The 72,089-nt window shown below is 41.3% G+C and overlaps 4 protein-coding genes across 5 annotated transcripts; all 4 read right to left on the minus strand.

The window, feature by feature from the left end:
* Positions 1-14,572: 14,572 nt before the first annotated feature.
* inhbb (inhibin subunit beta B) lies at positions 14,573-23,917 on the minus strand. Its single transcript, XM_056388580.1, has 2 exons — positions 22,436-23,917; positions 14,573-17,092 (listed from the first exon to the last, which is right to left on the minus strand). The coding sequence occupies exons 1-2, from the start codon at positions 22,827-22,829 to the stop codon at positions 16,266-16,268; spliced, it is 1,221 nt and encodes a 406-aa protein (XP_056244555.1). The 5' UTR covers positions 22,830-23,917; the 3' UTR covers positions 14,573-16,265.
* A 2,725-nt stretch (positions 23,918-26,642) lies between these two features.
* si:dkey-3d4.3 (ras guanine nucleotide exchange factor F) lies at positions 26,643-38,103 on the minus strand. 2 transcript variants are annotated; one of them, XM_056388453.1, is made up of 8 exons: positions 38,024-38,103; positions 34,009-34,201; positions 33,737-33,819; positions 33,521-33,599; positions 32,720-32,766; positions 31,378-31,498; positions 30,523-30,712; positions 26,643-27,560 (listed from the first exon to the last, which is right to left on the minus strand). In XM_056388453.1, the coding sequence occupies exons 2-8, from the start codon at positions 34,175-34,177 to the stop codon at positions 26,939-26,941; spliced, it is 1,311 nt and encodes a 436-aa protein (XP_056244428.1). In that variant the 5' UTR covers positions 34,178-34,201; positions 38,024-38,103; the 3' UTR covers positions 26,643-26,938. The 2 variants fall into 2 exon arrangements, with proteins under 2 accessions (XP_056244428.1, XP_056244430.1); XM_056388455.1 differs by lacking the exon at positions 38,024-38,103 and having other exon boundaries at positions 34,020-34,083.
* A 2,729-nt stretch (positions 38,104-40,832) lies between these two features.
* Positions 40,833-46,321, minus strand: slc10a2 (solute carrier family 10 member 2). The gene is made up of 6 exons (XM_056389805.1): positions 45,608-46,321; positions 44,751-44,869; positions 44,427-44,515; positions 44,132-44,307; positions 43,865-44,022; positions 40,833-42,056 (listed from the first exon to the last, which is right to left on the minus strand). The coding sequence occupies exons 1-6, from the start codon at positions 46,003-46,005 to the stop codon at positions 41,866-41,868; spliced, it is 1,131 nt and encodes a 376-aa protein (XP_056245780.1). The 5' UTR covers positions 46,006-46,321; the 3' UTR covers positions 40,833-41,865.
* An 8,384-nt stretch (positions 46,322-54,705) lies between these two features.
* On the minus strand, positions 54,706-64,817 carry gtpbp8 (GTP binding protein 8 (putative)). The gene is made up of 8 exons (XM_056390279.1): positions 64,659-64,817; positions 63,985-64,179; positions 63,718-63,871; positions 60,726-60,824; positions 59,734-59,864; positions 58,327-58,426; positions 55,525-55,643; positions 54,706-54,976 (listed from the first exon to the last, which is right to left on the minus strand). The coding sequence occupies exons 2-8, from the start codon at positions 64,152-64,154 to the stop codon at positions 54,886-54,888; spliced, it is 864 nt and encodes a 287-aa protein (XP_056246254.1). The 5' UTR covers positions 64,155-64,179; positions 64,659-64,817; the 3' UTR covers positions 54,706-54,885.
* Positions 64,818-72,089: the final 7,272 nt, after the last annotated feature.

Below are 72,089 nucleotides of genomic sequence, written 5' to 3' on the forward strand. Positions count from 1 at the left end.
CAGAATTCACAGGGATGGGTTGAATTTGCGTTAATTATTAAGATCGCAACATCGCGATTTTGTGGAGGGATTGATTATCTCTAAAACCAGCAAACATTGTGTTACCTTTGTTTTTTTTGAGAAGGAGACACACAGACTTACATACAACAGGTTTCATGGAACCAGACATTATCAAAATCTACAGGAATAAAAATCATTCAGTTTATGTAAAATTAAAAAAAATTAAACTTTTTCACAGTTGAATGTGTTTCTTTACTTATTTTATTCATTTTTTGCTCTCATACCATAGCATTATATATATCACATCCAGTGTGACAGGCCAGTGTGAAAGGATAATAGGATCAGGTCTCAGACATCATGTTTGGCAATCTTAAGCCCAGAAACTATGAGAAAGCTTCTGGCCTCTGGAAACTTAAAGCACACTCTCTTTAAGGATGCAACGCAAACTTGGCATTCACCGCATTCTCCACCAGCTCCTTTTAAGCCACGGGTGTCAGGACATGTTAGTCTGTCTGCTAACTTTTTACAAGATGTGGCAGCATGCTTTTCCGAGGAGCGGACCTTAACAGCCTTATCTAAAAAGGTTTCTTAAGTGGCCGGCTTTAGAGAGTGACTTACAGGAAGTTTTCAAAACATACATTAAAACAAACTGGAGGGGGATCAGAGAACGGAGGCCGGTCATTGTAACCGTTACGACGGCATTCCCGTTCCCACCACCACGGGTTTGCATAAGCCCCTTAATGATAATGCGCCGTACAGTCTGGCTCCCATGCTTGCCTCCTTGACTGACAAAGTCACTCATAGCAGTGGATTAGCAGGCTGCGCAGGGGCCCTCCTCCTCTAAATGGTTAACGGTAATGTGCCCGTGATGGACGTGCTGCAGCATGCAGTGGCTAACTCCAGCTCTCAGCTGCCCTCCGCCACATGTCCCCTACCATCCTTTCCTCCATCCATTCTCCACTTCCTCCCCTACCTTGCTGCTACATCTGCACTGACTAGTATGAATCAGGCACCCCCCCCCCCCCAAATGTCAAGATAATCTTCAGGTTGCTGGTACACACACCAACTCATTCTCAGGGCTGGTTGCTGACCTCTCTGGCTAATACATGCAAGGTTAAGAAAACACAGCTCCCGAGGAAACATAATGCAACCTTAGAAAAACTCTCAGGCTTTTTAGTGGACCCCACTGTGAAGGCACAAACAAGCCCTGCTGCTTACACGCATTCCAACTGCATATAAACACAGAACTTAGGCTTTGCCCAGTTAACTCTTCTCCTTGTTTTGGAGGCAGTCTGCACTTTTATCCTTGCTGAAATGATTTTTCATTTGAGTTTGAATATTAGACTTACATTTGAAACATGAGTCCAAGTGAATGCTGCCTGGCTGGATTGAAAATATTTTCTGGGTGTAACATGTCAGTCAAAGTACCAAAGCCACAGCCATAGTTAAAGGAGCGTTCGTGAGCTAACTTTCTGATTAATAATGTAAGAGTTACTTAATCCAAGGTGAACATATTTTCACCATTTTCTCACAGGTCCAAGCAATCAGTGAACTACCCAGCAGTCCCCCAGGAGATAACGGCCATTGCTGCCTTGGTCAAGGTCACTCGTGGCTTCAATCCTGGTCTTTAATGAAGGATTAGTCCCTCTAACCTTATGACCCTCCCTGCTTATCCATTCTTTATCATCTGTAAGGTAAGGATATACTGTAATGTACGGAAAATTACATCAGACAATATACAGTCGCTGCAATGGTAAATCCATTGATGAAGCTGTATCCTACAGCTGTGATTAAGCCTGGTGTCTGGGTTAAACAGCCTGCTAATGCCAAACAGGGCACACCTGTGCCTTGTGTCAGGCGTGTGTCAGTCCTGTGTGTGTTTCACAGTACAACCTTATAAGGACTGCTTCCCTTGTGGCCTTGCCGGTATGAGACAGGTCCAATCGACCTCCCGCATGTATGAGTTATGAAATGACTGTCTGTGAGTTGTCAGCGTGGTTTTAATTGTTTCAAACCCCTCCTTTTCCCCTCTGGTGACTTTTTGCTAAAGTTGTAGTTTCCACATTACAGCCTCATCTGCTATGTGTGCCTCGGTGTGTGTGTGTGTGTGTGTGTGTGTGTGCAGCCAGACAAATGTCTGAGGACTTGCCTCAGCCAGCTGATGAGGTGGAGCACCTGTACACTGACTCACTCATTCAAACACACAAAGACTTACACATATATACACATACTAGATTGTCTGGGTTTGGGATTACAACTGGCTGTCTTTGTCAGATCATAAGAAGCATCAGAGTCACACCGTGGGTGTTGAGCATTCATCAAAATAAATAAATCACTGTTCTTTTGTTAATTCAAATCGCCTGATTGATTGCTGCATTACTTAATTCAACTCGGTAAAATACAGGAATATTCTGGGTTCAAACCTTCTCTCTGTGCCCTGCTTGGGTCACGTCCAGGTGCTCCAGTTTCCTCCCACAGCCCAAAGGCATGAAGGGTAGGTTAACTGGCCAAATTGCCTGTAGGTATGGATGTGAGTGTGAATGGGGGTCTCTCTCTCTGTGTCAGCCCTGTGATTGACTGACCACCTCGCCTCTCACCAAATGTCAGCTGATGTCGGCTCCAGCCCTCCCACGATCTGCCAGGATAAGCAGGTACAGCTAATCCAGGAAATATTAAGACAGTGACGGACAGGCCTTGGAGATATAAATATCAGGCCTATTCATTGAAAGCGCTCAGCTTAACCTGTGTAAAAATTACTATAAACACTGCTTTGACCAGACAATCTTCAAATGTCAAGTCATTTTCATGGTCAGCATTCAGACACCCGAGTGAGATCTGTGAAAAATGACCCTTTAGGAGACATGGTATATGGAACAGAAAAAGTCCTTGTTAGGAGGAGGTGGAGGCAGATCACTCTAAAAAGCGGCTGTGTTAAAAGTTTTGTTTTGATAATCCAGTGTTGGGACAAAAAGGGACCGACCCAGCCATGGATTGTTTTAAACCCTGCATGGCTGGGTTATTGGTTTGACCCAGCTTGACGTTCTCTACCCAAAAATGGGTAAAAATGACTATGTTGTTGAATTAAAGCTACAAAAAAGTGGGTTGAAAAAACAACCCAAATCCTGCGTTATCACCATCGCTGGGATATAAATGACTTATTTTATGTCAGTCAAATTCTGCTGTTACTGTTAAAAATGAAATTTGAATTGTAGTAAAATGATGAAAGTGTTATGAAAATAACTTTTTTTTTAGTGTGATGGATCAGCCGACAAAACCCAGGATTTCCTCATGGACGATCGCTGTTCATTTCCCGTGAAACTTATTGTTGTCGTTGCTTTTTTCATTGCATTGTCTTTTACCTATGATCATTTCACAACCTTAACCACATATTTGTATCTATTACTGTAACCATGATGATGATGGTCCTCTAATCTTTATGAAGTACTTATTTATTATTATAACAATGTTTCCCTAAACCTAACCTAGTAGCGTTTGTGCCTTTTTTAAATCTCACCAACCCATGAGTGTCGCTCAAACGTAACCACATGTTTATTATTGTTACCATGATGATGGAAGTCCAGTACACCTGCCTCTGGGACTCTCCTACCCAAGGGTACAAACAACCTATATGGTTATTTATATTGGAGGATAATGGGTATCTTAACTTGCTCTGAAGAGTTGACATGAAAAACTTGAAAATCAGCTTTGGTCGCTTGCAAGTCAAATGACTGCAGATTAATTTGGATGACCTAAAACTTAAATGACTTGAAGCTTGACCTGTGACTCAGAAGACCTGACACTTCTCTAGGCCTGGGAAACTTGAAACTTTAATTATGGGTAATTGCCTTAGACTTGCCCTCAAAGACTTCATTGCTGACTTGAAACTTCTGACAGCTTTAGGACTTGACTTGGACTTGTCTTGAATGCCAGATTCGACTTGGAGGACTTTTAATTTCAGTCACTGGACTTGAGATGATTTGGACTTGTTCCAATTACTTAAGAGTTCACATGACCTGAACTTGTTTTGAATGACTTCAGACATAACTTGGATGACTTGTGACTTACATGCTTTGAGACTTGTATCTCAAGTAACTCAAAACTTGACTTGGATTGACCTGGTTCAGGACGTGACTTTGAAGTACCTTTTAATGACTTCAGATTCTAGTTGAGACCTGATCTGACACACTTTAAACTTGTAGTTAATTAGTCTCAAAGCACTGGATGACTTACCACTCACATGACTTGGATGACATGTGACTTGATTTGTTGTGACATGAAGCTCAAATGACTTGACACTCAACCACGATGATTTGAGATTCAAATTGGTTGACACATGACTGAATTTGGACGATTGAAACTCTAAACACTCGGGACTTGATTTTACTTCTTCCCTCACTGACTTCAGATTTGATTTGATGACTTGGGACTTGACTTGTCCTGAGGGATGTTAGATTTGACCTGAGGCTTGAGACATGACTTGGCGATGCCTTAAAAGACTTTAAAACAGCTCCTCATTATGCTGCAAGCTTGTTTGAAAATGGTATCAGTCCATTTGTGATTAGCTGGACATGTTCTCGGTGGTGAAAGGAAAACCATCAGTACCAAACAGGTCCACTTTGTGATCTGGAAAGGAGAGGGTGTTCACTTACTGCTGCTGCTTAATATGTTGATGATACCCCTTGTGTGGATTTTCTGTTAAATCCCTGCGGCTTTACTACCGCTTGGTTAGACTTAAACACAACCCTTCCCTGTTATTGTAAGGGATTCTCAATGAAGCCAACCCAGCTTGAGCTACAGTTACCACTGATCCCGCTGGTGTTGGGAAAGCATGCAAAGCATCTGGGTCTGTCCCAGCGGGAGCCCTATTACTCATGGTCAATAATCCTGCTGGTCCTATAAGAAACATTCGGACGAAACACACCCAGAAAACAGAAGAGGGGAAACGTGTGGAAAAGAGCAGATGGGACAGGGAAGGACACGAAAGGAAACGAGGAAGGAGTGAGAAAGGGAAGGCCGGAGAGGGCAAAAGGTGATGGAGATCACAGTCCAGAGAAGTCAGGAGTAATGAGAAAGTAAAAAGGAATAGAGGTGAGTTCTGGGAGTTTTAATAATGCGATTTCTGAGTCAACACTCAAGAGAAAAGTGTTTAAACTTGGTCATGAACCAATTGAGAAAAGATGTAGAGTGGAGATGTGTGTTGTTAAACTGAATGATGAGAGACAGGCCCTGCAGCATAAGCAAAAGGAAGACTAGAGAACTCACAAATGACATGGCATCACTGCACTGTCCTAACCTTTCCCATCTTATATAAGGTCTTCACGATAAGGACCAAATGAGCATATTACTATTAAAATAGAATGTCGACTCTGCGCGTGTGATCCACTTTAGCCTCTGCGCCACCTGACTCTAGAGCCCCAATCTAATCAGGTCACTACAGCCAGCCCGCCACGCCAGGACCCAGGCCACGCCATCCTTACCTCAGCTGATATGCATGTGGTCAAGAGAAGGAAGTGGCTGAGATAACTGAGGCGTTTTCAGTCAGACAGGCATGAGGTAAGGCATCAGGAATCTCTTCCAGGGCATTACCTCAGTCTGCCGGCCTACAAATGGCTGTTGTGGTGGCCGTGTAGAAAAACAAAACCACACACACACACGCACACACACTCTGGAGGTGGTACCTATTTTAGGCACCGGGTCCTGGTTCATCGTTATTATGAATGTCTGCTCTTGTAGAAGAAAATAACTTGAGTCATAATTTCACATTATGAGTTTGGCTAGGTTTGTGTGTAATTAAAGGCCATGTCTGCTCTTGTTCAAGCACATAGGGTGTCGGTTTGTTAAATGATTTCATACATAGTTTTCTTAGAAGCCGAGATAGGTCACAGATTTGTTTTGGGACGTGTGTTGCAGTTCTGAGGTAAATGTGATGTAGGCAGGGTTAGTTTCTTTTTGAGGCCTTGTCTCATCTTGTTATATCTTCAAGTGCAGTGATCTTGTTGTTCTTCAACAGTAACCTGTAACCTGTGCAGCTTCCTGGCACGGCCACAAGGAATGTTCAGAATGTACCTGGAAAAAGTCAACAATAAAAGTATTTAGGGAGACATTAAATTGCACACAATGACTGCCGAGTACAACAGATGCCTTTGTTGTGTGTACTACACGGACAGGGATCTTATTCCACCGTTGTAATCTGAGATTAAAAAAACAGAATCGTAGGGGGGGAAAAAAGACTTTACAGGGTGGGTAACTTCAGATGGTATCTCCCCCTTCTGCATAACCGAGCCATCAGAGACAATCAAAGACTGTGTGTGGCACACTCACTCACCCTGATCCTGAGCCAAGGCGCCGCAAAATTAATTCTGATCTAAGAGATATGCTCAAGCAAAGCCATGTGTCCACGCCCAGGGAGGACCCCACACCCCACACCATCTATATCCATTTACCTCTCATGCTTCGACTCTGTGCCCTCTGCAGTGCCTCACTCACAAGGCAGAAAAATCAACAACAATATCTCAAGCTGTCCCTCTCATGTGCTGTGAAGCTATGTGAACTTGTCCGATCTGATAACGAGCGAAAAGTAAACGTTCCTCTGTCACTGTTCATCACTCAGAGATACCACGATTTGCTGTTTTCATCTTTGTTGCCTCTGCTCGCCATGTGTTTGGAGGAGTGGAGCATTGTTTTCCTTCACACTGTCAGGGAGGCTGTTTACACCTGAAGTCTGTCAGATTTACATATACATACTCTCACACATGCACACATGCAAACACATTTGTTTTGCATACTTTTAAGAACTTTTGAAAACTCAGTTTCATTCCCGTCAGAGTCATGTTGTTCCCAATTAGTGCTATTAATCTTAACCCCAATAAAGAATAAACATTTCTGTGCTGAATGCTTCAAAATAAAGGTCATAATATTTGAATAAAAAACATTGTGTTCTTGAGATGTACCATCATATTTACTTATACTTTTATCCTACTTTTTCATAGTATCATGACTTCATTTTTTATAACATTTTTTCGTGAACAATTCCAACTTTCTTCTCAAAACTTTATCATTTAATGCTCAATTCTTTCCAACTTTTCTTTGTTTGTTTTTTCCCTCAAAATATGACTTAATTCTCTATAATAATATAATTTACAATATTAATAATTTTTTTTCAACTTTTTTCATAAAATACAACTTTTCCTTCAAAATAGTACAACTTATATAGTGAGACAACTTTTTATGTCAAAATGTCACACCTTTTTTTCTCAAAATTAATTTATACAATGGAACTTTTTTTTCTCAAAGCATTATTTTTCTCTTAGAATTGGGACGACTTTTTTTCTCCAAATATCAAAACTGTTGGAAACATTGAGGTAACATTATTCTCATACAAAAGAAACTTTCTCTCAAAATAATAATAGATTTTAATTTTTTTTTTTTTTTTTTTCAGTTTTGATGAAAACAGACTGGAGACTCTGATTTAGTCCCAAATTAGACAAAAATATCTATAATCCACTGGTGCATATTCCCATGTGTGCCACACACACTGTGTGTATATATCTTTTAAGATGTTGGTGAGACACAACTAAGACTCACCAACACTCACACACTGAATTGGCAGATTAAAACACAAGAGCATCAGTTGTTTTTCTATTATCGAAACATCTGTCAACAGCTCCTTTGTTGTATTTATGCCAGACCAAAAGGACTTTCCCATGAGGTCATACAAAGACACACACAGTCTCTCACACACAGCAGGGGTTGTGAGTGCCTTGACAACATTGTCATTTCTTCAACCGCAACCCACTGACAACACAGGATAAAATTCATCAGTAATTACCCAGAGAGACAACAAAAACAGTCAAGTTGAGGGCAACTGGGGCACATGAACTACAGTAGTTTGTCCCAACATGTTTTTACTCACAGCAACTCTTCTTCACATCACTGTCTCTGATTTGCTGTCCTTTGTAGTGGCCACTATCACCACATCCCACTGCTCTAACCCCCAAACATCTAAACCTATTCTTATTCAGCTGTTTCTCTCTCAACAAAGGTTCCTCTCTTCTTTTGATGCCACTGAGTCTTCTTCACTTTGACTCAGGCCACCACCACCACTGCCCCCCCCTCCTCCCTCCCCCTCCTCCCTCCTCCCTCCTCCTCCCTGCATATTTTGGTGTTGTGTTTTTGGTATGCTCATGAAAAGGCCCGCAAAGACGGTACAATAGGGCACCTGCCAGAATAATGAGCCCTCAGAGAGAAATGCAGCTGGGGCTGAGAGTCATACAGGAACGCTGATGATGGCCCCGCTTTAAAGTGGTCAGAGATGATCCTCAGCCACACCTTATATTCCAACCCCCCCCCTGGCTGGAATTTCCCCTCTGACACACACACACAAACTCACAAGGTGACAACAATACCAGCCCTGCTGTCGTGGCTGGTAATAAAACCAACTGCTGTTTGCACAAATGAACTTCAGAGAACATTTCAAGAAAATGCCTCCAACATGGTTTAGTGTGAAGAAACCATGTGGCTCTATAATCAGCACCCCCTCCCCTGCTATGCAGCCTCCATCTCCCCACGTCCTCCTCCCCTTCTCCACTCTACTCATGCCTTCGGACATTTTGCCATTGTTTGCCCCCCCTGGACGAGCTAAATTTAGCTCCCTGATGGTATTTTGGACTGATAGAGGAATTTTTTTACAAGCTTTAAAAGGGAAAGGAATCCTGGTGACTAATGTCCCGTGTGCTCTTGGGTAGAACCAGTATGTAAACAGTCTGGCTTTTGTCTCTGAGGAGCATAGTTTCTGCTCACATTCAAGTGACATAGTGTATTTGATAGTCAGCCCACTGATAAGCTGGGCCAGTGGTGTGTGAATGAACCTGGTCACACACTCGGACGGAAAGACAAACACTAATGCTCATTTGTAACAAACATGACACAAGGGGAAAATAATCCCTCTGCATTTTTATCCCCACCATTTTCTCCTTGTGCAGGGAGTGTGTGTACCTTGTGTGTGTGTATGTTCTATGTGTATGTGTGTGTGTATGAGATCATGCCAAGATGTGGTGCTGGAGACACGTACTGTAGCAGGTGTTTATGTGTCCGTGACAGTGACAGCGATAGCGTCACAAACGTGCAAGATACAGTCATGAAACTGTACAGGTGTAGCTGAGGTCACAATGAGGAAGGGTGTGGTCCGACCCGTGAGTACTGAGTAATAATTCAGTGATAACTAAAGAGTACTCATGGGCATAACGTCAACATGTTGACAGGTGTTGGTGTGATCCCATTACCCTCTAGCTTTAGTTATTATTTATACAGTTAGATGATGTTAGTACATCAATTGCTCTACAGTGATTGAACAGAAATTTTGATATTTTTGATAACTGACTGTTTAACCCCTCACCCTAATTTACACAAGCAAGAGTATTTGCTGCTTTTCTGTTTATATCCTTTAAAGCTCATCACCAGACAACTCTGAAAAATCCTCTGCTATGATGAAGATTTTGTTGAACATGGTTTTCACACATAAAAGGTGAGAAAAAAAGGAAAACTGCATCTGAAACTCATCTCCTTATACTTCCTGTTTGAGAAATCATCAGGCCTTGTGCCCCGCCCACCACCTGCTCCCTCCAGGTGGACAGGTGACTGGGTAACTGCCAGTGGCTGACACTGTCTTAGTGGATGTGCTAACGCTAACTCTGGCTCTCTGTACCGACAAGTTTTCTTTGTATCGTCCTGTTGGTTGGATGAAACAAGCAACCGAAGACATCAGCTGGGCTCGATCACAGCTCCGAACGTCTCTGATTGTGTCAGCAGTTCAAACTTGTCCGGTGTTGTGCTCTTGGCTGGAAAAACAACTGCGCCAGTCAAAAGTGTATTTTGTAGGTACGGAATGAATGAATGAATGAATGAATGAATGAATGAATGAATGAACGAAACTATTTCTAACACTCTAGAAAATTTGGACACATTCAGACTGTCCTTAGATTCCTCTCTGATCTGGCAAATTCATTTATGGATGACACAATCGTACATTTAACCTTCCTCTATAACTTTTGTTTAGTCATTGATTCCATCTGAGACACGGGCAGAGTTACAGAACTATTTCTCAGAGCCAGAGCTGATGTCTTCAGTTGCTTGTTTTGTCCAACCAACAGGGCTATACAAAGATATTCAATCTTAAAGGTCATAATCAGAGAAAAGCAGCAAATTCTCCTCTATAACTTTTGTTAAATTATAGAGGAAGGAACTTTTTTTTGACAACCTTTTGGGACTTTGTGTAGAATGCTAAAGAGCAACCTTTACATTATAGTTCAGAGCAAAGAAAACAAACTGTAGATGAGATGAATCTGCACCATTACTCACTTACTTCCTCCATCCATTCCCGGTGTCTGGCTCTCACACAGCCGGGACCCTGTTGCTTTACCTCAGTGCTAAAGCTGAGTGGAGGCGATTCTTAGACTAGCACTAGCCACCAGAGACAACACAAAATGAGGGCTTTGTGGCCCCTGAGTGTGCCTTCTGTACTCTGGGAGTCGGGGGGTCAGGATGGTGGAAGGTGGAGGTGAGGAGGTGAGAAGGTTTACAGGCTGACGGGGAGATATAGGTTTTGGGGGGGGGGGGGGGGGGGGGGGGGGTTGGGGTTGAGGGGCAGGGGGGAGGCTGATTTTGGTGACAAGGCTTCAGTTGTTTTTCTAAACTGGGGAGGAACAACCCTGACACTATGACATTGTGGACTCACAAAAACACACGCGTATAACACACGCGCTGTGCCGCTTTGACCCTGTCACCTCCCTCGCCGAGGCATTCAGGGGAGAGAAAATATAATTACTGATCTGGTAACGAGCCTCAGCGGCAGCGTTAATGCTGTTAGCAGAACCAAAAGTCAGTGTCATTCAACTTGAATCTATCATCTCTGCCAGCTCCCAGCACACTGCCTCCCAGTTCCTTTGACTCCATCTGAATGAAGGATTATTCCCATGTGGAGAAGTCAATAACAAAGCCACTGGTTCACTGTGATGTTGGTAAACTGATTAGAGAAGCTGCAGAGTGAAATCCAGCTCTCTCTCTCTCACTTGTCTTTATTTATAGCCTGACAGAGTGAGGGAAAAGGAGAAAACATTAAGGCAGCGATACAGAGTGTAGCTATAAAGAATGTTTGGATTAATGAAGTTTTCTGCTCATTAGTGTTCAAAAATATGCTTTCAAGTTGTAAAGCCCTTTTTTTCTCCTCCAGTAATCCGCCTGAGAGAGAGGGCTTGCAGGGACCGCAGTCCATGTTGCTCCAAAGGTCAAAATGTCACTTTGGCTTGTAGGAAGGAGTAAACAGGGGTGGAATAAGCCTCCTGTCTTAGGGGGCCCACATCATAAATCCTCAGAATAAAGAGTGCCTTTACGTGATCTCTAGAAGCTAAAACAAAGGGTCAGGCTTTAATCGCCGGTAATAGAAATCATGTTGTGTTAGCTCAGTGAACAGCTGTCAGTATTGTGTACAGGGCAAGTATTAAAAACAACTTTAAAGGTCTCATGTTGTATAAAGTGAGATTTCCATGTCTTTTTGGATTTAAAGCACCTCTAAGTTCTATATCACAGCTCCATCTTTTCCTCGTCTCCTGTGTTTTATTTGAAGTGTTGATCCATAAGAAGAAATACTCATCTCAGTGTAGTTTTACATCTCTCTCAGGCTTCTCTCTGGAGCTCTAGTAACAAGGAGGAGGAGGATAAAAATATAACAGATTTCAGGTAAACACTAGAGAAACCAAATCCTGCAACGTTGGATGGTGGGTCCAGGTGGGCGGGGCTTGGGACATGGATGAGGGCTTTGTTGTGACGTCACAAAGATCAAGAAGTCCTGATGGCTCAGTCTCTGAATACAGACTGTGTGCATTTGCCTCTGTAACTTTCTGATGTCACAACAGTCACCACCCTCAGCCACGCCACAAGGCCTGCCCATCTGGACCCACCATCCAACCTTGCAGGATTTGGTTTCTTTGCATGAAATCTGCCACATCTTTATTTGATAACTCAGAAAACAGTCAGCCAATCAGGAGAGGCTCAGAGCCACCTCTCTTCTGATTGGCTCACCAACCTGTTGTTACTTGAGTCTGAGAAATGTAAAACTACACTGAGGTGGTTTCTGGCTCTATATCTTCTTATGGATCAACACTTCAAATGAAACACTGGAAATGTGGAAAATATGGAGCTTTAAATGAGACAGATACTACTGAGAAATTGAAAATATCTGTAGAACACTAGTGGTGGAGTGATCAGAACATCCATTATCGATACCTCCAGGCCACAGAGCCCAAACACAAGCTGCGTGCAGCAGCGGAATGCCTGGCCCCGGGCGATGAATAGTCATAAATTAATTACAGAGTGCTGTCCAGGCTGATTTGGAAGAATGAACGCTATTGCGGCGATAAACCAGTTGACCCCGTCAACTTGGCAGCTGCCATGACCTCAACCTGTGGCGGTATTAGATGTGGAAGGGCAGAGGGACAATATTTGTTTAAGCTGATAACGAGGGGTTGCAGAGGTTGCGTGTGTGTGTGTGCGTGTGTGTGTGTGTGTGTGCATGCATATTTGTGTTTAGTGTCTTGTTTATAGTGCATGTGTGCGAGCGTGACTTTCTGGGGAGAGAGCACATGTGTGGTTATGTATACAAGTCAGCACGAGAGCGCGCTAAGCAACAGATTTGTACCTACGCCTGAGTGATTATTGACACAAAGAGTGCGGATGCACGAGCAAACACACACACACACACACACACCTATGATGTGATTCTGTATGAGTGAGTGAGTGTGTGGCCCTGGCTAGCAGCAAGCTTAATGGCCTACAGCTCTCGCTCTGCGCCATTAACATTCCAGCTGTGGAGATTCTGGCATGCATTGGGAAGCATGACAAGACAGCTACACATCTCTCTCCCTGCTGTCAGCACAGACCGTGGTTTGTCTGCAGAGGTTCAGGCTCCACTGAGAGGGGATTAAAAACAGCCTCAGATCATTTGTGACAGATCATTTCTCTTCCCGTTCGCCTGCTTGTCTGTCACACGCACCGTAATATTGATTTGTCTTCACCCTTTTTCTTCCTCCTGCTGCTGCTGACTCATCCATCCAGCAACAGGTAAAGGAGTTATTTATACTGAGCCCTCCCTAACATGCTATTTGCCCTGCAGGCAAACAAATCTCATTGCGCTCCTTGGCAGATCCTATTAGATACATTTAAAGCAATTATCTAGCCAATATTTTACAGGGAGGCGTCATGTGTTTTGATGGAGAAACACTACATGAGATGTAGCTGTTGGTAGGTGTTGGCACAGGCAGACAGTCAGTCGGTCTGGCGAGCCTTGTGCAGTTTCACAGTGTTGACATGCTGGCATTATGGCAACTGAGGTGTTGCAGGGGGGGAAAAACCGCTGTGATGTAACAGATAAAACGCCTCAGGAACACTATTAGCTTCCTTGAAAGATACAAACTAATACACAATTTTCTGCGTGCACATGCAAACATACATCAGCAGCTCTAAAAAGGAATCAGGCAGGTATGTGAAGCTCTGTGTGCTGGCAGACTGTCGATGCCAGTGAAGCTGTTAATCATAGTTGTAATTACTGCTCTACAGCTCCAGCTTATGAGATACACTCGGTCCTGGCAGACAACAGGAGGGAGGAGGTGTATGTTTCAACCAGTATAGACGGAGACTCGAGTGTATGTGTGTTTTTTCTTTATGTCAGCCCCACTTTTTTTTCCTTTTAGGGACACGTCAGGTCAAAACAGCTTCTCATCAGAAGGAAAAGGCTGAAATGAGAATCACAAGTTTGTCTCCCCGTGCTGCAGAGGAGCTGGAGCTTTGAGCAGGAAAACTGTGTCTCCCTTAAGTATGAATCCTGTTGCTAATTGCTAATCTCCCCAATTTCTCCTGGTGAATTTTTAGGAGAAACATATGAGAAACATTTCAGACAAAATAGAAACTAAAATGAAGCTGAAATGAGACTCACAATTTTGTCTCCTGAGCTGCAGAAGAGCTTTGAGTGGTAAAAACTTTCCTCTGGGAACACACAAAAGCTGTGTCCCACCTCAGGAGCCGGGTTCTTCGGAAAAGCTGCATTGGAAGACTGATTGCGTCACAGTGAAGCAACTACACTGTCCCATTTCGAAGGCTCCTTCTTTTCCTGGGCTTGTGGCCCAAACTATCCCAAGATGCATTGCGCGTTGGTAATGAAAAATAATATGGCAGCGAACAACACTGACAGAGAGCCCGGGGATTACACTGTCAAATGTAAGCATTGGGTTTCAGCTCAGGTCAACAGCTAACCATACAACTGATAAAAAAAAAAAAGTGACATATTGTCACGGTTGCTAGGTGACAGGAGCCGTGCGACACAACTGTGGGGGCGGGCACAGCTGGTGGCGCAAAGCACAAATACTCTGTCTCATACCGGTCGGGCCCTCGCGGCCTGTGACGGCCACAAAGGGCCACGCCTTCTTCTTAGACCCACGTCCTCTGGAAGGAAACAGCTCCCGCGAAAGTCTCAACAACATGACGCTTGGAAAAGAATTTAAAGTTGCAAAAATATTTAAGAAAACATTTTATTTCACATAAACTGTACAGATGAAATTTATTTGACTAAATGATTCTTATACAGGAACTAAAAATAACTTTCTTATTAAATAGAAAACTGAAACAAAAATAGAATTAAAGATGAAAAATGAAAAGTGTTGCTTATTGTACAAAACAGAGAATGAAAATAGAGCTAAGAAAATGAAAATCATATATCGTACCCTGATACAGTGGTAGGCCTTTCGCAAATCATCAGAAAAAAGACAGTATTGTACACAGTAACTCGACAGCCTTTGCCATCTTAGTACAACAGCTCAAATCTTGGCCTCTTTGGTTCCATTAATTAAAATACATTTGAAACAAAATTCAATTTACTTCTATAAAAATAACATTTCAATGGCAGTTTTTGTTTCACTAATCCTGCAACTTTTCAGTGCAAACGTCACAATAATCATTCGCTTTGGAAAGGAAGCGAAAGATCACATTTCAAGTATTGATAAAGAGTTGAGGACTGAAGAGAGAGAGGAGGAGAGAGAGAAAGAGAAAGAATTCAGTCTAATAGACAATGTTGAGTATGGGTATAGATTACTATACATTGCATAGCTCATGTGGCACTTATTTAGCGATAGGACAGGACACTCAGTACCCCTTAGAAGGCATTTCTTTATACAAGTGCTATTCAGGGTGTGCATTTCAGTTTCTGCAAGTGCTGCACTGCACTGTGGCGACGCACTGGGCCGGGACTAAAGAGTCTCCGTGTCCGTGGGCCCCCCCCCCCACTTCCACTGAGCCCCGGGGGACGAAGCAGTTCTCTCTCTCTCTGACGCTCCCAGCGCACAAGTGAAGTGCACTTATGAGATCTATCTTCACCTGGTTGTCATGGTAGCAGGGCCTGCAGCACTCTCGACAGGCAGGAAGTCGTGGGTTGAGGGCCGTAGTCAACAGCAAGGATGACGATGATGACAACAGTGGCGGCGGCGGCGGCCTCTGTTGAGGACTTTTCTTTTGCAATTGTGCTGCTGCCGAGTGTTTAATCCTGCAAGGCATTAAGCGCTGCTGGTCTAATTCCACCAGAGAGGACGGTCAGACTGAGTCTGTCGGCATAGTAGCGAAGTGCTGGTGTTCTGAATTGTATAAGCTGATGAATTGTCAGTGCTTTATAAAAACAAAAGTCTGTCATGTGCTTAAAGTACTTAACAGGGTTGGAGGAGCAGGGTGGGGAGTGTGTGTGTGTGTGTGTGTGTGTGTGTGGGGGGGGGGGGGGTGAAGCCAATCATGTCGCTGGCTGATCCTGTCACTTAAGCGCTTTTTTTATCTTCATTCAAGAGGAGATGATAGGCCATTATTTTTTGACTAGAAATGGCAAAACTAGAGCAAAGTATCATTTGGTGATAATCATTCCCTTCTCATCCCACTGCTGACCGGACACCACTCCAGCAGCGAGCGCGTCACTCAGTCTGATAAATACACACACTCGCACAAGCACGTGCAAACACAGCATGCACACATGGACACGACACGACACTGACACTTGCGTTTGCTAGATTGCACCAGTGTGTGTGTGTGTGTGTGTATGTGTGTGGGTGTGTGTGTTTGTTGCTTGCACATACAGTAGGTATAGATATATTGTATATGTGTTCCGTACAATTACGTCCTGTTTGTACAAAAGGCCTTTCTGACTGTTCTGAGTTCAGATAATGAAGCGAGTCAGCGTGGACTCAAGCACAGCCGCACTCCTCCACGATCATGTTGGGCACATCCCTCTTGACGATGTTGTACTCATCGTCAAAGTAGAGCATGGACATAGTACTGAGCTTGGTGGGGATGCAGCAGGAGTTGACTGAGCCCGGGCTCATCCCTCTCATGCGGTACTGGTTTACTACTGCGGTGTGGAAGGACGACGCCGACCCCGGCACTCCTGCCATGTAGGCGGGGCAGCTGCCCTCGCAGTAGTTACCGTAATAACCGGCTGGTGCGATGATCCAGTCGTTCCAGCCAATAAGACGGAAGTCTATGTAAAACTGCTGCCGACAACACAAGCCCCCGCTGGTGCCGTCACACTCCAGCCCCCGCTTGCGAATGCGGTGCTTCCCGTCCACCTGCCGCGCACGCACCACCAGGAAGGGCCGGTGGGACGGATCGCCCGGGTCAACCAGCACCGGAACAACGCCGGACGCCTCACAGCCCTCACAGTGGACCTCTAGGTCCTGCCTCCGGCTGCCTTTCCCAAACACGGCCCGCACCGCCTCCGAGAGGGGGAAGGTGTGCCAGCCGCTGCGTTTCAGATCCACCCGCTTCTCCACCAACGCCCAGCGGCCCGTTCCCCCTCCGCCGCCGCCGCCTCCCGGGCCTCCCTCTGCGCTGCTCGAAGTCCCGGCCTCCTGGTAGTGGATCTTCACCGTCACCTTCCTCCGGAGGCCCTTCTCGGGACCGGCCGGCAGCACGCGGAAGTAGAGCCACAGGTTGGCCTGGGACACGTACAGGTTCTGGTTGCCCTCGTTGGAGATGAGGAAGTACAGACCAGACTTGGGGGACATGTGTCCATCTGTTGGAGACAATGAAAATGAAATCTCAGTATCGTGATATCACATCAGATGCGATGAGACATACGAGTTTATCATGGGTCATGTGACAATTTTAACTACATCCACCACATCAGCTGCTGGAGACCATGAAATACGACTCAAAGCACGGAAAAATGTCCAGTAAGTGGACCTTGAGTTGAGTTTAATATCAAACACATTTCTGTTATTTTAAGAGAAGGGGTGTGCCTTTTTCGCACACAAACACATGCACACGCACACACACAGCATATGCTCAAATAGAAAGCAGAAATCCCCCCCCCACCACCACCACCACCCACCCGCCCACCCCCCTCCAAGAAGGGCACAGCTTTGTCTTTAAAGATCTGTTTTCCCCCTTGTTTTCTCTGTTCTCCCTCAATCAATGTGTCAGGTGACCTCTGTGGGAGCTCCTGATAGGCCAGCTGTGACAGGCCAGTTCTGGGATCAGGCCCAGTTGGCCTAAGATCCAGCTTTGTAAGTGACAGGGCCAAAAAGGGGGAGAGAGAGAGCGAGAGAGGGAGGAGAACAGAGAGGAGGAAGACTAAGAAGCAAAGGAGGAAGGATGCAAGTGGAAAAGGTGGGGAGGGTGGCGGACACGGCCAAGGCTCCCAGGGGGTTCACCGAGTTCGCTGCTAGTGCCCAACCTGAACCCCACCCCCACCCTATCCCACCCCTCCTCCTTCCAGTGTAAGCACCCTGAGAGTGACAGCACAAAGCCCCCTGTGAGGCACTGGGAGACAGCCGCGCTGCAGCCCGGCATTGAAACACGTGGCTTTGTAGCAAAAAGCATGATGAGGCAAAAATAAAAGCCATTTACATGACACTGGCCACTTTCCACAGCGCCACAATGAAGAGATCCCGGGTGTCTAAAGGTGGCAATGGGCTCTCCCTAGCACTATTTTTTTCCCCCCTAAGCTTAATGATGTCTTCCAAATTACCCTGAGGTAACTTGAAAGGTTTCTATTTCTGGAGATTTGGTACAATGTGCTCAAGCAGAGCCTTTGAAAGCAGCCAAATTACTTTGTTTGCCGACTGATTAGTGTGTGTCAGTGTCAACAGGTGGCCACCAAAGACGCCCCCCCCCCCCACCACCACCACCACCACCTCTTTAAGGCACCTCACGCCTCTTCCTCCTGTAAACCACGGCTTTACATTCACACCGGGACCTGTTCAGACCAGCTCTCCACTCTGTAGCATGTCAAACACACACACACACACACACACACTCACACACGCATTCATCTATGCATCGATGCACAGACACACACACACACCCAAGCCCACGGTGAGAAATACATCAAATATCAGCCTTCGCGTGCACTGAAGCCTGTGGGTGAAGCATCGAGCGCACAGTGTGTACTCACTGAAATCCACCTGAAGTGAATGACATAAAAAAAAAAACAGCAGCTCTTACCTGCGACTGTTGTAAAGGCCCCTCAGGGCTACAAGTAACTAACCTCACCTTCATTCAGCGCTGTGTGTTCCTACTTGCCTCAACAGCTCCGAGCTTAGAAAAAGAGGCACAGCACCGAGCTGACGGTGACAGCGTGATAAACAGACGGGGGGAAGTCAGGGAATAAAACTGACCACGAATCTAAGAGCTCAGCTGTTTGTTTGTGAGGTTGTTTCTCAGTGTTCCCCCTCCAGGACACACTAACCATGTGCAGTTAAAACCTTTAGTGTGTGTGTGTGTGTGTGTGTGTGTGTGTGTGTGTGTGTGGGCGGGGGTAGCTGCTGCAGGGGGGGGGACGGTTTTGCTGTTTTGACACACTGGAGTAGCTGCACCTCATTTTAAAAGCAGTCAATTTCAGTATTGATTAATCTGCCTTTTAATTAGTCTTTTAAAATCTCTGAAAGGAGTGAAGAAAAGCTCAGGATGATTCGATCAAACAGCTGGTTTTGTCCGATCGGCATTTCAAAACCGAAAGATTTTCAACTCACGTAAGAGAGAAAACACGAGAAATCCTCACAACTGAGAAGCTGAGGCTGAGAGATGTCTGGCACATATCCTCAAAAAATTGTAATCAATTACCTGCTTGATTGAATTAATTGAATGATTCATTGACTAATCGTTTCAGCTCTGATTCACAGCCACACTTGACAGACTTTTACGAACCAGAGATCAGAACAGATTGTGAAAGAATTGCAGCTAGGAGACAATCATTTTGAAACTTAAAAATAATATACATGTATATTTCAACTACATAAACTGTGCAATCTGCAGCTGAAACTCATCTTACCTCAAGGCCACTTTAGTAGCTGCTCCAGAGCTTTCAGTCATATCATATGATCCTCATCAGGAGAGTTTGCCAGTTGTCACAGAATTGCAGTCTTCAGCTTTCTTCCTTTCTTCTTCTTTTCTAACATCTGCAATTCAATGACAACTCCATCTGCTGATGAAGATCATGGCGTATGATTGAGAGCAAAGGCGGACCTTTATCAGCTGCTGTTTACAAAGTCAAAATGAACTCCCAACCTGCAGCTACAGCTCTTAAGAAGAGTGTTGTGAGCGGGGAAATAAATATAAAACTACATCATATCCAGGCGCTACTTGGGAGATATGAGGCGTATGGATGAATGCAGGTTTGATCATACAGCGTCCTCAGTACTGAGACCGTAAATCAACTACTTATTTCAAATTCCTTCTAAAGAAGGAATTGTTGTCTCCATCCAGTGTTAGCTGGCCCCGACACGCCTCGGCTGACCCCGCAGTGGAAAGGTTGCTGGTGAGTATCGGCGGGCGGGACACCTGGGTGGGCTCGGGAGGATAAAGAGCTGCTTCAGCGTGTCTCCACCTGCGCCACCAAGTCAGGGAAGAGGCCGTGGAAGCAGGCAGGCAGGCAGCTCCTCCTCAGAGCTCATTACTCAAAGCCGCTGTCGACAAAGACCACACGGCGTGGAAGGACAAGGGCTCGGCGCGGAGCATTTGTGGCTCTGACATGAGCGCGGGCGTGTGCACATGTAACAGCCGACCCCTCGGCCCCCGAGTCTCAGCTCTTCAAGAATTCCACAAAGGGTGAGGAGGTGGAGAGGACGGAGGGGTGGAGCTGAGATGCTGGAGTTTTTTGGGGAAGAGGTTAAAGCCACTGTTGTTGTGAGGGTTTGCCTTGGGGACACTTTTAATGATGCTGCGTAAATCACTTATGGCGTCCTAAGCTTCACAGAGGCAGCCGGGCTTAAACACACACTTCTGAGTGAATGTGGAATATGTCTGGAGCAGGTCCAGCAGCACCATGACTGACAGCTCCTCATGAAACAGTGGTGTCCTGAGGTAAACCTGCCAACTGATCCTCTGGAGGAACCGGGCCGGAGTTAATGACCTCCCATAATGAAGTCTTAATTCCGTGTCTTGGACCACTCGCCACGGGTTCACCGGGTCCACGCGGCCACGGCGAGCAATCAAGAAGCACCGATCTAAACTTCTCCACCGACCCCTCACTCTCTCTCTTTCTCCCACCCTCCTTCCCTGCCTTGTGTTCCCCGCTCCGCTCCCGTGGATACGGGACACCAAATCCCTCAGCGAGTACCCATGGGACCATGTCAGGGGAGAAGGGAGATTGGCATCGTCTCCCTCACCTGCCTGGGGCCGCTTGGCAGACCTCGTACCTCTGCGCTACCGCAACCGGAGATAAGAAGCCGCGGTTAACCCCGTGCTGAGGGGAGGCAGGGGGACATACGCTGACCTCCCCGGTTCACATGCACACAAAAACACCTATCCACATCCATTCGTTGGCCCGCTGTTGGCTAAACATATGCCAACCTCACCCCCAACCCAGCCTTGTCCTAAACTGACAACAACAATTCAGGCTCCCCCATGGTTGGGGGACAAGCTCCCCTGGCTTCAGAGCTTTCTGGAGACCTTGCCTCTGAGCCATGCCCCGGCTGGCAGCATCTGATCTGGGGGGCGTGAGCCAGCTGGCCAGGAGGCAGACGGGGTCTAGGGAGCAGGGACCCGAGCCAGCTCCATGGTACAATGCCACACAAATGCTCAAAGGTGTGAGGAAGAATGGAAGTAGAAAAAAACAAAAAAAAAAACACAGAAGTAGAAGAAGAAGAAGAAGAAGCAAAGGAGCCCAGCGAACCTTTAGAGCGACAAAAGCATTCTTTATAACACTGCAATATGGGCACACACACACACAATATCACCCCCCCCTCCCCTCTGCCATCGCCAATGCCATACCCCCCTCCACCCACACTCCCCCGATCCAACCCTGCACAGACTCAAATGTCTCATGCATTATTCTGAGCAATATCTTTTGTTTTCTCTGCGTTTCTTTTTTTTTCTTCTGAACGTTGACATGTTGTGTTCAGCAGGAACACATAGTGCTCTTATAATAATTGCCTGGCTTTTGTTCCCTTTTCATGAGGGTGCTCAGATCATTCCCATTGGAAGGCAGGACCCAGCAGTCCATTCAGGCTAATTGTACCGGCAGGGCCAATGGGAAAAGACAGGATGGTGTGCGTGTGTGTGTGTGTGTGTGGGTGCGTGTGTGTGTGTGTGTGTGTGCATGCGTGTACGTGTGTGTGTGTTTGTTTAAGACTATTTTGGTGTCTTTAATTGTATGTTTTCTTTTTGTTAAACTAACAGTTTGTGTCAGAGACGTTGTTCTCACAGTTCTAACTGACAATTATTGGATTCTGTCAAGCACAGATGATTTTAGCTGTGAGTGCGAGTGTGTGTGTGTGTGTGTGTGTGCACGTGTGTGTGTGTGTTTGTGTGTGAGTGTGTGTGTGTGTGTGTAAGTCTGAGTGTATGTAGGGAGGGTGTGTGTGAGTGTGTGTGTGTGTGAGGGAAAGAGAGAGGAAAGGGTGTTCTCTTTGGACTTCTGAGAATTAGTTAGATACACATTCTTAGAGGAAGGGATAAATGGCCAATTGAGGGACTTTGTCCGTATTTAAAAGAGGTGCTTTATACATTGGAGTATTGAGTGTGAGCACAGCTTTAGTGATGAAATTGGATTCAGAGGTTCTTTTTATCTCCTAGACAACACATGGGGGTAATTTAAGGACTCTTTCTTTAGTTTCATTTCTTTTTGATTTTCAGGAGGTTTTAACACTGGCGACCAGTGGCTGCAGGCAGGAGGGAGCTGTGATGCAATAAGAGGATGAAAATGATGACTATGGATTTAATAAGTTTATGGCTTTTTTTTTTAAATTTAAAAAAATGTTATTATCTATTATTCACAGGATAAGCCTAAAAATAAAAAAGAGAGAATCCTGTGAATGAATGAGATTGATGCTGGGTCCCTGCTCTGCCAGTCAAAGGGTGAATGGGTTCACGCAGGGGTCGGTTTAGATGTGTGCATTGCATTATTGATCAATACCTGATTCGGCGAAGCTGATAATCTCCGAGTTCTCCGCCTGAACCTCGTTGTTGAAGGCGGCCTGTCCGTCAAAGCTGGGGATCTCCACCCGGCCGTCCTCTCGCACTTTGCCGGCGTGCAGCCTCCTCAGCGCCGTCACCATCGCCGCCTTCGGGATGGGATGGGTGATGTTGGGTCTGTCTCTCATCTGCAGCCTGTTCAGTATGTGCCTCTTCACCGCCTCCAGAAAGTCTATGTTCAACCGCTCCGTCTGATCCGGCGCCCTGAGGCCGCAGGACGCGCACGACTCCTGCGGCGAGCTCTGAGTCTCCGTCCCGGTTACCGAGCTGCAGCGCACGGAAGAGGAGAGGAGGCACGCAACTAAACAGGACAATGCCAGACTGTACAAGCTCATTTTGGTACAGTTAACGTTACAGCCCAGATGCTATTCAAGACAGGGATGAAAAGACTAAAAACACACTCTGAGGTTAAAGCTACTTTTAATTTAAAACATGTGAAAAGTTCCGGCAGGACATCCACTTGTGCTCCAGAAGTCAGACGCCTCCAGATATCCACAGGGGCCAATGAAAGCTTTGTATTCCCAGTTATACACGAGTGGAACTGCGAGGCTAATTATCTCTTGTCATTATGCGTTCAGTTATCCAGCGATGCGTCTTTTCTCTGCGCAAAACAAAAGTTCTTGTCTCTGATTGTGAGGCGCACTCAGGAGTTTGGATCGTTGACGCGCGTCTGTCACACCACGTTTAGCTCAGACGTGTAATCGACCAAAACAAACGAGGACGTGGAGGCGACACGGTCTCACCGATGAGTCGAAATAAAACCTGTCGGTGTCCAGAGGCGTCCAGTCCCCATTCAAACACCACGCAGAGAGTCCACCTCTACAGCTGCGGTCCCAGGGAGAGGAAGTCCCGTGGATTTATTTAGTGTGTTCAGCCCGGTTACCGTGTCCTGTCCCCCCAGTGCGCGCCGTTGTGGATGGCCAGGTCCGTGCGTCCTTGCAAGATGCTGCTCGCTGACTGAGACCCTCTTCTCCCTGTGCAATCACGACAACAGGGGCTCCGCTCACCCAAAGTTTTTATACAGGAGTCGAAACCACGTGGGGATTTCCACCAACTGGACGCATCGGATTATTAGACTACTACGTCTCCAGAGCCACGACTCCACTGATGGAACAAGGTTTTATTATGGTAACGCGCCTGCCCCGGAGACGTTGCATAATTTCTTCTTTTTTTTCGTTTTTTTTTACTTAAAGGCCACAGTGTGAAACAACATTTGATCATCTCACTTTATCATCATGAGGGTGGAAAGCGCAGGTTTAGTCTGGATCCCGGGTTCAGTCCGGACTCTGAGGAGAGACTCAGGTCACAGTTTAAAGATCACACTTATATTAGCATGTAAAACATGATAAATATAGAAAACATACAGGACCCTCTCAGTCACCTTCAACAAGCCACTTAATTATCAGTTAATTATCAGTTAATAATCAATTGTCATTATGTAATTATTTAAAATGAAACATGACTAGAACTTTTTTTTTTTTTTTTTTTTGTAAAAAAAAGGATCTGCATGAAGTAATGAATAAAAAACTGGAACTTCAGTCAAGTGAATCCATGGCGGGTTATCAACCAGATTAGCAGAGTAACAGCGCCATCTACCGACTGAAACCTGCCATTACACACTAACCATAACATACATAGATAGATAGACACTTGGCACTAGGAGCAAAACACACGCTTATTGTTCTTGTTCTTTTTACTTATTTATTTATTATTTGTTTATTTTACTTGGTAGATTATAGAAGTGTATAAATGTGTATATATAAATATTTTTTTGATGTCATTATTATATTGGTTGTAACACTTTGGCAATATTGTCCACCTGAAATTTAGGCCAAGAAAGCAGCCTGAATTAAATTGAATTGAACTAGATAGATAGATAGATAGATAGATAGATAGATAGATAGATAGATAGATAGATAGATAGATAGATAGATTAATTATTAATTTTACTGTGTCACAGCAGACAGGAAATGGTTCCTTACAACAAACAGAACAAAACAAAAACCAGGAGAACAACCTTTACTTCTAATATGTTTTTCATAGACACAATGATTATGTTCAGTAATCATAAAAAAATCATAGGCAAGTCAAGTCAGTCGAGCTCCACTGTTCAGAAAGGTGTAAGATTGTTCTTGGATATTGGAGTGAACTACGTGTAGACAGGTGTAGAGCTATGTTACGTCATTTTGAAGCGTTTATAGGATATTAAAAACGAAGGACATTGTAATAACTAACATTTTTTGCATCTTTATGCACAATGCTTAATGGAGCTAATGCTAAACTAGCATCAGCTCATCCTCTGGACAGAGGAAAAATATGTCACACAGTTATGTCATTTCTTTCAGATATTTCTCCACTTTTTTTTCATGTGAAATCCTTAAAAGTTTTACCTCTTAAAAACCCTTCAGATCAACCAGTACAAGAAGAGACTATTAATAATGATTTGGTTAAACTTCTCATAACTCGTGTCAGCACCAGCGCCATTACCTCGTGGTCGATTTCAAGCCGTGTGTTTCATGTGTGGGAGCAGTAATGTAGGTCAATGGGCCAAATGAAATGAGGCGCGGCAGCAGTGATGGATTAGAGCAGCAGGACTGCTGATAGCTGATTAATTTACTTTTCTGCAGGTACACACACACACACACACACACACACACACACACACATGCGCTCTTAGAACAGGTTTACATTATTTGATGTCAACACAGAGAAAATAAAAGTGAAATAAAAAATAAAAGTGTACCAGAAGTTATTAGGAAGGTATTTAGAAATTACACATTAACTCAGTTAATTATAATTAATTATTATTTTATCCAGAGATACCAAATATGTTCTGTTTAACTTTGGGGAAATGTGTATAAAACAATGCACAAGATGTCCAGAGTAGCTTCATCTGATCAAACGCTGCACCCATGAAAAAAGTGGCAAGAGTAGATGATGAATAAGATGAATTCAGCAACCTTAGAGAACACACATTGGGTTATCTTATATGTTTTCTTTTTGTTAACAAATTCCATGTAACGTTTACAATGTGCTGCTCCATCATTCAATCCTCTCTGAGTTCTGTTCTCTGTCTGTAACACTCAGCCCCAGCCCACTAATTCCTACTAAAGATGTAAATCTTAAAAATATATACTTTAATTAAAAAAAGGCTCAGTAATTTTCCTAAAACAGGGGTATTGTCACTTTTAGCAAACTGTACTCATACAGGAGGTAATGATGCACTTTTAGTGCTCTAAGTCAGTGGTTCCCAAACTTTTCCAACTCCTGGCCCACTTGATAATCTCAACAGAGGCCGAACAAAATATTCTCCGACCACTTTTTATTGACATGGTAATGACTGAACAGGACGGGACTGAAGTGAAAGCAACATCTATCTATCTGATCTTTTAATGTGCAATCAGACTTGAGATAGAAACAAGTATATAATGTGTTTCAGCTGGTGACAACATAAAAGTTCCTATCGTGTGTGTGTTTGTGTGTGTGTGTGTGTGTGTGTGTGTGTGTATAAATAAATATATATATAGTCAGGAACCACTCCTCTAGTGAATACTGTATATCTGGCAGTGGGACATGTATGTGACTGAATCCAAGAAAGAAAACAAAACCACTACATTGGTCAGCAGACTTGTCCATCACATAACAGGAAATAAAAGGTGCATTAAGGGTGAAGTCAGAATTCTTTTTGAATGTTTTATTTTAATGAAAAAGTGTGAGGCTGAAACTGACTCTGTGCTCACATGAATTCCTCCCATTTCAACGAAATCACAGAGCGATGTCTGAAAGACTGATTCTTCATGTGCTGACTGGTTGCGTGTGATAAGCTAAACACTGTACTTTTCACTTGGTCGACTCAAAAGCCTGAGTCACTGTGCCTGATTTCTAACAGAGCAGTTACTGGTAGACAGAGATGCAACACAACGTTGAGCTCTGGCGCCATCATGTGTCATTCAGTTTGTATTACAGGCAGTGTTCTTCATCGCCCATGTGAGGGCAACTGTGTCACAGACCTTCAGTAGAAATGAACAGCAGACTGTCACAGCAGCATCGTGTGGAGTGGGGATTCCTGGTTTTTGTGTGTGTATTGTTTTCATAATTTGACTACTGCTTATTTAATTATTAATGTGACTTCACAGCTTTTCTCAATGCCATTTTCCAATCATTTATTTGAGTACTACAAAAAATGTGTGACAAATGCACAAATTCACATCACAAAAATAACTATTATAGAAATATTTCTATGTTTTTTTCTTGTTACAGAAAGTCAGTAAACCCTTTAAACACGATCGATTTTATAGTGGTGTGTATATGTGTGTATATACATATATACACACATATATATATATACCGTATATATATTTGTAATATAACACTGTTTTTTTTTTCAAATTTTCATTCTTCTCACATGGAGAAAAAGTCTGTCCAGTTTGTTTCTCCGAGGCTGTTATGAGTCACCCAGGGTCATTTGCCATATGGACATGGGGCTGTGACTGGAGCAGGGTCTTCCTCCGAGGACCAGCAGCAGATCGGGCAGGTGCTGGACTATGTCATCATCCTCCTCATCCAGCAGGTCTTCCTCTGTGCAGCTCCACTGTTTGCTGAAAGCTTTGTTCTCAAAGGTCAAACAGTTTCCCACCCGCTGTGCATCTTTCCCCATCACGCCCTCATTGCTATTGTTCAGTTCTGAGGGTTTTGTCAGTTTGCTGCTGTAGCACTTGTCCAGGCTGAAGGTTTCCAGCTCTATAGCTCCCTCTGAGCCCAGGAAAGTGAGGGGCGCAGGAAAGCACTTGTTCTTGAAGGGCCTGAGTTTGTCATCCAGTAGCCTGGGTTGGAGTCCTGAGCTGGTGTTGGACTTGTAGCTGGGACCCAGTCCAGCGCAGCAGTGGTGAATCTTGTCTGCGGGGCTGGAGCCTTGGAGAGCGGCCACCTGCCCCCAGGTCTGAGTGGTGAAGCTAAACCTCCAAAGGCAGTTCTCTGGAGAGCTCAGGCTCTCGCCCCCTCCAAAAAGAAGCATACTGTCTTTGTAGGCCACAGCTGAGTGACCCATCAGTCTGGAGGGGCCGGACCTGAGGGAAACATCAGAGAAGGAACACACAAAACACTGTTTACTGTTTCCATTGGCCTATTTCTTTTTATGTATGTAATCCCCAACTGTGAAGGAGAAAAGCTGGAAATCCCCAAATTATACAAACAGAACAAACACTACAGAAGAAGAGAAAGATTATATCAGGCGAATTCATATGATTTCCTGAAACTGTTGTTTAACCCTGAACACGATCCAGATGTTTAAAAAGTAATTCCACTTTATTACAACATGATTCTCACACGATTCCCATTCTGTAATAATAATTGAATTCATCAAGTTTACTGTGAACTGGAGAAATCGAGATGCTGCAACATCACTACCATGAGATCATGTGTCTGAGAGAGGCTCCACAGATATGGGATTTCTGTTTTATAATCTGTGTTGTCTAATATTCAGGTTAGTACAGCAGTTTTCTTCTATATGTGGAACTGAGTTTATATGGGACTAAATTTGTGAAATCACGACAATCAAAATCCCTAATGAACAACACAATTAATACTCAAAATGTCCATCACTGTTTGCAGATACCATCCTATCATACATGTTGTAGTCTTCCTGTGCAGAGAGGGTTATTGTATAATTGTTAACAATATTTTGTTGATGCCTATTTTCAGTTTTACTTCCAAATAAAGAGGTCTCATTAAACTGTTTATGATCCTCTCAATAACTGTGTTCCCAGATCTCAGCAGAGAACACCATTCATTTCCATTGGTTATGATAACCAATGTGGCTGAAGTGACACAAATAAGACCAAGTCACAATTACAATTATCTTCTTCTGATCTTTATATTTCTTTTCATAATATAGTTGCAAAATGTTCATTTAATCTAATCTAAGATCACATCAGCCCGATAACACCCAATGAAAACCACCATGTCGACTGTCTGGGAAAGATTACTCACTGTTATACTACAATTGTGATAAGAATATGTTTCTCAGTAGGCAATGAGGAAAGTAGTCACATTAAGGTATGTTTGCTTTATTGTCTATATACATAGTACAGTAGGCATCTTCTCTTCTGTGCAGCCTGACACAGTCTCCTCATGTCACCACATGTTACAGATGATCTCAGCCTGTTCAGCAGGCGTTGAGGAACTCTCATTACTGTCCTTTCTGATGTGCACGTTTTGATCAAATGCTTTGACACACTGCTTGCGATTCTGAGCTGATTCTCACCTAGACGCAACTTTCATTTATTATAGTGGTTGTGAATCTTAATTAGAGAAAAAATTTGCCATATTATGATATTTATGGTATAATAATGTGTGACAATGACGGACTGACCATGACCCTGCAGGTGTGCACTGCAGAAAGTCATCACAGCAGCAGGTCACAATGTTATGAAAAGAAATACAGTTTTTACAAGGAGGGGTCATTTTTCTGTGGAGGGCAGTGTAAGGAGGGCGCTCATTTTACTTCTGGGTGCGTTTCTTACGGGTGGTCACACACTCATGTCATTCTATTATTTAGTAATAGATAATGACACAAATTAATATAATAAGTCATCGCACAACTATGTTGAAATTTCATGTTACACTCCAAAGACACTTTCCATGTCTGTGTCACAAAGGTCTGCCTGGTCGGACAGCCCAGAATGTGTGAGAGTGAGGACTTAATGCTCTGAACACACAGTATGAACCATCTGCACTTGTCAACGTCCAGTGTAGTACAAACAGAAACTGCCTGTCTGCCCTGCTGTAAGTATCTGTGTCACTTTAAGGAATATATGAGGGTCTTAAAACAGTAATGCAGTTTTTATCCAGCCAGTAACTGTGATGTAATTACTTATAGTCTTTGATAAAACTAAAACTAAACTATTGCATCACACATTTAAATAATGTAATTACAGAAAAGCGTTAAAGCAGTGGCATCATGTAGAGTCGTGTCAGCTGTAGGGCTGGGGCGACGCGTAATCGGCGTAATCGATTATGTAAATACGTCAATTTACATAACGTGTGTCGACGTGTCGCAATGAGGAAGTAAGATGGTTGCGCCTTGTCAGACACTTACATTGAAAGTTTCTAAATATTTGGAGTAGTTTTACCATTTTTCTGGCAATGAACACAGACAGAAAGCAGCAATGCTTTCTCTCTGTGTTTATTGATCGATTCTGACCTGCATTCTTTGCCAGTAACGTATAGGTGCAGCCCTGGTCAGCCGTGACACACACCGCGCATGGCATACAGAGAGAAGATGTAGTCGAGGTACAGAAGCCCAGGAGTATCAATCTTCAAAGTAAATGTGACAAACATCAGTTTCACATGTGGTGACGCTGACGACTTGACACATGTGGACTAGAGCTGCGTGATATGCAAAAAAATGATATTGCGATTATTTTGGCAGATATTGTGGAATGGTCGTTTTTTTATTTGCACTGATTTTATTTTTTTAATGTTGATGTGATTTCTGTTGGTTCTTGTCCCAAACAAACATGTTCCTTTACATCTGGAGAATATGATTTGTTGGCCGGGGCTTCTCTGTAGCACCACAACGCTTATGGTGCTAAAAATACACAGCAATGTGACACATTTTACCTTTATCAAAAAAATTGCAGCTCCTTTTGATTAATTGTGCAGCCATAACACGGACCCACAATGACGTGTCAAGATGCTGCAGCTGCACGGACTTACATAAAAAACAAAGGCTGCAGTTGTTTTGATGGTTTTGCTGCACCTCAGTATGACAAGCTGTATCACAGATGGGAAATAGCTTTAAAATCACATCAGTATAATTAACCATCCAGATCCATTAATGTTCTCATAGTGAAAGAGGACTTCACAAAATTCTTATCAAACAAATTACTCTGACTTCCTGTTTAGAGAAGTGTGTAGGAGTTCTCTGGAAGGAGCATCTCTCTAGCATTAGAGTAGCAGCATGTTTGGCTTCTGCTGTGATTTCAGTTCTGTATCTAGTTGTGGACATGTGGTGAAACCACTACTCACTTGCTACTGAGGAGAGTCCACATGTGGCTACTGGAATTCCACTTCCAGAAGTCTCTCTGCTCCCGCAAGCCTTTCAAACCCCCGAACAGGTACATGCAGTCCAGGTAGGCCATGGCTGAGTGACTGTGTCTGGGGCCGGGGCCAAACGAGCCCTGCTGAGAACCACCCAGCAGGGACCAAGCCATGGTATCTGTCATACACACAAACACACACAAGTAGCAACGATTAATGCGCACACTGGAGCTTTCTCTGTGTGGCCATCATGCCGGAGTTCAGAGGCAATAAAACACTGCCTCACAACAGTTTACAATCATTAACAGTGATGTTATTAATAGGCTTCTGTATTTCAAACATGCTGTGTCTTTTGGACAAAATGTCTTACTTCCCCTCTGATTTCGAAACTTTGAAAGTGAAAATGAATCCTTTAGGCAGCACTGTTATTTATTTATGAGGTGCTATATGTAAACATTTCAATCTCAAACCCAACCGGTCAAGGCAGACGGCCACCCACCGTGTTGGAGGTTTCTTCCTGTTAAAAAGGAGGTTTTCCTCCCCACTGTCACCAAGTGCTGCTCTATGTGGGAACTGTTAGTTTCGCTCTATAATAAAGTAAGGTCTCGACCTTATCCTGTAAAGTGCAGTGAGATCATGTATATTATGATTTTGTGCTATACAAATAAAATTGAATTGAATTGAATGAATTAGAAAGTTCAGTCGCTGCCTCAGCTTGTCCTGCTTCGTGTTTCCTGCCTGCTGGTAACTACACTGTCTTGGACTGCAGCTGGTGACGGTGGTTCTTGTTTTGCTCAGGTAGAGAACTGGTTCATGTGCTGCTACACCAACTTTTTAACTCACCAAAATCCAAACTCCAGAAGTCCTGTGATGATCCTTTTATGTCGACTAAACCTCCATACAGCAGCATGGCAGAGCCAACCACCACAGCACTGTGTCCTTTTCTGTTGGTTGGCATTTGAGTCTACACATGGACAGAAATATAAACACACATCTGTAAGATGATCCAACTTATAATTAACTTCACCTTTCATATTTGATTCACTTTGACTGTATTTCTCTTGTTTAGGTTGCACGGATGCTGCAGGATTCCAGACCTGATATCAACCTTGATTGGGGGGTGTACATCTGTGCTGCTTCTGCTGTGTTCAAGACACCTGGGAGTGGAGACATTTCTGACTTGCATATTGAAAACAGTCTCCTGGAATGGCCTCCAAAAGTCAAATTGCTTTTAAGAAATTCTAGACTTTCAGAGAGCTTAAACTTCTCTTTGTGTCTAACAACAAGACATTCAACACCTGCTTATAAATTTAGCATCTACCAGTTTAGATACACCTGTAAAATCTTTTTAATCCAGTACGTTTCCTTTGTAAAGAGAATATCTTTGTGAAATACAGTATATCCTAGTGACATTTCTGACATTTGGTATTTTTTGTCATACAAACTAGGGATGGATAGGACTACTCGTACTCGTTCTTGACGTCATTATTCGAGCAGCGTTTCACTACTCGTGCACCTGCGCACGTGTTGTTTTTGGTTACATTAGTTCAACTGCACCATGGCAGCTGTGACTAGGGTAAGTGATGTCAGGAAATACTTTGATTAAAAAAAATTAAAAATACGACAATAACGTGCAGTGCAAGATATGTGGCATTAATATCATGTTGTCCGACAGCCAAACAGTAGGCTTGGTTGGGGAGGTGTTTCCAGTCGGATACGGACCTCCCATATTTCTTTTTTTGCAGTAAAAAAATAATATATATATATAATTTGCGAGTTACACTGTACTCGTTCATAAGGTAACAGGAGTACTCAAATATTGAAATTACTGAAAATGCCCATCCCTAATACAAACATGAGCCAGCCTGTGACACTTGTGAACATCAAAACACAAATCAGTGACGTTAATGTTTCTTCATTTCTGCCCAACACTGTCTTACTGATCCAGACTGACTTGATTCTGTACTCAGTAGCAGCCATGTAGTTTTCCATTACCAGCTAACTACAGTGCAGTACAGCGCTACATTCACTTATTTGCTATAAAGTTTAAAGCTAGGTGTGTTATTTTAAAACAGGCTAGATGGATGTTTGAAATGAAATTTGGCAAGAGAGTAGATCAGAGTGTTTTTCATAACATCTGTTACTGTGTCAGATGCTGTCATTGTTTATGAAAGGTGCTCTGTACCTGACGGGAGCTTGTCTTTCCCTGCCACTGCACCCACTTCTGCTTTGCTGAAACACATGAAGGAAAGTGAAGAAGAGTTTAGCTCAAAAATAAAGCAAGATATATGAATATATGAAATAATACTCATATATCTTGTTTTACAAAACAGTGTTTTACAACAAGGGGAAATACTAATCACATAAACCCATGTACAAGACACAGAATATGCTGACAGATGGGAGACAGTGAGAACGGCAGAAGGGCAGTGAGAAACTAATGGAATCAACTGAAAATCAAACATACCTAAATGTTTGTTGGTGCAAACTTGTTCTATTCTTCACTACTACTGAGGAATTATTTAGGTTTTGCTTATTGATTTCAAAAGTTGAGAGGTAAACCAAAAGTTTATGAACAATAATTGTAATGAAGACATTTTATCTAATTATAGCTATTAATAATTAATTCTGGCATTTTATCTAATAGATAAAATCTAGAAACTTCTTCCTTGACAAAGATTTTTTACATAACTAGTATCTGTCTGTTACTTTTTGTTCAATGGTTGACTTCAAATTGTTAATTCAGAAAATAAATATATATATCTGCATATAAATATAACAAATAAGTGAAGTCTGGACGTTTTCTAACGTATATGAAAGCTTACACAGGTTTCACAGTTGTTTCACACACAACTGTGCAGGAGTGAGTCTGGAGTCAACGTGTAACGACACGTTCTTTCTGTCAAGCCTGAGAATTTGCTGACGATCTGAAGATTGGCTGCCAACCTAAGCTGTACCATTCATGCACTTCTGTAATCAAACTCACCAACGTCAAATACCCAAAGGGCACAGCTGGCCTTTGTGTACGCAGAATCCAACATGCCTCCGAACACATACAGGAAGCCCTGGAAAGGTCAAAGCTCGTAAACATATTATTCACACACTGATGCAACAAAGAGGGTGAGATCAGCAGACATAAGATCATTTAGAAATACGAAAGTGGATTTAACAAATGCATCAACAAATCTTGATGGGTTTGTACCTCATGAGCCACCATAGTATGTTCCTCTAGCTCTTCTGGTGCAGCTTCACTGGTGCAGCTCAACTCTGTCCACTCGTTACAGACTAAGACATTGGGCACAAGTATTTTACCTGATTACAATACATCCTTTATTCGAGTGCATTATATCACACTGGGCTGTATCCTCTCTGTATATTATGCATCATATATGTCATTCATGTTGTTGCTTTGAACATCACAAATCTATGTTGCACTGGAATGAATTGAATACCAGACGTGTATCCGACTCTTACCCACACTGTACCTCCAGAAGTCCCTCAGACAGCTGCTGCCTCTGCCTCCCAGAATGTAGACACTTCCATCATAGCTGCAGCAGGCGTGCTTGTAGCGGTCACATGGGGACCAGCTGCTCTGGGGGAGCTTGGTCCAAAGACAGGAACTACTTTGACTCATAGCTTGCATCCTCCGCTCCTACTGGACCATTTTCTAAAAGAAGCAACATTAAATGGTAAGAAATGTTTCAGATACAGTATACAGCATACCCATCGCCCTCTCACAGCCCAGGGCCCTGGTGTCTTGGTGACTAAAACAGAAAAAGAAAACTAGAGCTGATATTACAGTCAGGGTTTAGCACAGGCTAAAACACCATAGATGCTCTGACTCACTATGACATTACTATACTTTTATTTCACAAGGAGTAAAAGACAAGCAGTAATACACCAGACTGCAAATGCCTCGTATTGTTTGAGTGAGTCACTTGTTAAAGGAGTATTCCACTCATTTTAAATATGAATATCAGTTTACTCATCATGGTTTGTACATCTCAGCCTGAACAAATGATTTACCCAGTATCATCTGCATCAAGTTGAAGTTATAATACAGTTATGTTATGAACAACTGGATTTCCTCAAACACACCAACACTGAAACAATGGTTCACTGAGGCCACCGAAATGATTAAACTAGAAAAGATAACTTTCAGACTATAAAGATTTTCCCCAAATCCAGGCCTAATTACCCACAAAGCTTCTGTGTGTTTCTAACTTTAGAAAAAGTCTCTTTATCTTCAAGCTTTTATTCCACCAGCAATCTTAAGAAAACAACTACAGTATCATTTTCTCCCCAATTAAAGTTCACTTTAAATCATTCATACAGATTTTAATAGATACGGAATTCTTCTATTTAAAACAATATATTTAGGCTAATATATTTATCTATTAGCTATTTGAATTAACTGACAAGTCTTCTTGTTTATTACAATACAGATGGTAGCTGGAGTAATAGTTTTTTCTTTGAGGGAAGGGGTGGGTGGGGGTTGATAATCAACTATCAGCTTTTTCTTGCTCCAAACTATCATTATTATATCGGCCTTGAATCCACTCTCAGTCAAGCTCTAGTTCGTATCATTGACTCTGAACAGTGTCATTTAAATGAATGCACGCCACCACTCAATTCACGAGGAAGACTCTGCTTCAGTACACTACAAACCGTCCACCTCTGATGATACCTGGTATCCTCCGCCTCTCGCCTCCAACACTGACACCACAGGTATAAGGCATGATGAGTCATTGTGTGTTAGCAGGATAGCGTTAGTTGTTATGGTTGTAGTAGTGTTCAGCTGGGACTCTCTGACTCACAGACACCTGACTGCTGCTATAGGCCCGTGTGTCAGGGGAGAGACACACTGCTATAAGACTGTGAAGTTTGGCTCTGGGGAGAAACTCTCCTGATAAGAAATATTCTTAGTTGGAAAACCCTTCGATACAGGTCACGATATTAACTTTTTTTGTTTATAATTGATCAGTTGGGTAACAAAATGATGACACAATGACTAGAGGAAACAATACGTTTACATTGTTGGAAAATTGAAATATCAAAAATTAAAGACAGACAAAAATTTTATCCAGGGCAGTGCATGTATGCATATCACCAATATGCTCCAAAGCCTGGAACTAAAGATTATTTTCATTATCAGTGGATCTACTGATTATTTTTTCTGTTGATTGATTAAACATTTGATCCATAAAATGTCAAAAACTAGACGAAAAACAAAGATATTTAGATTAGTAATATCGCTGAGACAAGAACATGCAGCATTTGAGAAGCTGGAACCAAACTTGCCAGTTAATTTTCAATCATCACTACATTACTAGCCAACACTAAATAAAACACAGTGATAAAATGTCTTACAGGCAGTTGCTCTGTGTTGCTGTATTTGAGCTTTAAAAAGAAAAAGCCACACAAACAGATTTGTTTGGGTTGACTTAGCTGCCAGGAAAAGAAATTTAAACATTCAAAATGAAAAGTGATGACTCACTTAAACAACCTTCTACAATCTTCATAAAGACACAGCACATGTCAGGTGAAGTTGAACATTTTGCTCTTTATCAGCTCAGTAATTTTCCAGGCTGCAGTATCAATGACCAACAAGGTACTTTCAACTTTTCCACAGCGACGCACTGCTCATAAGCCGTTAACAATAAGTTCTCCTCTCTCTTCACCTTCACAACCGCGTGGCCTATCCACTACATCTTCTTATCACACTGTCACATGAGCAAACAGCTCAGAGGTCATGACACAGCTAGGCCTGGCTTGTCCACACACCTGATTGTTTCTTGTGTAAACAGCAACAGAAGGAATAATATACAAACATTTGAATGAATAGCAGAAAACTCACATCTCCCACTGAAAATAAACACCGGCAATATAAAGGATGAACAGTTAATTAAACACTAGAATATCAAAAATACAATAATCTGTCATCATAGAGGAACCAACATTAAAGTTCATTGATATCAAATTGTAATTGTGTAACTCAGAATTCTGAGACCACTTTCCCATTCACTTGAATGGAGTAGTTTGTGGTGTTGTTTTCTTAGAATGCATTATGTAGTGAGGCAATTTGAAATTCTAAAGGATGTGGGTAAACTGTCCACGAAATCTTAAATCTTAAGTATTTATTTTGATGAAGCTATAGTTTTATAAAAAGTTTCTTTTTCTTTGTAAAAACCTGACCTGGATCAACAACAGTAAATTCAATGAACATGATTGCACAACAGAACTAATGTGGGAGAGGCACTGAGCACAATGCTTAAGTGTGTGAAGAGGTTATTTACATGTTTTTTCCTCCTGATTTATCACAGATAAGTTTCACATAACTTTTAGTGAGTCTGAACTTAAAACTTCTCAACTTCATTAGTGAATTTATTTATTAACACTGAAAACCCGAAATGGGTCAGATCATGCAGATATCAGCGCTGCCTACACAAAAGTGGTGAAGAAAAGCTATAGTCACCTGTAAATCAGTCCAGGCCAAACCTCAACCCACTTTAACCTTCCGATTTTTATCAGCTCATCCTCCATGTGTACACTGAGTTCTCCAGCGGATCTCCACTAGCTCAGGTACCTTTCATGAGACTGTGGTACTCACTTAAACTTCTACTTGTAAGGTATTGTTTTTTTAATATATATCCATGCCTTTGTAAAGCACCTTGAATTGCCTTGTGTCTGAATGGTGCTTTAGAAGGTTTCTCTTGTATTGTTAACTGCTTATTCAGAGTTGGCCAAGACTGAGACAAAGTGTCTTTTCTATTTATTCTAAGTTCTAAATGTTGTTACTCCAATTATTAAATATACAAAATAATAACTGTGATGTTATAACACTTTTAAAAACATATGACCAATAAACCAGCTGTGGGAATAATACAGTTGAACACCTATCATCATCTAAAGTCAGTTCCACCGGTTATCTCAAAAACACATGAGACCTTGTCCCTCTAGGGTACTTTTATAAATTACTTACGTTACTTACGTAAACCGCTTGTTTTCATCATCTTGTAACAGTGTGGATAACATGCGACTTTCTCCTACTAAGATACCGCCGTTAACATCTCTACATCAACAGTAGCTGTTGCTGACGTTAGTAAACTACTCGTGGCTGTCATGACTACCACCGAGGAGGAATGCGGCCCGTTACTTCACACCGCCGTACGTTATACTTTCTGTCTCTACGTGGTAAACATTAACATAGTAAAGTAAGTTATAGCTTTATCGAGACTTGTGTTAGTGTGTCATTCAAAAATAAACTGCTAACCTACAGCTCAAATCAATTGGAAGCGGGTAACGCAACGCTTAAGCTGAAGAAGAGGAAATGAAGATACCAACTTTTTCAGAGCTTCTTTATCGATCGTAAATAAGATAAAAACAACTACTGTTTCACTGCTGGTTTTGTTTTTATACTCAAATAGGATGTGGCAGGCATTCCATATACGAAAATAAACTTAATGTAAAAGAATGAGTTTTTACTCACGAGATTCACGCTGCTCCTCTTCGTGGGATAGTTGACTCCGTATATCGTAAACGGTTTTCTGTTGCATTCAGGGACACCTCGTAAACAGCTCCTCCTAAGTTTGGGAGTCGTGAAAATACTGTAACTTGTGTTCTGAGGTAAGTTTTTGTCCGATATAACATTACTGTAGTGGGAAAATATCCTTCTTTAAAAACAATAACGGGATTTTTTACATTGTCTCTCATACGAAGCTGAAAGACTGAAAGAAACTGTTTTAGATTTGTGAAACCCTCATTCTATTTGAAAAAAAAAAAATGCAATTTAACAGCTTGCCCCCATCCAGACAAAAACAACTAGCCTACTATAAGACTTGTATCTGTACTAAGTTATCCCAGAGAAGCTAAATTCTCTTTTAAACACAGTTTCAGAATTATTTGTGAAAGCATACATTTACAGTTTTACAGTAGGCTACTGTCACAACATCATATAGGCTAGTTTTGTGGGAACAAATTATTTAAAGTCCACACCTTTTGTTTCTGATTCCCATGAAAATTATAGAAAGTTATGTTTATCTTTTGAAATGCAATCACAACATTTTTATAGATTTGATTTGGCTTGATTTGACTCTGCCAAGGTTCATTTCCTTACTTTTACCAATGACCTTTATTGTGGCGTGTGTTAGAAGCACCATAATTTAACCAACAGTTTGCTTGTTCTTCATTTAATCACAATTTTCAACATTTGATTGAGAAATCATTGAATTCATCTCGTGTATCCACTAACCTCTGCTATCATTTCATACCTTCTTGTCGGGCCCACCCGTCGTCCTCACTGTCAACAGTTGTTCCTGCCTCAGCCAGTCACCTGACCTCCCACCTGGAAACATGCCCCTCATTACCTCATCATCCAGAGAGTTTACAGTGTAGACCTGCTGTAGCCGAGTCATTCACTACATTGTATTTTTTGTGTCCAGGTCATAGTGTTGCAGCTGTTTTGTTTCCCAGTTCTCTGTGCTGTTCCTGTTTACTTATCCTTTGTTGTTGTTCCCCCCTTCCTTTCCTTCACTCTTTATGTCCTTCCTTCCTACCCAATTTTTTTTTCTTCTGCTCCTCCTTTCCTTTGACCCTTCACAATTTGTCCTCTTATTAAGCCCTTTCTGCTCCCTCTAGAAAACACACTGGCAGTATAGATTTAGTGCAGCAAATCTTTTTGTGTCATCATAAATGGAATAAAGGTTTAATAAATGTGAAACTGTGTTTTAACTGTGGCTTGAGTCATTTCCGGGATATTAAAGTCCACATTTGACAAATCTAAGTGCAGTAGTGTTTTACATCATTAGCAAGAAAGAAGGCTGAAGTCAAGAAGCTGTTACTAACTTGTAATATTCATAAATATTTTTTCACAATATTGACTTCTTGGACCCTTTGTGAGGGATATGCACTAGCTTATCAGCAATAAATACAATATTGTGTAACCACATCATTAACCTAGAGTGTGATAACTTGCTAGTCATGTCCACAAAGAATGAATGTTTTGTAATTCACAATTATCTGTGACCCTGTTGCGTGATTGTCAGCTATTTCAACTTTTATTCAGTACGGTAATTTGATTTTTTTTGTCATTGCAAAAGGAAATTATAAAACTTTTATAATTTTTAAACTTTCATTAAACTTTTATTCAGTAAGATAATTCAGTTTTTTTTCCTTTCATCACTGTGAAATGAAATCATATGAAAGGAAATTAATTTATAATAGTCTAGCAGTAATACAAAGCAGTCAATATGGCACCAGATACTGGGGTGCACACAGTAATTGTTGGACCTGCATCCACACAGGTGTTTCTAATTCTGATTGATTAGAGCCCCCCTTCAGGAGGAGAGTGGGTGGAGCTAAACTGGAATTGCATGAGGTCATCAATTTTAACCAACCAATAAAAATGATAATGGTGCAACTTGTCCCACCGAAAGAGATGCTACAAAACTAACTGGAAGGCTCAGAGAATATCAATCAAACAGTGTTACAGCACACAGTCTTGAGGAGGAGTCCAATTAGGCACAATAAGTAAAAAACACCTGTGTTGGTGAACATTATTTTTTCCTTTATAATGAGACTAATGTTTTCAAATTATGGTTTTCTTATATCTGTATTCGTATGTTCTGTCGTTTGAAAAGCAAAGAAATGGGAAACTAATCCAGAAATGTCCTATATTTTCTAACTAGTATGACACAGGGGAGACTTTTTTCATATTCATTTATATGGCAATCCTCGTCATGTGAAACTGTTAATTCCCACTATCTCCAGCAGTAAGTGAAGGCAGCTTCAGTGCATTCACCAGGAGGAGGGGCATGTGGAAGGAAGGGTGTTGGGTGGGAACAGTGGAGTGAATCTTGTTATGTTATTTCAGGGACGTGAGCCACATGATGGCACTTACATTGTATATGTAACTTTGTGTCACAGTTTGGACATTGAACAATTGTAACTGTACTCTATTAAAAGTGATTATTTTATGATTGAAAAGCAGTATGTTGAACCGACTACGTGATCTGTAAAATCTTACTATATTACTTCAGAAGACAATGATCTACATGTGCCAAATGTTTCATAAGGGCACAGGGGTCATCATTTGAATAATTCAAATATTCTCATATATTCTAAAAATATATATATTTTCTTAATTGTCATTTTTTATATCGAATAAAGGCATGGCAAATAAAGGCGTTATGTACAAATAATATGTTTATTGAGTTGATACTAGAACTCACATTCATATCAAAACAGTAATTATTACGTATACATAGTAGACAAAAGAAATGTAAAAGTGTTCAGATAAAAATACATTCTTTCAGCCAGCACATTTCTAAAATAGGAACATACGGAAGTTTTGTAAAATATTTTATATCCATGAAAAGACAAGAAAAGTGTTAAATAGACTGAAAGTAAATTAGTAATCACTTATTATGGAATATGCCTTTAGTAGCACACTGAATTCAGTTGGTCACATTTGTACAGCACAGTGGATAAATAAATTATCTAAAGAGTGAATATGTATTATAAATAAACCCAGTATATTGGCTGTGTCTTCCAGTTGGACTGATATGTAAAACCACTGACATACAGTATTCCAGAACTGTAATGAGCCCTGTCCTCCTGTCCTTATCTATCAACCTTACTTCTATGTACCTATTAGTATGTAACTGAAAGGAGCTGAAAGTTTTCATCAGGTCCCAAATGCCGAAGTTCATCTGTAATAGCCACGATTTCATCTGCTACATGAGAAATAGAGAATAAGGATAAAAAACAGAACTTTTTAAACATAAAAAACATTAAAATGTTTTTGACAACTCAATGCCTGTGAGACACTGACTGTCAGAAAAGCCCACAATTGTCCTCATATGATACAACTCTGCGTCCTATCACCTTAGTCATGAATGTCACATAAACATGCTGTATTTGTATTTGGCTGTATGTATATAGACATTCAGTTAATCCACCTAAACAACATTAAACATTCAGTTTGAATCACTGATAAGACACAAAAATGTGGGAACAACATTCCTGACAGACTGTGCAGTGTACGGTTGTCTTAAATAATTATATATATATGAATAAATTAATGAATAAATTAAGAGGGGTCTCATATCGTATGTGGAACAATTCAACATAAAACAATGCAGTGTGATAGTCATCACCCCTCCTTGTAGTTAACAGTTGGTCGTACTAGGGAAGACACGTGGGCAACCCTGCAAAACGGCTCTGCAGTGCACAGCTGCAGCCTGCAGAGGGCAGTGTGTGCTCACAGTTAAATGTGGCCCTCTGTCTTCATTAGTGCCACTGACAGTCCAAAGTCTTTACTGGGTTGAAATGTCACAGCTGGGTGTTCTTATCAATGTCCTTCCCCTTCTCTCCACTGTTCCCATTCTCATCCAACTCAAAGGCACTGTTCTCCACAGCGTAGCGCTTCTCTTTGGCTGGTTCAGCGTCACCGGCCTCCAGTGATGGAGCCTCACTGTCTTCATCAGCTGAACCACGGACACACTTTTTATATGCCTGGTAGGCTGTGAAGGAAAAGACATGGAGTCAGAAACACAGATCAGTTGTCTACACAGCATCTGGACAAGTTTCTTTTCTTCGTCATGTTCTTGTTCTGCAGGTTTTGATTAGGGCTTGTTTGGACTTATAATATTGTATATATATATATATATATATATATATCCCTCCATGTGGACATTCTTTGTTTGTGTTCTCTTCTGCTTTATAATGTAAATAAACTATTGAATTTTTGGATAACTAGAAATTAGCAATGCAACAACTGAAGGTGGTGCTCCACGCTGAAGAGGTGGAGTTTCATTCAAGATGTCTGCCACCCTCTCTCCAGTCTCCAGACTCATTGTTACTGTGTTAAGGCGAGTTTCAGCAGGGAGGGGGATTTGGTTGTAAATGGATCCATCCTCAGGACCAGGGGTGTAGTGCTATTTGTTTAAGTACTGGAGCGCACCTGTGACACGTTCCCATGGTGACAAGTTTACATACATTAGTCAGCTATGACTGATCATGTGATCAAATGACCGACTTTACTGCCATTATGTCCATATCTTGTGAAGTGACTATTATATGGCAGACTCCATTTTAGTGCATAAGTGAGCTGCAACACAACACTGATGAACTCTGGTGAATAAGATATAAACACATTATTTTATCAGTGTTATACAGTAGTAGAAGTAGTTTTAATGAATGTTGATGTATGTGATACTTTATATAATGAAGCAATAATAAAGCTAAATTCAGCAAATTCAACTTATAAAACTATTATAAAAAACTATATGAATAAAAAAACTGTGCTGAAAATATGCCTCTTCGATATAGTGAAATAGTCTCAGTTATTCAGAAAAAGAAAAATCTTTACCTGCAACTACTGGCAACTTTTAAAACGAAATGCACAACTCAAATATCAATGTGACAAATTTGACCATTCAGTTTGTTTATATTGGCTCTCTCTTACGACATACGCTTTAGTGTTTTAAAAAATATAGTAAAATGGTATATAAATATGTATATCTTGTATATGTGTATATCCTTGGAGGAAAAAAAAAGGTGGGGGAACGTTGACCCGGTTGGGACTGGGTTTGCGAGCATACGCTAGCAGCTAGATGCTAACACCAGCATTACACAAAGTATAAATTATAGCCTCATATCAGAGCTTCTTATCACACACTTCACTGTCATTAACCTTGGTCACTGTCCTTGAACTCACTGCAGTGAAGTAGCATCCCTCCTTCTCTGCTGCTCCTGTCATTTTTCCTTTCAGTTATGTAAACAGAGCGGTGAATCACACCCTGTCTCTCTTGCTCTAATTGGCCGGACACTGGAGCGTTGCAGGTTTGTGTGTCAAGGGTCGATCGCATTCAGAGAGGAACAACCTGCAGCCACGGGCTAAATCATCTCACCTCATTTTTTTGCACCCTTTGGAATGATGCACACGTTGTCACTATTGTTAAATGTGTGGGTGTTCTGCAGCAGTGACACATACAGACCAACGGATCATAATAAAAAAAGGAACCACAGAACAGGAACATGCTTGAGTTCTGGCACTTGTGAAAGTTGCGTAATGAATTTACTTGATTTGCTCAATTGGGTGACTTAACACAGAAGGAAATCTGATAACGCTGGGAAACAGCAGGTCTTAGTGAAAAGACAAGGAAGCGGTGTTGTCACAGCAGGATTAAGCCTCACGTCTGATGTTCGAAATAATGAATCACCTCTGTGAATGATAATGTCTTATGAATGTGCCATGCCTTGCCTGATGCTATTTTAAAACCTGCAGAAAATGTAGACAAAACGGTGTGTCTGCCTGTTCAACTCTTACCTCCCACAGATATGACTGCCACCACCAGCTGGAAGATGCTGTAGATGAGGGGGAATGCAAACATGACCTCCAGCTCAGCAGGGCTGAAGGACAGCTGCACAATGGTGCTGCACAACTGGGAGTTCTGGAAACCGGTCTCCAGTGCGATGGTCCGACATCTGAAAAAGGCAAGAGAGTCAGTTAAATGTGTTGGTATATGTGTTTAATGATGATCTAGTGGTTTTGTGATTCATAAAATCTTTTGGCAGCATCAGGAAGTCACCCCACCTGTGCCAGGGTTGACCCACGAAGCGGGCCAGGATGAACCCCAGGCCGAAACCAATGAAGGGGTAGATGGTGCCAATAATCCATAGGGAGGGAGCAATGGTCCAGGAGGACTGGTAGAGAATCCCTCCAACCACAGCTATGATGATGATGAGACCAAAGCCTGCAATGGACCCCACCTGTGCACAACAGACACATTATTAAAACTCAGTTCGTGTTAAAATGTAAATGTCACAACAAACTTCACCGAACCCCTTTTTCAGATTCACAGTTTCTCTTTGAAAAAGAGGATTCTTACCTTCAGGATCTTTTTAGCCACATGAGGCCACCTGCGTTTCACATAGATTCCCAGGGTGATTGGGATAAGAAGGGCCACGAGGGTGATGCCTGAAGATACACACGGTCCATATCATCACACTCCATTTTTATGGTTATAGGATCATATTATACTTGTATACAAAGTGATTATACGATACAATAAAACAATAAGCCAGTAATATAAGCTGTTCTTAAGATAGGCAGAATTTTAAAATAGGTTCATCGTATCATCACACCATACTTCTAGTCACATTATATGGATGTCTTTGAAAGTCTTGTAATCAATCATGAGTTGTCTACTTACCAATACTGTCATACGGGATCTGGATGGTGTTGGTGGAAGTCCAGATGGAGGTGTAAATGAGCAGACAGAGAGGCATCATCCCCAGGGCCAGGATGGAGGAGCAGGCTGTCATACTGATACTGAGGGGAAAGGAACACGGACAGAGTGTTGGTCGAACGAGCCTTTTTGATGTTTTCATAAAGCAAGAAAGAGAACAGGGATATTGTGATGCAATAGTTGAGAAGTACAACAAATCAACTGATGTACAACTTGAGGTTTCGCCCTCGTGAAGCCCACTTTGGCCCAGTCATTAAAGTACACATACAGTAGAGGATGTTCAGAGGACATAAGGAGGGGCCCTTGTGGGTCCTGAGAATGACTCCTCACATGGCCCCCACTTGTATTCCATGTTATCCCCATCAGCAGATGGGCACACACAGATTTGTAATTTAACATATATTTCATCTTGGTTGTGCAGATGGGACCTAACTGTTATCACAGCAGTTATGGTTTTTTTTCTAATTATCAAATGTATAAAGTTAGATATTTATTAATGAATTCACTGACATTTGTCCTTTATGCTGGTAGCTATTTAAAGAGAGAAATACCACCCAGCTCTCTGGAAATGTGTTTATATATATATAACTTATATCCATAACTGTGTTGTGCTGAGACACAGACATGCTCCTTTTAAATTCACATCATGAATCAGTTTCTGTCGTGCCAGACATTTAGTCCATTAACAAGGAAAACCATGCAGTGTGTCAGCTGGACAGGTTTTTCAAACAGCTTCACAGTGTTCAATCATCCAACAACACATCATTAACTCACATCATATTATCCAAAGAGCCGGCCAAACAGTCGGTCTGGTTTCATACCTGAGGTCCATGTCCCCGTCCAGCCAGTAGCAGATGATGTTGGAGCCGGAGCCTCCTGGACAGCAGCCCATAATGATGATGACGATGGCCTGCACAGGCAGCACGCCGAAAGCCAGCGACAAGGCGAAGGCCGTGAAGGGCATGATGCCAAACTGGCAGAGGAAGCCGATGACGATGCCCCAGGGTCTCTTGATGTGGCCCCACAGCTTTTTGGCATCTACAGTGCAGCCCATGGAGAACATGACCATAGCGAGCATTATGGTCAGCACTGTGCTCAACACCAGGCTCAGTATTTCATTGAAGTTACTGGGAGGTACAAGGCAGTTGGAGCCTGAACAGACTGCGGCAAGGGAGTGGCAGGCAGCAGGGACCGTGGTTGTTGGCTTCGGTATGGACATTGCGGACGATGTGATGGGAGAAGAGGCAGATAATCGGTGGCTCCAAAGTTGAGAGAAGAGGTGGTGTTGTAATTCTTAGATTCCAGGAGACCTCTTCGGTTTGTCCTCCTCCGGTATCCAAGAAGATGATCGCCACAGTGAGAACCGTCCGGCTCACTCCTCTTTATGCCCCAGCCAAATACGATTGGGAGGGAAAATCAGGTGAAAAAAAAAAGATCAAAAATTAACCAATACTTAATGTTTTATGGGGTCAGTGTTCAGAAGCACATGCATATAAAAAGAGAATCATTCTGACAAGTGAAATGTGATTGCACCATTGCTCCATCTTTTATTGCCCTTTGGCCTCTTAAAACTTTATTGGACAGCTATGCTATACAGCAGCATCACCCTACAATGTAAGTAAGGAGGGAGGGTGCATGCATTTCTCAAAGTCAGGACACACCCTGTATGGACAAGGTATTCATGCCTGTAAAATAACTGATCGTTAAAGTAACATGTTCATTATAGAAAAGTAAATGACAACTCCCAAGACACCGAATATCCATCAGAGAGAAAGGTCATTCAAGGCAAAGCTTTAATATGCAAAAACTGCATTGCTGCAACTGTTGCCCAGGTGATTCACCATTCCCTGCTTATGTGTGTCTTTCTTTTTTTTTTCTTTCTTTCTTTTTTGCTTAATTAAAGAAATTAAACAATGTTTTGGTGAAAATTGGTATGAAAAATGATTATTCTAACTGCAAAACTGGGTGATTGGGTGAGTCCACACTTCAATTCAGTCCAGCATCCATGTTAAAAAATGACAGCGTCCAAATATGCAAAACTGATAGAGGCTTGGTCAATCCACATTTCTGTTAAAGGTACTTTGGTTAAAAGTTGACTTGAATAGAGAGAACAGTTATGTAATCAGTTCCTTTGTGTTTTTTATTTGCATTTATTTGTAGAGATTTGTTGTGGTGAGTTATATTGTGACATGACAATGAAATTAAAGGTCCCTCCAGGTGAATATTTTTTGTAGGCACTTTGCATCAACATGTCAAGTGTGCAAACAATAAAAAAGTTAAAGATAAAAATGCATCATAATGTTGAGTGCACAAGGGGTAAAAACTACATTACCCATTAATGTCATATATGACCCTATATCAAGAGTTATATGGATATATGAAGATAGAAATACCCATGTTAAAATTTGTACATATATTTAAAAAAATGCATACTATGAATTGTTATATGGTACAACATGTAGGGACCGTATATGTCAATGATATATTTAATTTATATATATATATATATATATATATATATATATGTTTTTTTGAAAACAACATACATATAAAAATTCTATATGTATGTTTTTCGTATTAATTTTAAACATGTCTATCTAATATCAACACAGGCTTTGAGATTGATATATCTTTATGTAACATATGTCTACAATATAAGCATACTTACATAAACATGCATATTTGTATGGTTTACACATATATTGTCAGAATATGAAGTAGTTCCAATAGGTTTCATATATAATTTTTTATATTTTTTATATTAAATGTACATATATTACAATTTAAAAAAAATTATTGTACAATTAATTTCCACATAATGGGCTTGTTCTTACCTTCTCAGGGTTCTACTGAAGATTTTACAACACATGCAGAACTAGTCTACTTTTGTGTGTGTCTCCATCTGGACGGAGTAATGTTTAACCTTAAAGTTAAAGGACAACCGGCCGACACCAACTTCAGAATATTTCATAATTTATTCAAAAATAAAAGCTGCTCCAGCCACTATATGCAGCTGCATATACTGTATGAAATAATGGTGTAAGCAGTCAGAACAATGAAGGTTGAGGTTTCTCATCCATTAGTAGATACATTTATGTACAATAAACTGAAGCGGGCACAATAAAAGCAGCAATGTAATCTGTACAATTTAATGCCATTGACTATTACAACCTACAATAAGCACAACTTTAATGACTCATAAAATGTTTTGGACGGTGCAACAGAAGATGTGCTTCCATTTTTAAACCCGTAGTAATGATTTAACTTGGATTTAATTTGTCACTAATTAGGTCAAGGTGAGCTACCGACTATTCTGTATAGAGACAGTGGTGGTCAACTTTAAGAAGTGTCAACAGGGGCACTGAAAGCCTTTGACTGAAAACACATACAGTCACATGATGCATGTGCTGCAACAAAAAGATTAAAAAAATAAATAAATAAAAATATTTCATGGATCAAATGAAATAAACACTGCAAGTGGGAATGAAACATGAAAACAGACCTTTTCACAGCAGACAGTATGACTTGTCAAACATTGTTAAACAATTAATTAATAACTAAAGGCATCATTATTAATGTTGTTTGTCCCTCCTGTGCCTTTGTAACCAAAACAAGTTGTGACAAATCAAAATGTCTGCTGTGTAGAAGTGTAAAAAGGATCAGATTCATATAAGAAAGATAGATAAGAGTGATCTGATGCTACCAGAGAGTGTCATATTGTACTGTTTTGCACTGTACTGTACTGTACTGATGTATTACCAGTCAACAAGGTGGTGAGGAAGGTCAGATCTGTGTTCAGGCGTGTCCTGGTCCTGGACAGTCTGGAGGCTGGCATCCAGACAGGAGGAGCCAGGGATCGAACCACCGACCCTGCGATCAGTGGACAAATCTGTTTCCAGCCCTGTAATGAATTTTAATGTCTCAGTTCTATAAAACTCATTCAGGTGCCTTCCTCATTGCACAATAACCACATATTAGCCAATACCTACTTTACTCTCAGTATGTGGACTTTGAGTCGTGAAACAAAATGGCAGAGTTTAAAAATGCAGAAAAGATAAACTGCAAATGCTTATTGAGACCACACATTACTGCAATCTAAAAGTAAAGAAGCCTTTGCTGTCAAGCTGATTGTGAATAGAGCAGGAGAGTCCTTGTGTCTAAAAACACTTACATCATACTCAAAGTTCAACTTACATTTTTCATTTGAATAACAGAAGCTTAAGACTTTTTTTTATTTTTATTTGTGGCCTCAAAAATGGGACACGGCAGAAAAAGTTGGGGGACCAGTGATGTGTGTAATTAATTTTGTTGACTAACTAATTCAGTTTGTGGTTTGGTGTAAGATTTAAAAACACTGTCTGGAATAATAATTAGTGCCCGGTATGTTTTTATAAATAATAATAATCAATAATTTTTAGAAAATATATAAATTATCTTAATATATATATTATCATCTTAATATATAAATTATCTATATTGATCCAACTGGCTTCAAAACTTCTAGATACCACAAAACCATCTTGTATGAACATGTGTTAAACTTTAAAGTAGCAATCTCACAGATCTGTTTGTCAACCACACGTTTGTGCACATTCAAATTCAAAGTCAAAGGTGATTTGTCGACCCTGACAGTTTGAAAAAAAAAAACCAATATTGCCACATTTTAGGAGGAGGAGCATCTCTGCCTCTGTCTCACCTGTCGGGCAGTGACCACATTGCCATGATTTTTTTTTTGTGTCGTCTTTGTTTGATTGCCAGTCTGTGGTCACTGTACCTGCACTGGGTCAGGATCTACCTCCTCTCTCTATCTCTGACCTTTCAGAGAGATACATATGTCATTCATTTTGTGTTAGTGTCTTGTGTTCCTTGTGTTTTTGCACGTGAGTCAAACCAGACACCCAGTTCATAAAACTGTAAAATCCAAGGACTTCTGTATAATTCCATCACTCGGTCATAAGCTCAATCACCATTATGTTACGTCAGTAACAGTTCAGTACGTTCAGTGATAGCTAGTGATTTAGAAGACAGTTATTTAAATGAAAGTCATTGAGGTTGACGCTTTGAGGAGAGCACAGAGAAAGTTCTCTCCTTCAGCAGACGAATGTGAAAACAGCCGCCTGGTGTTTACATTTGAAGTGCAGCAACAGTGCACAAGTCCAAGCTTATTTTGTCCCTTAAAGCTATAATATTTTCCACTTTAAAATGTCTAAAAATGACTAGTTTTGTGTTCTTACATTTTCCCAAATGTTTCCATCAATTCTCAAACCAGAGAAATCTGTGATTTTAGCGCTCCGTTTCGTCTGGCCGCCTGTGAATGACATCATATCCTCTATGATCATGTGTCAGTGTTGTGGTTGCCTACCAGAAGCTCAAAATGTACTTTTATCCATTTTTGAGTCACATTTTTAAGATACACTTTTTACACCTTAGTGGTTTTCTGCTCTATGAACCAGATGAAGGATTTTAGTCGTCGGACGTCTGTATCTGAAGTTATCAGAGAAACAAGCTGAGGAAATGTTAGACAGCTCAGCTCCCAGCTGCTGGAGACGTCCTGTCCTGTGTCACTGAAGAGCGTCAGTGAATCTCTGATTTTTGAAGGTAAACTGCTTTCTGGGTGTCTCTGCTGTTTTAATCCCCTGGTGTGTTTGTTATGGAGAGGAGGACACCTCTGTGGATAATTCAGCTGCTGGTAAAAACCTGCTGAACGTCTGCTTCATAAGTTATCAGAGAAACAATCAAACAAAGGTTAGCATCAATCTCAGCTCCAACTCTTCCCTGATTCTCTGTCCTCTGTACAGCGTTGCTCAAACACTGACTTTATTCAGTGTTTTTAACGGTTAGAATCCCCTGGTCTGTTTCTTATGGAGGGGGGGAGACCTCTGTGGATAATTTGGCACCTGTTAACAACCTCCTGGACGTCAGGACCAGAAGTTATTAGAGGAACAAACTCAGCAAATGTTAGCGACAGCTTGGCTCGAGGCTCCTCCAAGACAACTTATAATGTGAAACTACTTTAACAATTTATTTATTAATTCCAGTAGCACCAAAACCTCCTAAACAATTTACACTGTAGGAATCCAAACCGAGAGAAGTTGACTGTAATGACGACAATGGCGGTGAAGACGACAACTTATTTTATATTTTTTATTGCCAATAAAAAAAAAGAAAAGAAAAAAAGAAAAGGGGTTTAATGATTGAGGAAATCATGAAAAAAAAGAAATACAGATTTCTTTGGCTCCTTTGGCAGCGTTATACTGTTGTAATATTCCCAAATGAAAGTTGCATTAATATTTTAAGTTGTCATGCAGTGACGTTTCTGTTGACTTTATGCGTAAAGCAGGACTGTGGTATGAGGAAGGGGATCATGAAACACTTGTGGTGGATCTTTAGAGGAAGGCTTATCAGTCTTTATCTGTCCCTGCAGCTTTTATCTGTCCGTCACCATCTGAATTGTCCTTCATTCGGGATGCAGTAAATTTTAAGTATCTTTCTGCAACTCGTGTGAATCAGCGTGTGAAGGCTTGTGTCATGTCATGGCCATTATCTTAGGTGATCTGATTCCAGATAACAATCTAATCTGATAGGCCCACATGTTACTGTGTTCCCGCTCCACTGTAAAATAAGGAAATGATGATGAGACACTTTCAGCTTCTTTTATGTAACAAGAGAACTAAAAGGAAAAAAATAAAGTAAAAGGATATGATGTGATTTTCAGAGTGTGACCTTGACCCTTTCCTTACAGCTTCTATAAAACTGTTTATGACTACATCTGCTGATTTTAACCTTCAACCACCGTCCTTTGCAGGTTAGATGTTTCCCATCATATTCCCCTGTGTGTGTTATTAATCTTACCCATACCCACATTTTAACTACAAATCTGGTTACCACATGTAACTGTCCCACGCCAAATGTCCTCTGTTATTATTGTCAGTCGCTAAATTGTACATCTCAATTAGTGGAGACTGGGGACGGTTGTAACACTTTGCATTTCTCTCAGTTACTCAGAGACTGTTTGGACTAAACCAGTCAAACTTCTATATATATTAAACTTGTATCTGTTTGCTAATGACTCGTACCCTTTAAAGGTGATTACATATGAAATATTATTCACAACATTTATTTGAATGGAAGAATTCAAACATAAAATACATTAAATTTCACTATTTAACTTTCAATAAGGATGGTATTCTCAAAATATACATACGTTATTGAGTTAGTAGAACATAGGTCTACCTTGAGTCAAAACAGGCAACATTTATCTATTTTAGTGCAGTAAGTTTAAGTTAATTGTCCTAACCAAAACATCAGGACAGTTTGACAAAAATTACTTTCATACTTCCAAAACATTTTTTTTTCAATAAAGGAAATATCAGTGAATGTGTCTTCTGTCTTCCTGGTGGGGGCGAGGTTCTAACAGTAGTAGCATGCAGTAACATGTTTCTGATTGGAGAAACTATGTGTTTCAACCATCTGCAACAAATGGCAGCAAATTATCAGTATGAGACTTGTCTGAACAAAGTAATCATTTTGATGAGTCATAGTAATGTAGCCCGGGAAGTTAGTTGCCACACAGGACACAATTACTGGGGTTGTTGCAGCGCTGCGTTCAGAAACTGTGATTTCAAATGAGTGGTGTGTCCTTAACCCCATCTGAATGATTATTGTGTGTAGTCCCTCTCAGACATGGTCAGATGACATGTTTGAACATACTCTTGCCTTAAGGACCTCAGTAAACTTCAGAAGAGATGCAGATTTTTCTAATAGTGTCTTAAAGCTATAGTATGTCACTTTTCCTCATTAAAATGTCTAAAAATGACCAGACCTGCTCTCTTTTTTGAGTTGTGTTCTTACATTATCCCAAATGTTTCCATTAATTCTCAAACCAGAGAAATCTGTGATTTTAATCATGGTAACACTTATGTTTCATTTGGTCGCCTGTCAGTGACGTCCTATCCTTTATACACGTGCCAGTGTTGTGGTTGTCAAAACTGACTTTGTTTCCAGTCTCAATCCAAATTTTTATGTTACACTTATGAGCTCTTGGTCCTTTTTAACTATATATTTTTGTTGGATAAGGGATTTTAGGACATCTGGGTCTGAAGTCACCAGAGAAATAAGCTCAGGTAACATTTGCAGCAGCTCGAACTCTGTCGTAGAATCACAGATTTTTTACCACAAAACTAGCTTTATTCAGTGTTTTTACCAGATTTAATCCCCTGGTCTGTTTGTTATGGACAGGAGGAGACCTTTGTGGATAATTTGGCTGCAGATCAAAACCTCCTGATCGTCTGGACCGTAAGTTACAGCCCCTCTGAGATGAAACTGCTTTATTCTGTGTTTTTATAGGTTTTAATCACCTATCTGTTTTTTCTGGAGAAGAGGAGATTTCCTAAACAATTTACACTGAGGAAATCCTAACCAGCAGAAGCTGACTGCAATGACGGCAACAGTGTTGAAGAAAACAACTCCTATGATTGCATGCTACTTCACGACATCCCCAAACGCCAAATGTTCTTATTGCTTTGATTGGGAGATCTCTAGCAGAAGTTACATACTGTGCATTTAAACACCATCTGCCAACACATTTCTGATGGTGAAATCTGGCTGTGTCAGCTAATTCTTATAAAATTGTGAAACTGAGAAGCACATCCGTCTTAAGCAGCAACTGACCAAGTTTGCACAGGCGAGGAAGTACTCTAGATTGAATTTCAGCTTTTCTCTCATGCTCTTGAATTTATTCCTCATAAACTACTTCTATCATCCAAATGTAACACACTGAATGCACAACATGAAGAGACCCAAAGCCCCAAATTCTGTGTTCTTTCCCCCATTTGTGCAATTCACCAGGTCTCGCTCGTCTTTATAACGGCAGGCTTTTCTCCGTCTCCAAGTGTGGCCATTTGGAACAGGTGTAAAGACCTTTGCCTTTAGACGTGGTTTGTTTGAAGTATACTGACTGTTTCAGGGTTAATTGTCTGTAGAGGTAGTCACATGTTCAGCGCTAAATGCTGTCCCAATAAAAATAATGTGTAACAGGACTCAGTCACACCCAAGTTTAATTATGACATAAAAACCTGCTTTGCTTGTTGTCCATCAGGGCTGCATGATATGCACAAAGAAATCACATTGCGATTGTTGTGGCAGATTTTGCGATTTCAGTTGGAAAAATTTGAAAAAAATGTTTTAAATGATGATGTGATTTTTGTTGGTTCTTGTACCAAACAAACATGTTCCTTTACATCTGGAGGATATGATTTGTAGGCCGGGGCGTCTCTGTAGCACCACAACAGTTATGGTGCTAACAATGCACAACAATGTGATACATTTTACCTTTTGATTTGGATATTGCACTTGGCCATATTGCGATTTCAATTAATTGTGCAGCGCTGTTTTCCATTAACATTCAGCATGTAAGCTATGCCTTTTATTGTGAAAATGACATTGGAAGACAATGAAATTGGAAAGTAAGAGGGGGCTCAACACCAGTAGACTAATAATAGTTAATGTTAAAAAAAAAGAAAGAAAAAAAAAGTATAACAGACATACCACACGGGTTGAAGAGTGACACCACTTTGAGTTTTAGTGTAACACATTATTCCAGGTCCATCTTTTATTCATTATCATTTGGCCTCTTAAAACTAGACTACATTACTATTATTACAGTAAGAGGGTGACAACTCTCCACCCAAGCAAGAGTACACTGAGTACCAACTCGTAGCTCCAACATTATTAGTTGAAATATTGAAGAAATATAAAAGAGTTCTTCCTCAAGTCCTACCTCTAAGTTACACTATATGGCCTTAACGGTAGTGGTGTAGCAGTCGCCAAATAGTGCACATGCACATCTGTTTGGACTGTAGAAGGTACAATGTAATGTATAACCATAAAGTTAAAGGACAACCAGTCAGACCAACAACAGTGGATTTTACACTTTATTTGAAAATAAATCTTCAGATAGAATCTACAGTAGCTCTACATGGACAAGTAATGGAGGTCCCATTATTAGGCAACACATATCACCACTTAGGGATAAAATACAAATGTTGAGAATCTTCCAGATTCAAGAGAAGGTGTCCAGACCTCGCTCACTGGCCTCTCATCAGCTTTGAGAAGTGTTTGATAACCTGATGCTGCCTGTTAGATGAGTAATGAAGCATCTCAGGAGGTAGATGCCCAAAAAATGGAGGGAGCTGTCACAGAGAAAAAAATGCAATAAAGAAGGAAATTAGTCTATTTAAACCACAAAGCAGATTAACATTGGACAAAAAACAGTAATATAGACTAAAAGTAGAATAATTAGTTAAGAAAAACAACATTTCTCTTAAGTATAAGTATGAGACTATATTGTTAAAATGAAAATTATGCTGTGAAAATGTACATGTTGCTAAATTTAACATGAACAGGTCAAAACATTATTGTTATTTATTTTTTGCAATCTCAACAAATCCCATGAAAGGAGGAAAACCAACAATCCAAATTAATTCTCATTTGGTGCTGTAGTATATATATATATATATATATATATATATATATATATATATACATACAGCAGTGAAACAAAGTAGCACAGAGGAATAAGACATGAGGCCTTGGACACACACGCAATACTTAGTGGGATCAGCTGATTGTTGGTTTGGGTCTTTTCATGCAATTTATCGACAGTAAGAAAAAAAAAAAAAAAAAAACTATCACCAGTCTTTTCCTGTAAGTGATTGGCTAGAGGAACTGTGAGTCTCACCTGACCAGAAATGGCTGAGGGAAGCAGCTCGCCGTCTGCGTTTTAACCACATCATGAAGATTCAGTAAGTTTGTCAGCAGAGCTCCGCTACCGCATTTGTCAATCTTAGTCACCACCATCTGCACAACAACACGTTTCGCACTGAGATTTACACAGTCTTGAAAAATGTAACAACACAGAGCCATCAGTAAACATCAGCAGGTCATATACATTTACGATAAGGAGTATGTCATCCTCATCTTGTTCTAATTTATCAGTCAACTAAATCACTGCACTAACTCACTGAGCCTTCTCTGCTGGTGCGCTGTGTTGAGTCAGCACAAACAGACTCATTGTGACACCTACTGGCCACTTAACAATACTACTCTACACTGTTGATATTTCTTTATATTGTGGACATAAAGATTTTGGCTTTTTGTATGATTGGTTTTCTACTACTGAGTAATAATACTATAAACATATTATGTGTTTACAATTTTCAAAATGAAGTCTGGAAATTCCTCACTGAAAAGGAATAGATTTAAATGGTTGACTAAATTATGGGCGTCAAGCGGTGCAGTGAGTTGAGCAGGCCTCCCATGTGTAGAGGCTACAGTCCTCGCTGCAGTCGGACCCGGTTCCAATCCCGCATCGGACAGCCCTTTACTGTCATTCCCCCTCCCTCTGCCTCCCCATTTCCTGCCTCTTTCTACTGTGCTATCCAATAAAGGCATAAAAAGCCCCAAAAAATATACTTTAAATGGTTGACTAAATTTAAAACCCATCATTCACTACACTCATGTACTGAGCTACTGGTGATCTGTCCTGTATCTTCTTCCAGGAAAAGCAACAACTTTTTACAATTTGAACGTCACCATTTCAGCTCATGGTTCATGCTACCTCCTTTTTTCAGCAGTGGGAGTTAATCTTAATCTTTGTTAAAAGCCGTTCTGTCACAGTTTTAATAATGGTCAAAGTGTTTAATAACGTGCGGGCATGAATAATTGACGACAGAGAGCGGGGAGAGTGGGGGTGCTTCATTATAATGCCATGGCGGTGGCATTTCAGAGGGGACAGCAGTTTTTAAATGGCTGAGTGGGAGCGTTCAGCATTAATTCAGTGTGGACATAATGTTGAGGACTTAGAGAAGAAGAATGAGTTAAATGTAAAAAGGAGGGGTGAAGTCTGGTTAGTCTCAGTGCTCACAGATGAAACTGTGTCGGCTGGGGCTGAATGATTTGCAAAAACAAAAAAACAAAGCTCACATTGCTATCATTCTGACAGATATTGTAATTGTAATACACCATGATGTCAGAAGATGATTTGCAGTCCAGGGCTTCCTGTAGCACCACAATGCTTTTATATTACATTTATAAAAAGGTCTGTTGTGACACATTTTACCTTTAATCAAAAAATTGCAGCTCCTGCCATTTGGATATTGGACTTGGCCACATTGTGATTTCGATAATATTCTGATTAATTGTTCAGCCCTGGTGTCTGCTAACCTTTTTCCAGTTTGTTTTCCCCACACTTCACATACTTGGTTGGGGTGCGTGTGGTTGGTTACAGGCAGGCATGGGCAGGTACTGTGTGCTGGTGCAATGTGATGTGGGCTGTAAAGCCTTTCATTTCTGTGTTGCAACATGACGCACACCCACACTTCAAATTGCTATTTGGCAAGAGTTGGTAAAGAGCAGCTCATGTCTGTGTCACACTGAAACAGCATTTAACATTTCAAAGCTACAACCAACGATTATTTTCATGATCTGTTCATGATCTGCAGATGTCTTCAAATGTCTGTTTCTATACAGCCATCAATCATATTATTAGAATATATTAGAACATCTGGTGTGAGCGGCTCTCTTCAGCTCAGTCCACATCATCTCTACTGGATTTAGGTCTGGGCTCTGACTGGACCACTCCGACAGGTGGATTTTCTTTGTTTAGCTTAATTGTCCTGCTGCATCAGCAGTTTCTCTTTAGCAGTCAATGATGTGCTGTCCAGGTCCAGAGGCAGCAAACACCCAAATCATGATGCTCCCTCCACCCTGCTTCACCTTTGGGATGATGTTTTCGTGTTGGTGCTCAGAGCGTTTTTAGTTCTTCCCAAACAACTCAACCTTAGTCTCATCAGTCCACAAAATGTTTTCCCAGCAGTGCTGTGGAGCGTACAGCTCCTCTTTGGCCTGAACTTGTCTGGTTGATTCCTGAACAGAGATGTTAACCAGATCATTCTGCGTTTGTGCCATTGGAGTCCTCTTAGCTGGACCTCCACTTCTATGGAGAGTTTCCACAGAACCATTTACAGTTTGTGTGACTGTGGCTGATGAGGATCTAAACTCTTTGAGATGACTCTGTGACCCTTTCAGCTTCATGCTAATCAACTGTCTTGGATTGAAGTCTTCTGAGATCTTTTTCGAGTTCATATCAGCAGATGTTTTTTTGTGAATAACAAACTAAAAATGTTAAAGTGTGGTTCAGTTTGGTTTCATTGACTGGACTCCAGGTTTGCTAACTCATGTCTAGCTTGTTGATTCCATTAGCCAGCAGGGTCTCATACTTTTTTCCTGATAAACATTGAGTGATGTTTTCAATATGAACAAGGACATGTGTTATAGAGTGTTATTAGTAAAAATAGATCGTGTTTGTTTATAACTGTAACTCAGATGAAGATTTTACCATATTTTAAGACATTTTTGGAAAATATAAAGGGTTCACTCACTTTCTCTTGCCACAGTTTTCTGTTTTTACTTATCTAGAAAATCTTTTCCCACCGAACAGAGCGGATGTAACTACTAATGAAGAACATGTGTGTAATCTTACCACATATGGACGTCTGAACTCCTCACACATTTCCAGGGCGATGAGGTCGGCCTTCTGAAGACCAACGCTGCCATCAACCAACAGGAATGTCCTCACAAGACTGAAAGACAAGAAGGACGCATTAGACAACTTCATACGGAACAAAAACCAGACAGGTGGATGTGACTATTTCCAGGTCGTCCACTCATAAACATAAGAGCACAAACTTTTACTAACACAGATCCTCAGGTGTAGAAGACAGGGTCAGTAAAGTAAAGGCAATTTCTCAGGTCAGCTTGGCTAAAAGATCATTTATTTTCCTTCCACATAGACTCTTAAGAGTAAAACACACATCAATTCTAATGGCTTATCTTAACATACAAGTGCAATGACAGATCAATGCAAAATGATTCGCCAACGTTCTGTCACTGATAAAATCATCAAAGTGGCGGCAGATTTATGTTGTGTCAGAAACAGATGTGGCTCTGTACGGTGGCCACTTAGGACATAACGCATGCAAGACTGAAAGCACAAACACACACTCACTGAATACCAAAATGCCCTGAATACGAAAACACACACACACAAAGACAGAAAACACACACAGCGAGATGATGAGCTTCATCTGGAGAAGCAGCAACATCATGCAAACTTTTCAGATTCATGTATGTATCCTAACTTCAACCTTATTAAATCTGCAGTGTGGAATTTTTGTCTCCCCCCTCTGGCAGTGAGAGTTATTACACAATCCCTGTTGAGAAATTTCCACAGTTCCAAGACAATGAGGTAATAGGATAATAATTCCTACCCACGCATTTCCCCGTGGAACCTCCAACATATTGTACGGTGTCGCAAGGGGGGTCACACAATAAACATAAATAATACAGCTGTCCGTCCAGTGCTTGTATTGAGACTCCAGATATGTTTACACTGTACATGTAGACAACAGGACAGCCTCTTCAGCTCTGGCAAACTCACTGGTTGACGCGTCTCTACCGATGTACAGCGTGGGAAAGTCACCTGATTTAAATATCTGTTATACTGCTGAGCACAGAGATATTTACTTGGCACTGATTGGCTTAAACGGCATCAAGTGAACAGCTTGAATGCAACAGATATCAACACTAGACGCAAGATGCAACACTATCCAAGAACTTTCAAAAGACTGTGGGAACTGTCGTCAGTCGTATGTTAAGAAGTTGATCAATGGAGAACAGTTTTTAGCGAGTTCTGTTATTGGTGTTCAAGAGAAACCATGTGATAGGAAGGTTACTTATGGTCAGTCAGAGTGTTACTTTGGTCCTACAGACATCAGTCACATGTATGAGGGCTAGTAATTCTCTCTGTGCTGAGATCACGCAGTGTGACTCCACTGTAGATACATGTTACTATTAAATGTTGCTTTCTCAGCCACAGTGAATATCTCACTTTTTCCTTGTGTAAAGATACGGCTCCACCATTTCCACAAAGTCTTTGGGCGCTCTGTGTCCATAGCCCGGCATGTCCACGACGGTGAAAGCTTTGCCCACTCTGAAGAAGTTCATCTTCTTTGTGTGACCCTGAGAGGGAAACACCGAGAGAGACACAGAGGTCACAACAGAGAAATACAAGAGGCGCTAAACTGCAAACAAGGGTGAAGATTGTTGTGATGAGAACACACTCTGTACACGGCATATACCAAGAAGCCAGAGGTGCCGGTAACAGCAACATGAGCGTCAATAGAAAGAGAAAAAGAGAAAAGGAAACTTTTCAATACCTGACATGAAACCTGAGTTTCAATACAGATAGCAAAACAAAAACTCTTGACTCAATATGACGGTATACACTGCACAACGGTAGAAATGTGTCCAGCAGTAGATATTTGGCAATACTGCTTCCGCCGCTGCTGCACCTATCCCTCAGTGTCTGTGCTACATATTCAGTGATCTCATCGTTCCAGCTGCTTCGCAAGGTAACGTGATTTGTGCCGCAGGACCGCTCATTTTGTTCATGTGACGTGAGAGCGACAGTCAGTGGCAGTTTGCCAACCCCAAACACTTACTGTATCATGATATATACTTTTGCCGAGATATAAAATTACATTTACTGTGATAAAAACCCACCTCAGCCACCTTTAATCAATCATTATAATTCTTAATCCTGTAATTCTTCCACAAATATAATAAACAAGAATTTTGTGTACATAATATAGAATAAAATTAGCAACTGGGATTTTGATTTGAAAAAAAAATTAAAAATTTGAAAAAAACATGTTTTTATATTAAAGCAGAAATGTATACAAATATTGTATATGGTACAACAGAAAACAACAACTTCATTCAAGCTTGATCAGATATGTAGTTACTGCTCTTTGGCTCCGTAGGACAGTATAAACCCTAGAACTGAGACAGATAGACTGTGTGTTGTTTGAAGCTACTCACTGGAGTTTTGGAGATTCTGACTTCCACCTCAGGAGACAGGGAGAACAGAGCTTTGATCAGAGACGACTTTCCCACGTTGCTTCTGCCGATGAAACACACCTGGGAACACACACACACACACACACACACACACACACACACACACACACACACACAAACTGCTTCACACAAACTTCCTGTATTTTGCAATATTGTGCTGACTTACGATGATTGAACCTCCTGATATTAATTCAGTGATCTGTGCTGTAAGATTTTGTGCTGGAATATTTTTCTCCTCATTCAGTGAATCACTCAGCTGCTCTGTCTGTTACGGGCTGCTGCGACCGGCTGCCACGCTCTCGCCGCTGCAGTACCACGATCGCAGAGTCCCGCAGAACGCGGCTCGGGCTCATCCATCTCTCCGACACAGGACAGATGGATGGAGGTTGGCGCTGCCAGTGAGTTACGAATACATCATCCTCTGACAGGGCAGAGGGGCAGAATGGTAACTAACTCGGCATGCCAAAGAGACCCTGTTGTCCTATCAACACAATGTTCCACTCTGATCCCTCCAGTGAACACTACTGTCTATAAGGTTATAAATCTGCTCATTTATTATCAAGTGTCAGCTCCTGCTTAATTATGTATTTGGCTCCAGGAGGGTAAAGAGACATTACACTACATTTTTCACTGGCTTTGTGTTCATTTTGGGACAAAGAAGGGCAACATGAACAACCTCTATATGTTACACTATGACTCTTTCTTTTAGTTGCTCTGTGTTCATCCTTTCAACTTTAGCTCTGGTCAATAATTATAGTTAAGTTTTAAGCCTAATAACACCATCCTGTTGTCACCAATATGACAGTGACACAACATCCAGAGGAAGCTCTGCTCACAGCTGAACCATAAAGAACAGGAAGTCACTATGAAAAAAATGCAATACAAAGTGGTTCACAGAGGTCCACAGGTGTGGAATGAGCTTGATAACACTATAAAAAATGTCACTATCTCTTCGTCTGTTTTTAAAAGCAACTTAAAGCAGCAGTGATTATTAAAATAAATATAATAATTCACAACTGGTTATTGTTTATCTTGCCTTTTGGATTAATGTTTGGACTGATGGGATAGATGTTTTGGAACTCTCTCTTTTTAGGGTTGTAGGTATCTCGTGTAATTGTATTAGTACATCCAGTGACTGGGCCCCTGCTCACAAGCTTCTGGAGCTCATTGGTGTCCCATTTTCACCCATTTTCACCCATTATTATCATGTTTTGTGAGCTTCTACTTGTGTTTTATTCTGATTTGTGTGAAATGAAATGAAGTGGGGAAATGCTCAGACTTGAACAATAAACAACATAACAAAAACAAATTTTCTCCCTCATAATTAAAATGACACTTCAAAATCTATCATGTCATGTAAATGGGATCTGAATCTTATTTTGGACATGTATTTACAGTACACTGCATCAGATGAACAGGAAGATGTTTGGTGGCACTTTCTTCCTGGATAAAACATTCCCTCTACAAAGAAGCAGCTGTCGCAGACCACCACAGTGCTACCATGCTACTCGCTATATGATAAGAAAGAAAGGAATAATTTAAATTGCAGCTTACACCAATTGGTGTTCTCTCTACCTACCAGTTCATGAGGTTCCTTTAGCAGGCTAGCCATTAGCATTCAGACCTAAAACAGCCATGCATCAGAACAACGCAAGAGACTACAGTGATGGGATACTGGTAAGACATGAAATACAATCCAGGAAGTCCAATGGAATAACAGATCCATGAGTTTGAAGGCTCTGCAGCAGTTCGTAATGCACTAAGACAAGATTTTACGACTCTACAACAACTAATGTATCCTTTATTGCAACGACTGCCAGGTAAACATCACTAATACTCTGTTCAGTCACAAAGTATTCTAGTGTCTGCTTGCTTGTATGTATGTTATTGGCCGACGCAGCACCTCGCCAGTTGACGTCATACTGCGGTAAAAGTTTAGCCTGATTCAACTTTTTGGTCAAGGACCACTGCTGAGTAACGAGCACTGAATTTACTTAAGGAGAGCAATGCTCCTTGTTAGTGACTCTTATGGTTTGGGACGGTGTTTTATTAAGAATAAAAATACATGTGGTCACATTCCTCCGCCTGTTAGTCTGCACGTCAGATCAGTCAGTACACTGGTGTTGAAGGCAGCCTGCACAACTCAGACCTGTGGCTCACATTATCACAGTCTGTTCAGCTCCTAAAAGCTTTTGTTTGTCTGCATATGTACACGGCTTCAAAACAGAAAAGTATAGGGTTGAAAAGAAATCATTCCCATCAGGTTACTCAAAAAACCTGCAAGTTCTTTTTGCTTAAACCTTTGAAAATAATCAGACCTTAAAAAAAATCTTATTTATATATATAAATATTTAGACATGTGTAAGAGTCTGTTTGGAGCGGACCTTTCATTGGTGAACTGACAATCAGATATTACAGGAGGGGAAATTGCACCTGTGCACTAACATCACCCTAATATTAATAATTAATATTTATTATATTATATTTATTCTTCTATTTTTCTTTGTATAATTTATCATTACTTAAATCTTAGTTTTATCTAGTTACTGTTCATGTAGAGTAAGAATTATATGTATTAATTACAAAGAGCAAAAAAAAAGAAAAAGATAAAGAAAATCACATTCTACCACTACAGATGACCATTATATCTCAGTGAAACACCAAGTGTTTTGAGGACATAATAAGAAACTGACAAGAGGTGCATGCAATTTGAGATGGTGTTTTTTATATATATATATATATATATATAAATAAATAATGTTATGAACAGTTTTCTCCCAGTGGTGCACAACAGCCATTTAAACTTTCAATTTAAAAAAAATAAAAAATACATACATAACTTTACATAACTCATAAAATGAATTCAGTGGCACAGTAGGACCAGCACACACACACGTTTTGGGAGCACTGACCATGACAAAGCTGTTAACAGTCTGACTATGGCTGCACTCACCTCTGGCTGTCGCAGTGCAGGAACATGGTCCATCCTCTCTGCAGAGCTGTAGTAATCGATCTTATGAGACTGTGAAGAGCAGAAGAGCTTTTCTGCTTTAACCATGTCCTCCACACTGGGATGAAAGAGCTGGAATGGTGTCCTGTCCACAGACCTGAAAGTTTAGTTCCATATAATAAGAAAGAAATCAGCTGAGGGTATAAAAGAGCCTATATTTTATGGCAGTACAAAATCTTGTACCCACTATCTCTACAAAAACTGCAGTACCTGTCCAGGTATCCCTCCAGCTCACTAAAGGGGTACAGTAAGCTTTGGACTTTCTTTGGGGGAAGGTTTGTGGCCTGCTGGAGAGAAGACAGTTTGTGGACGCTGTGCCGGGAAACAACACAAACCTGAGTCCCAGGCTGAAGCCACAGTCCCAACCGGAGACAAAACATGTTTCCCTGCTGAAGTCAGACCCGCCTGCAGCACAGACACAGACAACTAGTGTTACCGTTAGAGTCATACAAGTGCAGCCACATCTAATCAATTTAGCTGCTTCAATTTGAGTTGGGGCTCTGCTGGAAACCCTGCTCAAGTTTACACTACACGAACCAAAATTATGGAAACTACCAGAAGATAAATCATTGAACTGACGTGTAAATTAATGTTGCAGTCTACGCACTGACCAGTCTGTTTGCTGTCAACACAAGGGTGAGACAAATGTAAAAGGACTGAAGATGCAGTTCATGTTAAATTACCTCCTTTAACAACACCACACCAGCTTCTAGTTATTTCAGAAAAACACCACACATGTATAAACACAGTATTATGTCCCTGAACAGATAACGTCAGGGTCACGTAGACACACCGGTATGCTAGCAAAACATTAGCATTACATGCACAATATCTATGAAATGAACGACATATATTTCGAAACGCTGGTTCATTTCATGAGTTACCTCTACTCCAACATTTCCATCACTCAGTCATCAATTAGTCTGCGTAGTTTAGCTACAACTGCACTGCGCGTTGTTTACTGTTTTCGTCTTCCATGTTGAGTGCAGCGCTGAAATGAGTCCGACTGAAAACACGTCATTTTACCGATATTTCCTCTTCAAATGAAAACACTATCTAACAATCTAGCTATCGATTTTTATATGATTATTATTATAAGAGTAGTTGCAATGTTTTTTTTATATAGAAATATTACTGTATTCTGTGTCAGACAAGTAGGTTTGCAGAATAACTCCAGCTAATGGTGATATAAGGCTATAGATTTAAAGTCAAACCCTTATGTATTTTTTTAGATTGCTTTGTTACATCCCACCATTCTGCAGTGCATTCAGACCCCATCATTTTTTTCACATTTTGTTATGTTGCAGTCTTATGCTAAAGTCGATCATTTTCCCTCATTAATCTACACTCAATATCCCATAACAACAAAGTGAAAACAGAATTTTTAAAATATATAAGAAAAAACTGAAATATCACACTGACATAAGTATTCAGATAGGGCCTACATCATGTTAGTATGCAGTGCACACTTTTGGTCTGAAAGATGCACAACACCAAAAACTGGAAAACTTGAAATAATCAATACATTTAGAGGTCTGTACCCAGAGGGAGAAACTGTTGTTTGGGTTAAAGGCCCGGTCACAGAGGAGCTAAAACTGAAAAAACACTACCTTGAATTGCAGATTTTCACCATTAACTACAGCAAACCATTTTGATGTTTTAAATGGAAGGAGAGCCAGAGAGTCCAAAACAGAGGAAGCCATTGTAGCTTAGATGTGTTGCACTTTCCACAACCTGTTCTATTATACTAAAAACTGCTCCACAAAACAACAGTGGTTAACACCCCCACGATTTAGGATTGTTAACAAAAAAAACTTGATTGAAACTTTTAAATAAATCCAATAAAAAAAACAAACAAACAATCAATCATATTTCTAAATGTCTCAGCCAGGTAGAAGTCTTGTCTCTGAAACACAGCAACTTAGTCTCAAACACAAGGAGTGAAATTCACCTAATATTCAGGTGAGGTGTCATTATGATTTAAGGATTATGACAAAAACTTGATATTGAAAGATTTTTGTTCAACTTTTAAATGACTATTTGACATAATTAGTGTGTGTGTGTGTGTGTGTGTGTGTGTGTGTGTGTGTGTGTGTGTGTGTGGGTATATTGTTGTTACAACTAACCCAGACTCTTGTAGCCATGTACTAGCTTAATTTACAGCTAACAGCTACAACATTAGCACTGACAACTATCATGAAAGATATCTACATAGACTCAAAATAAACATGACATAAGTTTGAAGAGTTGAGTTCCAGATCAGAATAAATTAAGTAAAAACTTTCTTAACTCAAAATGAGTTTTCTCCCTTTAAAACAGTCTGTGTCCATCGCAGGGAGCTACTTCCTCACATGTGGAGTAAGGATTAAATTGAGCATGTGCTCAATCAGCTGATTCCTAACTTTTTCTCCCCTACTTTGCTGTGCCACTTGAAGTTTAGCTCAGGTTCCTCCATTTCTCTGGAGCATCTCTGAGACGTTTCTCAACCTTGACTGGAGTCCTCCTGTGGTAAACTCAGCTGATTGGACATGATGTGGACAGACACACACCTGTCGGAAGATTGAACTTCTTGGCCTCAATTCTAAGCGTCACGTCCAGAGGAAGCCATTCATGACGTTTAGCATCGGTTGTCCTTGTCATCTGTGAGACTACAATCCACTGATGAGGGAAAAACATAACAGAATGTAAAAAAGTGAAGGGGTCTGAACACTTTCTGACTGTATCTTCCCTGTAGATCTGTCATAATACATAAGGGTTTCCTCGTGACTAAAGTAAAAGACATTGAATTGAGACTCTGGGATATAATTTGTGAGCATGAATCATTCTTAAGATTCAGTTACATTTGTCAAACTGTTGCATTCCTGGCAACATGTACAGAAACATTCCTGTGTTCCTGCTCCTTGGTTGGAAACGTCTCCTCTCCACAGGGAAAGCTACAGTTCTAGCTGTCACGTACGTCCTCCATCACCCTCTCGGTGGGGATTATTGAAGATTATGATACTAGTGTTTACGTAGAGCATGCCAACGAAATGTCTTCATAAATTTGGTTATATGAGGTGGCAGTGATAAGAGCGACTCCGAGCTTCTCTCGCCCTCTGCGTGCTTCTGACGCCGAGACTCCCACCAGGAAAAGGAGTTTCATCAGTAGTCATGTTGAAGCGGTGGTTGGGTTTCACAGGTTCATGAGCACAGAGTGGTTAGCCTCCTTCTCACTGTTTCCCCCAAAAAGCATTCTCCACATTCCTTCCTATAGAAAGGAGAAACGCTCCGATATTTACCCAGCTTTGATTAATAGTTTTAAAATCTTTTCTTTTTCTTTTTTTAAATGTAGAACATTTGGCATTCTTTGGGGATCTCATTTTAACCTCACCATTTCAAAATGAATCACTGTAATCTGCAGAGCTCTCCTATGGTTTCCTTGGCCCCCTCCATCACCACATGGTGGCAGTGCAGACTGCTGAAAGCGTCACCGCGCTTAGACTAATATGTTAAATATCTGCCTGCACCACCTTGTGCCAATCCTCCCTCTGCTCCATCTGGGTTTTATGACCTGATGTGATTCATAGTATGTTCACTGAACAAATTAATTCACAGATATCCAATTACAGCTCTCATATTCCCCCTGTCCTTCTGCAATGGAGTCTTTTATTCTTGTGTGCCATGTGGTAAAGCAAACGCCTTTTTCATTCATCACCCGTTTAAGGGAATGTAGATTTCATATGAACTGAGTGTCTTATTAAAGTGGGAATTTGAATATGTAATTGAGTCATCTTTTATTACATATGTGTTTAGTGCATCATCAAACGTGATACACTTGTTTGGCAGTTAAGTAAATATCTTCATGTGGAATAGGAGTAAAAGGAAGACTAGCTCTGTGTTCCTTGGATTAATTAGCAAATTCAAAGCTGCATTACTTTAACATTTTATCATTTTACAGAGAACTGAGCAGAGTGGGAATCACCACCATGGACAGCTGATGGGCTGCTTAATAGGTGGAGGTTTTCAGCCAACAGCCATTTATATGGCTTTTAGCAACAACAGAGCTGCGGATAAATCCTTTAAAGCTCACAAACCCACATTTCAGCACGGTTCTTAAGAGGCGCTTGGGTGGGAAACAAGACAGTGAGGGATATATGGAGGCAGAAGGGATAGATAAATGGTGGAAGGAGCAGAGAGGAGGGGATCGGAGCGACAGACAGGAATGGGGAACAGGGTGGAGGGGAAGAGGTTGAGGGGGGCGGCCATGAGTGCTCTCATGACTCCATCACCCCATCCTTCACTGTGAGCCAGAGGATCAAATACCAGACCAATCAATCGTGCACCAAGCAGACATCTATAGTGCGGGCCATGATGGCATTTACCTCCCCAGGGTGCATATCAATAAAAAAAAAAAAAGATATCATACAGAATTGATTGTCCCCACGCAAACTCCCCATCCACACCATCAAGCCAGCCTCTCGCCATCATCATCATTTGTTCTTTTGCTCTTCATTCGCTCTCTGTCCCTGTCCTCTGTCTCTCTCTCCAATTTTTTTTCAGTTTTCTGCCTCTCTCTCTGTCTGTCTGTCCGCCTGCTGCAGTTCTTTCATTGTGCCTGACTGATGTCCAACGGACAGGTTTTCGCAGGGTGTGGAGGCGCCGTGCAGCAGTCACTTGTCTTTTTTTTTTTTGACAATAAAGCACGTGGAAAAAGTCCAGCTGCAAAGCTGACCAGCCACCCACAAACACCCACACATACACGGCGATGATGCTTTAATCCGACACTGAATTATCACAGAGGTTGACCTGACTGACCTTTCTAGATCTATTAAACCATTCATTTGCATGTTAACCACCGAGGCCTAACCCAGGCCCACACCCTGACCCCCTCGCCCTCTCTTGCTCAGCCTCCAGTACCTCCTGCCAAGATGTGACAGGGCCACAATGGGACGTGCGCTGCCAGAATACCAAAGCCCCCCCCCCCCCCCCCCCCCCCCCCCCAAAATCCTTGCTTTTGTTTGTCCAGGACGATGAAGTACGGAGGAGTCTAACAAGTCAAGAGGTCAAACCATCAATACGCCTCATACAAACACGTACGGCTGACACATACACTCGCCGCAAGGGCAAAAAAGACAACTAGAGATTAACACAGGCTGTATCTGCTCTGTATACCCATCTGGCAGGGCTGAGAGCTGTCAGGCCCAACACCTGTGGCAACATCCTCCATCCATCAGTTGCTCAGTGTATAGAGAAGTGGAGAGCTCGGCCTGTGGAAGCAAATGCTATATAATTTATTGGAGCTTGCGCCCTCCAGTGCTTTCACTCTCATTACTCTCTCTGTGTCCGTTAAGTAAACAGAACAATCAGAGGATCGGTTGCCCTCGCTCTTGTAGACAAAGAAAAAAAAAAAAAGAAAGGGCCCTGCTCCAGAAAAGGCGATTCGCCCTGCTCTAACCTGCACATCAATAATATTCACACTCCTCGCCACACTCGAGACTGAGAAGCCGAGCAAAGCCGGCTGCACTGACTCTGCAATATTTAACAAGAACTGCACAAAGTATAAATCACCAGCTACTGTGATATGAGCTGCACAGTGTTCTACTTAAGATCCTACCAGGCCGACGGCTGTGTCTTTCCTTGTTCTTCCCTGTCTCTCTCTAAGCATCTCCCATGAATACAGCATAAATATTTTGGCAGGTGGTGTTTGGAGGATATTAGAGCACAAGCACCGAGCGCTCAGGGATATCGATTTTGCTTTAGCAGCCAAGAACCATGGCTCTGCTGGCATCAATACATCAAGGAGAGGAGGGTGAATGAGGAGGAATGACCTTGAGCCAGGAAGCAATCTTGACAAATAAAGCCCTGGGAAGGAAATGCAGGGAAACAAAACACTGAAGAAACCTGGGTGCGGAGACTTGAGGGTGACACTGTGAGGTCTACAGAAAGACAATAAAGAGATCAAAGATGATTCGGGGTATTTTGGAGTTGAAAGCATTATCCCTTTCCTCCACCTGCAATTGATTTAGGAGGTATTTCATTTAAAGAAGACGCTTATGCAAAGATAAATGTAAATGTTTCTGTACATCTATGCAGATATAAGGTGGCGGAGGATCCTGACACAATGAAATAACGATTCAATGTCCATCTATGTTGAACAGGTATTAATAGAAGCAGAGTCCTGATGAGACCTGTGCATGCTTGTTTACAACTTCCATGGAAACGCAAGTCCGGAGCTGTGTCCCAATTCAGCACCCACATCCTTCAGAGGCTGCGTCTGACAACAGATCACGTCACAGCGGCACAATTAGGCTGTCCCATGATGAAGCCTCCTTCACATGCAGCCTTCAGCGGATCCTTTGTGGCCCAAACAATCCAGAAAAAGATTCATTGAGTGCTGGTAATGAAAAATAACATGGCAGCAAACAAAACTGACAAGAGAGTCTGAGGATTACACTATTAAATGCAAGTATTGGGTTTCAGCTCAGTTCAACAACTAATGATTCAACTGGTTAAAACCAAGAGCCTTAAAACCTCAAGTTTTAGGGATAAAAAGTTACGTGTTGTTGCTAGGCGACAGGAGCTGTGCTTTGCGATGCAACGGTAAAGGCGGGGCACAGCTGGTGACGCTAAGTGAAAAATCCTCTGTAGGCCAGACCTGAGTCACTCAAACTTCACAAACCACCATGCAGTGTCTGATAAGCCTTCAGACTAATGGACCTATTGCTCAAACTTGCCCTCATGGACAGCACTTCATTGTTTCACTGGTATCTGAAACAAAATGCTCCAATGGATGCATCCCTTGCATTTTTTTTAAAAAGCCGTACGGTTCTTGATTTGAATACCCGATGAAAAATTGGACAGCGCAGAGGCTGATTCGTTTCCAGCAACAGTGTTTTCTTGGTGAACTGTGAAGGACGTCCTCTTAATCACAGGCAGGTTTGTTTGGTGAGAGCGAAACACCAACAGTAAGGGTTGTGTTATGCTCAAAAAGAGCTAGTTCACATGACCTGTTGTTAAACCTTGTTGGAAGACGCTGGCGTTTCTAAACGCTCTCACTGAAAGGAAGGAGAAAGAGGGGAGACGTTTTTCATATCATTTCATTACAGTATGGGAATAATCACACATTTTCTGACAGTCTTGCCAGGAAGGCATTCATAGAAAATTCTGATGTTGGAAAGGTGTGTGTGTGGGGGGGGGGGGTTTCTTTTAAGGCGATCCAATACTCCAACAAGCAGCCCATATGGAACATGCTGGCACGCTGACCCTACAAGAGACTGCCAGGACTTTTCTAATTCAGACTTCTCAAACTTCATATTAGCTTTAGCTGAACTTTGGAGTTCACTTTTACACAAAACCACAACTGCTGATTGAGTTAGAATTCAAACCTATCCTTCAAGGGAGAGACAGTTTCATTAAAACTTCTAGTACGTCTAAATCTATGATTACTGTCATCTGACTCTGACAAAATGTACAAAATCATTTGAATGGATGTCTATAAGCCAATCTGTCTCCCACATCATCTAACCTGGACTGCAGTAGAGCCACACCCCTTTGAGCAACCACCTTAAGACACATGTTAATCTATTGATCATATTGTTAAAGCACATAATTTGTGTTTAAACTGTGTTTAAAGTAAACATGAGATGTTATATTACCTACACATGTCGAAATATCATACTTCTTTATTTACTTTATTTTCTTTATCTATTTGGATCCCCATTAGCTTCTATAGTGGTCACTAGTCTTCCTGGGGCCCACACACACAAAAAAACAAATACAACTTTTATTAATTATTATAATTATTATTAGAATCACACTATATCAATAAAACTGAAAAAAAACACATAATAAAGTATTAATTCTTTTGATTGCGAATGATTTATCAGCGCATTAAGAGTACAAATCCAGCTGTACAATATTTTTGGTGTGTTTGGAACATAATTGGGTTCTGAACGGGTTAATAACCGCTGTCTGAGAGTTCACCACATGTTTAGATTCCTGGTGCATTTAAGCTAATATGCTTGTTGTCGATAACACAGTCTATTACAGGTCAAGGGGAAGTGAAGTCGAACTGATGTTTACATGCTCCACCAATAAATAACACCTGAAACAACAAGCGCAAACTTGATCTTTCTTTTACTGGGTCACATGAAAATGCATCCGAGACCAATTAAACACCGCGGGACGCCGTTCCCCTCAGAAGCGACACCGTGGGATCTCAGCTGCTGTAAAGAAGATGGAGAAACTGCACGCTGAGGAATATGGCATCAGCTGATAGGCCCGCATCCACGAAACCGTGAACTCATTTATTCATCTGACGCTTGAAAACGAAGAGT

This window comes from Seriola aureovittata, chromosome 11 (assembly GCF_021018895.1).
Source record: "Seriola aureovittata isolate HTS-2021-v1 ecotype China chromosome 11, ASM2101889v1, whole genome shotgun sequence".
Classification (NCBI taxonomy): Eukaryota; Metazoa; Chordata; class Actinopteri; order Carangiformes; family Carangidae; genus Seriola; species Seriola aureovittata.

Coding starts and splice junctions, on each gene's coding strand:
- inhbb (XM_056388580.1), bottom strand. CDS start 22,829: ATGAGCTTGTACAGTCTGGCATTGTCCTGTTTAGTTGCGTGCCTCCTC. Junction 17,093..22,435: donor TATCAGCTTCGCCGAATCAG/GTATTGATCAAT, acceptor TGTCTCCAACAG/ATGGACACATGTCCCCCAAG.
- si:dkey-3d4.3 (XM_056388453.1), bottom strand. CDS start 34,177: ATGCAAGCTATGAGTCAAAGTAGTTCCTGTCTTTGGACCAAGCTCCCC. Junction 33,600..33,736: donor ATACTATGGTGGCTCATGAG/GTACAAACCCAT, acceptor TGACCTTTCCAG/GGCTTCCTGTATGTGTTCGG. Junction 27,561..30,522: donor TGGACTCTCCTCAGTAGCAA/GTGAGTAGTGGT, acceptor TGTTTCCCTCAG/GTCCGGCCCCTCCAGACTGA.
- slc10a2 (XM_056389805.1), bottom strand. CDS start 46,005: ATGTCCATACCGAAGCCAACAACCACGGTCCCTGCTGCCTGCCACTCC. Junction 44,516..44,750: donor GATCCCGTATGACAGTATTG/GTAAGTAGACAA, acceptor GTGTATCTTCAG/GCATCACCCTCGTGGCCCTT. Junction 44,308..44,426: donor TGGCTAAAAAGATCCTGAAG/GTAAGAATCCTC, acceptor TGTTGTGCACAG/GTGGGGTCCATTGCAGGCTT.
- gtpbp8 (XM_056390279.1), bottom strand. CDS start 64,154: ATGTTTTGTCTCCGGTTGGGACTGTGGCTTCAGCCTGGGACTCAGGTT. Junction 59,865..60,725: donor TCAGAATCTCCAAAACTCCA/GTGAGTAGCTTC, acceptor TTTCCCTCTCAG/GGTCACACAAAGAAGATGAA. Junction 55,644..58,326: donor AGTTCAGACGTCCATATGTG/GTAAGATTACAC, acceptor GTTGTTGTGCAG/ATGGTGGTGACTAAGATTGA.